This window comes from Microtus pennsylvanicus, chromosome 8, assembly GCF_037038515.1.
Source record: "Microtus pennsylvanicus isolate mMicPen1 chromosome 8, mMicPen1.hap1, whole genome shotgun sequence".
Taxonomy (NCBI): domain Eukaryota; kingdom Metazoa; phylum Chordata; class Mammalia; order Rodentia; family Cricetidae; genus Microtus; species Microtus pennsylvanicus.
In genome coordinates, this window is record NC_134586.1 from 89,996,453 (window position 1) to 90,068,541 (window position 72,089).

At 40.2% G+C, this 72,089-nt stretch overlaps 2 protein-coding genes and 1 pseudogene across 9 annotated transcripts; 2 read left to right on the forward strand and 1 right to left on the reverse strand.

Annotated features, from left to right (window-relative positions):
• Nucleotides 1-20,067: 20,067 nt before the first annotated feature.
• LOC142855622 (small ribosomal subunit protein uS15 pseudogene) lies at nucleotides 20,068-20,517 on the reverse strand (annotated as a pseudogene).
• Nucleotides 20,518-23,454: 2,937 nt separating this feature from the next.
• Nucleotides 23,455-41,163, forward strand: Nt5c1b (5'-nucleotidase, cytosolic IB). Of its 8 annotated transcripts, none has more exons than XM_075984007.1 (10): nucleotides 23,455-23,487; nucleotides 25,058-25,147; nucleotides 25,491-25,664; nucleotides 26,582-26,728; nucleotides 27,807-28,319; nucleotides 28,477-28,644; nucleotides 29,940-30,069; nucleotides 32,805-32,927; nucleotides 33,301-33,485; nucleotides 40,834-41,163. In XM_075984007.1, exons 1-10 carry the CDS (start codon nucleotides 23,455-23,457, stop codon nucleotides 41,161-41,163), a joined length of 1,893 nt encoding a protein of 630 aa, XP_075840122.1. The 8 variants fall into 8 exon arrangements, with proteins under 8 accessions (XP_075840122.1, XP_075840124.1, XP_075840123.1 ...); XM_075984009.1 differs by having other exon boundaries at nucleotides 27,807-28,271; XM_075984008.1 differs by having other exon boundaries at nucleotides 26,582-26,719.
• Nucleotides 41,164-41,975: 812 nt separating this feature from the next.
• Nucleotides 41,976-47,141, forward strand: Rdh14 (retinol dehydrogenase 14). Its single transcript, XM_075984015.1, has 2 exons — nucleotides 41,976-42,413; nucleotides 46,119-47,141. The coding sequence occupies exons 1-2, from the start codon at nucleotides 42,027-42,029 to the stop codon at nucleotides 46,734-46,736; spliced, it is 1,005 nt and encodes a 334-aa protein (XP_075840130.1). The 5' UTR covers nucleotides 41,976-42,026; the 3' UTR covers nucleotides 46,737-47,141.
• Nucleotides 47,142-72,089: the final 24,948 nt, after the last annotated feature.

Consider the following 72,089-nt stretch of genomic DNA (forward strand, 5'->3'; position numbering starts at 1 on the left):
TATTACAGTATTTATGAAATAGGAATATAATATCTGCTTCAGAATATTACTGTCAAAACTAACTGAGACAATCAAGGTTCAGTATACTCACAAAATATACTATTACTTTTATTTCCCTTTGAGCTAAGAAAGAGAACATAAAACCATAGTCATTGCTGACTACAATCTTGAGTTTCCCAGACTCTCTTCCATATTCCCCTTAGTTACCATGATAAACTATATTTCTCTAAATACAAACTAGTAGTTCAGTAATTGATTTACACTTTTAACTAGTTATTTCAGACCTCGGTTGTATCTGCACTCACAGAAAAACCTTTATCAGAAAATATACTATTAATTTTCCATTCACTCAACATAAACCATAGGCTGAATGAGGGTCACCATTACATACAGGTAGGAACCTTGCAACCTAATAAAGACTATTTGGCAAGAATTGGAAATATCATAAAATAAGGAGTTAAGGAAGAAACAGAAGGTAACAAAAAGAAATATTTGGGCTCAAACATGAATAAGATGGATGGTTTGCAGTAGGACTCTGCCAAAAATTGGTAGCATAGATGATTTGTCTTGGATGAGCATTCTAACACAATAATTCTTGTTTATGTGTAATGTTTTACAGCATTTTCCTTGGAAAACATGAAGGTTCTCAGCATAATACCTCAAATTCTTCCAAGTAACAATTAGAATAAATAGTTCTAGAATTGCATCAAAGTTGGCACAGATGGGAGAAATCAAGGCATGAAAACAGCAGGTTGTAAGGGAGCAACAGCACAGGAGCAGTAAACTTGGTGGAAACACCAAGAGGGAGGGGGGCCATCTTGGTATAGAAGGCAGAGACGTTCTTTCCATAGAAACTTAATAAATGTCTGTTGAATGAATGATTAAAACCCGGGAAACTTGGTAGTGGGAAAGTCTTCGTACCTACATTTATTATGCTACATTATCCTGTCCTTGAACTCTGTTTGCCTCATATTCTGTGAATTAATAAGATTAAGTCTTGTGGTTTTCTTTCTAGGAGAATGAGCTACTAAGCAATGTATTCGTGAATCTTCTCCACACATCTAGACATCCAGACTGAGTATCCAAGGAACCAAATGTTGTGCTGCCCAGCGATCTCAGCAGCCTGTTACTGACAATTATTCCGTGTAAAGTTTGAAAAGAAATGTATAATCGTATACAATGGAAACCCATTTTAAAGTTTGCTCAGCTAACTGCTTTTTCACTTTTAATTTTTATAAAACTATAATGAGATAGATGCTTAGGCACAGGAATAAACACCAGCCTAAAATATAAATTCTATAGGTAAGAAAGTATGACACATGGAAAGGAAAAGATACTGCAGTGACTGGCAAGATGGATCAGTGTGGGAAGTGCTGGCTGTGACAGCAAGCATGGGGTCCTGCGTTTGAGTCCTCCACACCCGTATAATAGCCAGACCATGTGACCTGAGTCTGCAACCTCTGTGTGGGAAAGTTTTCAGGAGGACCAAAGAAGCCAATTATTTTAGCAGATTAGCAAGTTTCCAAATGAATGAGAGAGACAGTCTTCAAAGAATAAGGGGGAAAGCAATGGACAAAGGTAACATGCTAAACATCATCAACCTCTGGCCTCTGCACGTGTGTGTTTGTGTGTCCATAGGTATATGTGCATGAGTGTACTCACAAACACACACTACAAAATAAGCAAACTAACTAAATAAATAAATAGTTGCTGAGAAGAGTTATAGCATCAAAGTTGTGGCTATGTCCCAACTGTAATTTGCTATTCATTGCTGAATACATTACTCATCTTTGTGAAGTTCACACACACACATACACACACAAACACACACATTATTTAAATTACAGAATTTAGAAGAAGATAAACTCCAAAGTCTCAATTTTTTGTTTTTCTTTTCATTTTTCAAGAAAGGGTTTCTCTTGATAGCTTTGGAGCCTATCCTGGAACTAGTTCTTGTAGACCAGACTGGCCTTGAACTCACAGAGATCCACCTGCCTCTGCCTTGCAAGTGTTGGGATTAAGGGTATGCACCACCACAGCCTGGTTCCCAAAGGCTCAATGTAAATATTAATGCTTGTGACAGTTTAATATGGTGCCAGGCTTACACCGCACACATCTAGAGTCTCCAGAATAAATGCATAGAACTTATGCTGATTGCATTGAGATCTGCAGAAAAATTAATTTAGCTGTATATCTGGAAACAGGACCTATCCAATTAAAATAATTTACTAAGAAAAAAATCAAAATGAGTTTGAAACTGAAGAAATAAATGAGGTAGGAAAAGTTGTTGATTGAAATTCCAAAATGAATGTTAAGCCAAGCTGTTGAGAGAGAATTTAGCAATAATCATTCAAGATAAAAGCAACACGATTTGAACAAGCTGTTCCAATTTTAACACCAAATGAAGGCTTAAAATGGAAATTGCTGAATTGTCTCCCTCAGGATGAGTAAATCAAAACCATTTTTAATTTTAAGAAAGGCAATGTTAAGAAAATTATGCATTTAAGTTATTTGACTTGAGAAACTAGTAAGTATGAGGCTTATATTGGACCAATTTCGTATAATGCATTATGGAAAAGTACAATATGCTTGATGGCTTTTCAATAGTTGCATAATCTCTTCAATGTTCTATTTTTCTGTTAGGGTTTTATACAAAGTTATGCTTCCCTCACACACATATGTAGGAATGTATGTGTGTATATATGTAAACTCATATATGCATACTGGACTAGATAATGTAGCAGGGAACTTATACTTGAGAATTGTTGTGGTTAAAATTTATATTACTCTGAGTGTGTGTGTGCACACACACATGCATGCTCGTACGCACGTGTGCATGGCATGTGTCAGCAGGTGTTCATGAAGCCCAGAAGGAGCCATTGGTTTCTCTGAAGCTGGAGTGACAGACAGCTGCCAGTTCTCCCACATATGTTCTTGGAAACGAATTCGGGTTTTCTAGAAGACCAGCAAGGACACTCAACTGTTGAACCATCCCTCTACACTGAGCTTGGCAAATTGTATTGACAGCCAGTTGAGTTAAGACATGGCTAAGATACTAATCAGCACAGTGCTGGGTATGGATGTGAGGGTTTTTCCAGACACACAGAACATAACACTCAAAAGGCAGCATGGTAAAAAGGGTTTTGTGTTCTTAAAATACTATGTAAGTGCATAGACCTCAGCTAGAGATGTGCAGTATCCACTTCTAGAGCCAGTAAAGAAAGGACAGTAAGAACAGCTTAATGGCACAATAAACTACTGTTGTCTAGGTGAAGACTGTCAGGAATCACCCAAACCAGTCAGATCCTCGATTTTGGTCTGCTCATTTCTAAACTTCAACATTTCTCAGATTAACCTTGGGCATGACGAGGGCATCTGTCAGAGCCAAGTTAGGAAGCCAGTTCTTCTATTTGTCTTCAGCTTTGCCCTTTCGTCACAGTGATTAATTAGCCATTCCTACTGGAGGTTATTATTAGCTTCATTCTACACAGAGGAAATTTGGCTTTAAAAGAGTCTGCAATTGACCCTGCCCCATTTGCTGTCACTAAATGATATATCACAATCCAGAACCGTCCAACTCTAAAGCACACTCCTTCCGCTACATTAAGCTTCCTTCCTGGGTCTGCAAAATCTCATATTTCATCCAGTAATCTCTGAATATATCCAGTGATGATTTGCTTAGTATCTACATATTCAGCTGTACAACATAAAAAATGAAAATGCAGTTTCTGCTCATGAAAAGCCTAGCCTAGAACGTCTCTTAAAAGAAAAGGAAAATAATGAATAGAAATGCAGAGAAAAAAAAGAGCAAGCATACAAGTAAAGCTGGCCCCGGGAAATACCTCCAATGGCAAGCTGTGTTGATCATTTTCCATAACTGTAACGAAAAGCTAAGATAAGCAGCCTAAAGTGGGAAGAAGGATATTTTTGGTTGAATTCACAGCTTTGGAAGTTCTGTTGCATGATTGGTCAGTTGTATCACATTGAGCATCACAATGGGAGGGTTGTTTGTTGGAGAAAATGTCAGTCTCAAAATTTCCCCTGCTTACTCCAAAGACATGAAGACCTCTCACTGTAAACCACCATCTAAAAGTCCTATTACTTAGTTATATTGCTCTGGTGACCAAACCTTTAATCCATGTGGCTTTATATAACATGTCAGGCTTATATAGGAGATATAAAATGACACACAGAGAGCGGCACTATGAAAACATGGCAAATATAGTCTTGCAAGTGAATGTTCTTCAGTCTATTGCCTGAAAACCACAGACTCGAGAAAGACACTGGGGTAGTTTTAGTGGAATTCTGAATGCCTGAGAACCAAGTGAGACAACGGTGAGAAACATAGACCAAGTGTGGCTCTCTGCACCAAAATCTCCAGTGTGTGTGTGTGTGTGTGTGTGTGTGTGTGTGCGCGCGCGCGCAAGAGAAAGATGAACACCGTAGTCCAAGTAGACAGAGATAATGTGTTCTCCTCTATCTTTGTGATCTATTCAGATCACTTGGGGAAAAGAAGAGCTTAGTTTAACTTACAGTGGAGGGGGATACAGTCCACCAGGTGACCAGCATGAATAGGAAGTAGCTCGTCACTTTTTGTCTGTAGTCAAGAGAGCTGAGTGCTGGCTTTATGCAGTCCAGGACCCAGTCCTTGGCATAGTCCCACCCACATGCCCTGTGAGTCTTTGACTTCAAGTAACCTAGATCATATTTCAAGGACATGTTCAGATGTTTATCTGCACACAGTCAAGATTCTGTCGAATTGACAGTCAATATCAACCATCACACAGTCTATTGGCAGCTTCCAGATATATACTTCCAGAGACAGTACATTCCCATCCTGAAGGTACTCAACTGTAAGACTTTGAAATGGCCCTCTGTTATGTACTGCCTGCTCATCCTCCTCATGTTATTTTTCCCGGAAAGTCATTCTTTAATTCTTGAGCATTTCATATTTAAGTACACTACATTTTCATCATGTCCACATCTTCTTCCACTCCTTCCAACTGTTACCCTATGCCTTCCAACATCCCTTTCTGAAACTTGTCTTCTATTCATCTACATTGTTGTTGTTATTGTTATTGCTGCTGTTGTTGCTGTTTGCCCATATGCAAAAGGTTGTGGTACTGAAGTCTTTATCTTTCTACTCTTGGAAACCTCATTATTTTCTTCTCTCTAAACTCCTACAGCAGTGTTTTTTCCCAACAACTTTTCAAGCAGACAGAGAACTCACTGTGCTACAGTCCTTCCTGATTTCATCTTTCTCCCTGACAGACTCTAAGCTCAAATTTGAGTCAGAGAGATAATTCTGAAACCTGACACAGGACCTGGTGAATGATAGAAACTCAGATCATATCTGTTGAATGAAAGTGGCCTAAAGGACAAAACTACATAAAGCAAACCCTGTGAGAATATATTCTTAGCCGTTTATATTTTTCTTTGAATTGGATCATGTCATGAAGCTCCATTTTTGATACATTTTCTGTGACAGATTCTAAAATAGCCCCTAATGATGCAAAGATGAATCAGACATAGCCCATGACAATAGGGACTAAAGAAACCTTTTGATAAACGTCTACAATAATTTCTAATATATATTAAGTTAAGAGTTTTGTCTTGGAATCCCAAAGAGAAAGATCCTAACCAAAGGACTAGGGTGGAGGACTTGTTAAGACATTGGTAAAGGCAGATCGGAGATGGGAAAAAGCGTTCTCCCCACTCTCTTTTGGATGTGAGGGGCTGACTTGTACCACACTGGCTTAAATTGTTGATCTTAGCGTTTCCTGCAATGTTTATTTGGACGGCTCAGCATTTCACTGCAGCAGGTGATTAAGCCTGGATTTAAGGAGGAGGGATCAGTAGGTGGCACAGTTAGACAATAACCACCACCTGTAGTCAGCGGTTACCCCTACCAGGAGTAAGATCTGAGAAAACAGCAGGGGGAACTCTTCTAATGAGCTTCCAACAGATTGGAATGCAGGTCCTCCAAGTGCAGCTCCGAGGGCAAGCAGCTGCCACTGTGAGCTGCTCACAGGGCCTCAACCCTGTTCTTCAGACAGGGCTCCCAGGGACACGGTGTTCTGCAGACTTCTGGCACACAGTGTAAAGAACTCACTCGTGTTTTCAATCTTGGAAGCCATTCAATTTAATATGCAATTGTACCACTAGGCAACAACCCCTCCTTCTCCCTCTATCCAAGTTTGCAAGAGTTGCCAGAGCAAGCACCACAGAATAGTTTGGGTAGTTATCGGAGGTTTATTTTCATTTTCCTACAATTCTAGAAACCAAGGAGTCCGGGATCAAGGAATCATCAAGCTTGGTTTCTTCTGAGGCATTTCTTTTTGACTTGTGAATATCCACCTCTTTTGTGTATATTCACATGTGCTTCCCTCTGAGATACACACACCTATATAGTCATGTTTTGCAAATAAGAAGCTTCTCTCATGAGGGCTGAGAGATGCACTAGTTTATGAGTATAACGATAAGGACTCATAGGGAAGCTTATTACTAAAGTCAATTTAGTAGAAAAAACATTCGAAGCCTTTCATCTATAGCTTCTGAGCCAGCAGGACATGGGATTTTGACCCAATTGAAAGTACCAAGCATGACTTCAATCTTATTGAGCAGACCTTAAATTCAATCATAAAGTAATGGGTCACTCCCAAAATTTTCCTGCTTGTTATTGCATCAGTGAGCATGTCTTCCCGGGCCAGCTGTTACTATAGTATTCAGGGTTCACAGATAGGTAAGACTATTAAATATGTTTCTATTCTGGTAGTATGCATTCCACCTTCCAGTTCTATGAAAGCTAGCCTGTAAAGATAAGCATTCCAGGTTTGTACCAGTTTGAGTTTTGCATGCCCATAGATTCATGAATAAAGTGTCTTAGAAACTATTTTCACGTTTAACTTTGTATTCTTCATTTTAAGTTTCAAACTCCTTGATAATTTAGATCTGCAGCACAGAATGTTAAACAAGTAAGGATTCCCTTCCTCCCTCCCTTCCTCCCTCGTTCCTTCCTTCCTTCCTTCTTTATTCCCTCTTTTTATCTTCCTTCTTCTCTTAGCTTGGATATCAAAGTACCTGAAAATCTAGGCTGACTCCCCAAAGTTGAAATCTGTAGCACTCAGGTAAAATAGTCTGTCCTTGGAGTTCTTTAAGTCTGAACTAATGGAATTCCCACATGCCTTATACAGTACTCATGAATTGGTGCTGTCTGCTCATCATGGAACTTGGCCATATTTACAATATTTAGTCTACCTGACAGTTCAGGCCCCCACTGCAGAAAACTTGAAAACAGAGCTATGAGTCAATAGTAAGATACCTATAGGCTGATTCTAAAGTGATCGTGTCAAGAACAAAGCACCTCTATTTCCAGCAACCTTAGTCCCATCTCATTCAAGCCACACCTTCACAAAATAGATCAAAGTATTACACAGAGGAAGTTACAACTTGTGTCTAGCACAGCTTGTAGATCAATACAAACTGGAAACCTAGCTGTTCAATGTTGACCATTCGCACTGTCAACCTCAAGTTCAAGGGCCATAACTTCTATACCGCAAACACTGCAAGACTCAAGACAATGTTGGTCTCACTCTCTTCACGTTATTTGTCCTCTATATGCCAGTATTCTGACTTTATTTCCTGACAATGAAGCATCTGTTTGATAGGTTGAACTGCAATTACTAATTATACTTCTGCTACTCATTTCTATTTGGGATAGGTTGAGAATTAAGCACATCGATAGAAGTTTCTGCCCAGCCCAGTCCTGCAGCCATTCAATCCCAAAGAAACACACAGAGGCTTTATTAATTATAAGCTGTTTAGCATATTAGCTCAATATTATTATTAGCTAGTTCTTACAACTTAAATTAACCCATAATTCTTGCCTATGTTTAGCCAAGTGGTTTAGTATGTTTTCTCAGTAAGGCATTCTCATCTTGCTTCCCCTGCATCTGGCTGTTGACTGACTCTCTGCCTTTCCTCTTTCCAGAACTCTCCTAGTCTTCTTGTCCCATCTATACTTCTCGCCTGGCCATTGGCCAATTAGCATTTTATTAAACCAATATAAGTGACAAACATTTACAGTGTACAAGATCATTATCCATGGCAGCATGGATGGTTTCAGAAAGGGAAATACCAAATATCAGGTATATTACTTAAAATCAGAAGAAGGATATGATACCTGCCTGTATTTCCAGCATTTGGGAAGAAGAGGCAGAAAGATTGCAAAATCAAGTGTACACTGGGTCGACCAAACTACAGAGGGAAACCTATTTCAAAAGAATAAAATATAAAAATAATTATATCTTATGATATGAGTGAGATAAATGATTTCAACAAAGTGTTTCATATATTCTTCAATTTCCAGTTTATTCATCAGAAACACAAACAACTTAAGGTATGCCTGGCAGTGCATGGTCTATCCTGGCAATCTAGCCACTTTGGAGAAAGAAAAAGAGAGAGAGAGAGAGAGAGAGAGAGAGAGAGAGAGAGAGAGAGAGAGAGAGAGAGAGGAAAGAGAAGGGAAGGAAGGACAGAGAGAAGGGGGGGAGAGAAGAGGGAGGGAGGAAAAGATAAATTCATTGGTATATTAGTCACATCTAAAAGAAATATAACAAGGGAAGAATTGCACCAAATTTTCTGGCTCTAAACTTATCCACTAGTCAATACCCCTCTATGCAATGGGAAGGAGTGAACAGAGACAGAGAAAGCAAAAACTGCAAGGACATCCTTCCAAGCACAAAACGAGAATGCAGTTTAGGGAGTGCAAGTCGCCATGTAACAGTGTAGAAGACTTATAACACAGACTGCCAAAAGATTTTCAATTTCATATCAAACAACTACATTTCCAAAAAGACATTTAAAGAAAATGCTCATCTATGGAGATATATATGGAGCAAGATGCCCATTTTAACAATAAGGCAGGTAAACAGCAAACAATAAGGGAAAGGAATAGTACATGCCCACAGACATGATTTATAACTGATTTTAGTGAAAGAAAAAACTCAGACTGTAATGGCAAATTTTTGAAAGGCAATAAAATTTTATTATAACATAATCCCAGCAAAAAATTTAAATTTTTAAATTTACAAAAATTGTAAAAGTATCTTTGTTAAATAAATTCTTAAAAGTATATATGTATGTAATGTAATGTAGTATTTGGAAAATAATTGTTCTTAGAATGTTTTTCTATTTATCTGGCTTACCAATTTAACGAGAGACAGAGAGAGACAGAGAGAGAGTTTGTGTATGTGTGTGTGTGATGACATATGTAGGCAAATGGTCCACCACTGAGCCATATTCCACGTTCACTATCCTAAATTTTCAATTACTAATGTGGTAACCCTATTCATGATGTCCTTTCAAAGCTACATTCTCTGCTCTAAATATCCAACACTCAGGTGCCTGCAGAGGACAAAATGATTGAATTAACCAGAAACCAGTAGAGCTTTCTCATTCAAATGAAAACTCCCAGAGAGGGTATTTAAAGTGACTCCATGCTTGTAAAACTCACAGCATTTGCCACACTGTAATTGCCTTTGTGGTCCTCTCTGGGCTCCCATCCCTGTTGCATAGTCTCAGATAAACGAAGAGCAGCAGGAATCCAAGTGTCCTCATTTCCAAGTAATCTTAGGAGGGCTGACTCCAATCCTCACCCCCTTATGCTGAGAAGAGCCTTGGCTGGACCCCTATGCCAAGGATTCAAGGAAAAGGGTCAGAAGATACTAGGACTGTGGCTTCCCAGAACAGCAAAACAAAGAGCAACAATGTATTTGGGAGCAGATACTGTAGAATGTGCAAAGGCCATTGTGGATGGATTGATCATTCACAGATGTGCTGAGGGTAAAAGAAAGGCATGGAGTCATTTACACATTAGTGACACAGGGCAGTGTGTGGTTCAGAGTCAGTGAGATCAGAGGTGACAGTAAACTGAAGCAGGAAAACAAATCAGATCACGGCAAGTGTGGGTGGAGTTCTGGGTATAGTCTAATGGTAGAGCTAGCACCTGAAAACCTGGAAACACATGAGAAAGAAATAGGCTGGGAGGGTAGCTTCCTTGTGGAGTTCAGGGCTGGTATTTACTAGAGTAGGTAGAAAAGCCAAGGACAAAGGCTAGTGGGAGAGCCTCTGCCTCACCATACGATACAAATTAAGTCCACCTTCTCAGACCACCGTAAGTTCTCAGAACAGAGACAGTCAGCCCCGAGAGACTTTTCTCAGGCATGAGCAAAAGCTGTGATTTGAAAGCAATGCTTTTATCTTAACCATTTTAACAATGTGTTATAGGCACCAAACAGATGTGTTACTCTGATAAAAAGATAGCATATTGGCATTTTCAGTTTGTTTATTTTATATTGCTTCTAAGGAAGAACACAGTTCCCCTCTCCATAAAAGCCCCCTCCAATCAATAACGTGTTTAGCTTCAACGATAAGAAGGGTTTTTTTTCTTTTTCTTTTTTAATTAACACAGGATTCTCCAGTTCGTTTGTCACAGTGAAGTCCCACAGAGTGACTTTCTAAATATTGCTTTTGTCTGGGACAAATCAACTTGCCATGCCAGAAATGCGTTACCACGAGGCTGCATTAGGAGACAGCACCATCATAACAAAACAGTGCACAGCAGAGCAGGTTTTTATTAATAACAGCAGAATGCAATTTCGTTGGTTTTAATTTACCATTTTCACATTTTACTATGATATTATCCAGATATAAACTGTTATGATGAGAAGCCATTCACTAGGGACCAAAGAAAGTTACAACTCTGCTTTGGAGAAAAAGACTATATATATCTGTTCTGTGAAGGACACCCTAATAAAGATTGGTCTGGAATTCCTCTCTTTATGACGATTGACTTATCAGCAATACTTCTCGCAGCACAGTTGGAAATTAAATAATTGCTAGAAACTGTAGATATTTTACTTGGCAAAAACCCCTAGGTTTATCTGATTTATTTTTGTTAGAACTGGGCCCTGTGGATATTTAGAAATGTTTCATGAAAGAACAGTAGAATATAAATGAAACAAGCAAAAATCCCTGTTCAAAGGCTGCCTTTAGCTCCATCCTCACTGTTGTGATAACACAAATAAACCAAGGACAAACCTTTGGTGATGGTGTTGGGTGAAAACACTACTCTAAATTAAAACATTATGGGTTACCGACATCTGGATTTTTTCTCCTTCTTCATAATCATTCTCATCCATTTGCTGTGTGTTATTTGTCAGCGGGCACTACGGAGTGACACAGAGTCTCAGAACACATGCCTGGTATACCAACCTCCAAAAACAGGAAGGGCCATATACCCTGGTAGGCAGGCTTTCCTGACCTCGGCTTACACCCCGAGACAAGGCCATCCATTGTTTAGGGAGAAAAGCAGATAGGCACTTGCTTTAGGAAGGACGAAGGCTTATAGACTTAAACTTTGAAATGTTGTCTGCTAAAGTAGATATTGAGATCTATGACATGCTAAGCACTGCTGGAACATCAAAGAAATGAAGATTCTTGGAAATTTATGATTCTATTTGAAAAGAGAAAAATCTTGTAGACATTAATTAGTAATACGACTAAGCTTGGAAAACAATTATAATATCTCTTTCATGTGTAGGTCATGGTTAGGTTGTCTCTAATGACTTCTCTGTGATTTTGTTTAATTTTTAATTGTTATTTTTTCTAAAGATTTGTGTATATTTTATCGGTGCATATTAGTGCTTGCATGAATAAATGTATATATGTATACCTGGTGCTATAGAGACCAGAAGAGGTAGCTACATTTGGTTTGAAGCTGCCCGACAGGTGCTGGGAACTGAACTCACATCTCTGCCAAAGCATCATGGGCACTTAACCTCTCCAGTTATGATTTTTTAAATTAACTTTTTGAGAAATTATCTTCACATTCCTGAAAATGACTGTAAATTTCCCTGGAAGTCCATTAGACAAAAGGATTTAGACATGAGAGTTACCTTAGGAAACTGAGTCTAACTGTTCAAAAAACACAGATTTACATTTAGTCTGATCTTCCACTATATTCTGCACAGTTTAAGAATTGTATCAACTGCTGGGTGGTGGGAGTGCACGCCTTTAATCCCAGCACTTGGGGGGCAGAGGCAAGCGGATCTCTGTGAGCTTGAGGTCAGCCTGGTCTACAGAGTGAGTTCCAGGACAGCCAAAACAGAGAAAGCTTGTTAGAGCAAGAGAGCGAGAGAGTGAGAGAGCGAGAGAGCGAGAGAGAGAGAGAGAGCGAGAGAGAGAGATCAATACTATATGAAACGTGTCAGTTTAAATAGTCATATTCAACAATAAGAAACAGACAATGAGAATTTAAGACGCTGGGCTAAGGAGTGTAGGATTCTGCCTCTGCTGCCACGGATCTTTATTCTCCTGTCCTAGATCATTAAATTGCACCAAGAAAAATAATACAAGCAGAAGTTGCAAAGAGCCAAGAAAGCCAGAAGGGGGCAATATTCAGTCTTCCTGGAAGGCCCTGGTGAAAGTTCACAGGGGTGGTAAAAACAGAACTACAGTTTCAGGGATGAGCAGATTCTATCAAATACAGGAAGCTTCCTGGAAACTGGAAAAAAGGATGACAAGGAGAAAAAAAATCAGTTGAAAGGAGAAACAAATGCAAAAGCATGGGTACTCAGTGTGGATTGCTCCCAAATGGTGGTGGTAAGTCTGATATCTTCAAAACCTAAGTAAGAAAAAGAGACGGCAGAAAGCTTAGGTTGTGTCAGCTAAGGACCTTCTGGGTAATAAAAGGCACATTTTTTTTTTAAAAACAGAGAACCTACAATGGCAAATTTGATAAGGTTCTGGTGTGTGTGTGTGGAGGAAAGACACTGCGAAAGACACATTAGAGGCAGGGAGAGAAGAGGGTTCTTAACTTACTCTGTAAAATCTCACAGTACAAATGTTCCTATCTTATGTGTGCTTGGGAGTTTAAGAATTTGTTGAGCAAAACAAAAAGATGGAAATTAGAAATATGGAAATGGGGAATATTTTAGTGAACCCTGGATTACAGCTGGAGATACCAGGATAAACCTATGGCTTTTATTGGCACAAACAAATACGTATATAATGAGATGCAGAAATTACAAGATGACCTCTCTTTTTCTCTTTCTCCCTCTCTCTCCCTCTCTCCCCCCCCCTCTCTCTCTCTCTGTGTGTGTGTGTGTGTGTGTGTGTGTGAGAGAGAGAGAGAGAGAGAGAGAGAGAGAGAGAGAGAGAGAGAGAGAGAGAGAATGTTCCCTCCAATTAAAGGGTTTAGAAGCAATGACCCACGGAACCAATAAACACATATGGCACCTGTTGGGGGAGGCTGTCATTCGTTCCCAGCTGCTTAGACTGAACATAATCACTTAGAAAATATATTATTTGCCATACTGTTTGACCAATAGCTGAAGCGTATTGCTAGCTAGCTCTTATATCCTAAACTAACCCATAATCTGGACATCACCATGAGGTCATGACCCACCAGCAAAGTTTCGGCAGACTCCAGCTGAGGCGTCTGTCTTTGGAGGCAGCTGCATGTCTTCTCACTGACTCTGCATACTTTCTCTCTATCTTTACACACACACACAGAGATAGATGGATAGATAGATAGATAGATAGATAGATAGATAGATAGATAGATAGATAGATAGATTGATAGATAGATTGATAGATAGATAGAATTTTCAGCCTGGCTATATTCTGTTAAGCCATTGACTGAAAGCAATTTCTTTATTAATCAATAAAAGCAACACATATATTCCCACACCAAGCACCAAACACACTTGAGGTGAAAGAACTGATTTGGGGGCTGAAAGAGAGCCTGTGCAAGATAATTCTAGGTGTAGTAATATGGGGCGGCGGCGGGGCTGCGTCCCCAAACACCCCAGCCGCCTGCCCTGCCCGGCTAGCTTATGCCCCGAAATAATTACACGGAAACTGTATTCTTTTAAACACTGCTTTGGCTCATTTCTACCTAGCATCTTCTAGGCTAACTCTCCCACCTGGACTAGCCCATTTCTTATCATCTGTGTAGCACCGGTCTTACCGGGAAGATTCTAGCCTAAGTCCATCCTGGGTCGGAGCTTCAGAGCTTCATCGCATGTGTCTGCCCAGGAGCCGGGAGCATGGCGGACGTCTGCTCCCGAGAGGAGAGCTGTGGAGTCTGACCTCACTTCCTCTTCCTCCCAGCGTTTTGTTCTGTTTACTCCTCCCACCTATCTCCTAACCAATGAGCCGAGCAGTTTCTTTATTGCTTAACCAATGAAATCAACAGATTGATATGACACTCCCACATCATCTAGGGAATTTTATTATTCTAGAATGCAACAAAATACTAAAATTAATAAGGGATAGTTTTTAAAGTACCCTGAGACAGACACAAAAAGTTTTCTATTGGATAAATATGAGATAAACTTGAGAAACATAACAGTGGCAAAAATGTACACCCATTGAATAAAAGAAATGTCTATGAGCTCATACTCATAATGTAGAAGAAGAAAACCTAATTGTTTAATGTGGTAGTTAACACAAAAGGCACAGTAAAGCTGGAATCACCAATGAAGCTATAAGCAGAGATAAGACTGGCTGAAATGAGTATCAATTTCCCAAATTGCTCAGAGAGCAGCAAACATCTACAGAAAACAGACACAAGGGAAGCAGTGGTACCTTTTATTTTACAGGGGAGGAGATGGTAGGTACCCAAAGGCACTAACTGAAAAAGTCAAGGAAGCTGTCTATGTCAGAGCCAAATCTTTAAAAACTAAACCATTTCACTAAAGCTACTTTGCCAATTTGTAACACCAAAGTACAGATTTGGGACTCTAGGCTGAGATGTGCTGCCATCAGGGGCATTCGTCACCTGCTGACACTCTGTAGGTAATGCCAGTGGGTAGTGAGGTGACCCCAGGAGTACACTACATACCCCTCAAATAGCAAACACATATTTTCTCACCATGTAGGGGGCTTTTGCCAGGAAATCCCAAAGACCCCCAACAAAAACAGGCCAAAGAAAAACAAAGAGGCAATATCCCCTGTCTTTTGTCCATAGGACACTGGAGTTCAGGGCAGAGCCCTCTGTAGGTGGCCTCGGGATCCAGAGGAAAACCCAGCCATAGCCCCTAAACTATATTTATGCTGGTGAGTGGGGAGGCAGGGGTCCTGGGAAGAGGCCAGGTATCGATGTTTGTTCTAAGTATCATACTTGATTCCTCCTTTCCCTTTTGAAGTGAGTATCACTATCATTCTTAGATTATAAAGGAAAAGATGGGAGCATACAGAAACACATAGCAAGGAGCAGCGTTAATCTAAGAGCCAGAGCTATAATTGCTGTTTCATTCCTTAGCAACGTGTCACTCCAGGTCGAGCACGCCACTGGGATGTCACCGTTCCTAAACGTGCAGGCCCCCATTGTACAGAAAATGACAGTGAAGGCACATCAAGATGAACCCTCATGTGCTGATGATTCAAGTTCTCTGCTTATTCTTTTGAAAGCTATCTAATATAGAAAACGTTTTCTTTTCCAGCATTCCTTCGTAGATCAGGGGTCTCCCTCTTGAGTCTGTAAAGGATAAAGCGGTCCTCTCTATGCTGTTCCAGTGAAAGCATGGCATTGACAGCGGCAGAATTCGAGTGTCACATAGAATGGGTTTACCTACAGACAAGCTTCTGGGACACATGCCTTTCTGTTTGTATATACTGTATTTCCAGGTGTAGCCGCTGCTGTGCAGTGTATACACATGAGGCCCACTTAGCTCTTGTACAACTGGCCAGCACGAGCAGGAAACAGCCCCCACCCTGGATGAGGCGTCCGGAAAGTTGATTAATGACGTGAGGCAGAGTTGGCTGAGGAGGAGAGTTCTTCACATGCTGTTTTGAGAAGAGCTATAGCTGGGCCAAGGAAAGAAAGGTGCGCTTTGTAAGTAGGAGGTGGCAGGCAGCATCGGCTAATTAGGTTTGGGTTAAGGCTGGTGGGTGTTGAACATTCCTGCTAATGGCTGTTACTAATGGGAAAAATGGGATCATTTGTTAATTTTACTTAAGAGTGGGTGTTGAAGGCAGGTTGGAAAAAAAAAGGGTGAATATGGACCATTTGGGATAAACTGGATGAAAAGTGGAGGGGAAAAAAGTCATGATTTTTGTAAAAAGAACAAGACACCAATTTTGCATTGGGACCAGACTATCTTGCCTTTACGAAAATGTGGCCACCAACTTCTATTTAACCAGGCAGATTTTCAAGCCCTTTATCTGTCTTCCAATACATCTTTTCTCCCTATCCAATCTATAGATATGTTTTGTATACTGCTTGTTTTGGAGATATGTTAATAAGAATGCTGGGCTGGGGATGTGGGTTATTGATAGAATGTTTGTTTTGTGTTCAACTCTGAGACAGATTCTGCTATTGGGGAAAAATGGGCTTCTTACGTATTTTTACCTCCATGACTAAATTCAGATTTACAATAAAGCTATTGGGGTATTGGCGCACACATGCGTGTGTGTGTGTGTGTGTGTGTGTGTTTGAGAGAGAGAATCTGATTCCTATTTTACAAGTGAGAAGTTTATTAATACTGTCTTTTTTAAAGCTTTATGTTTAATGGAACATCTTTACATTTGCAATCCTTTTTGGTAGAATTTTTTAAATTATTTACTAGATTACCAATGTTTTGCATGAAAAAAACTTCTTTCCTAGTCCATCGAATACTCCATCTCAGTTTTCATAGACAGAGTTATTTGTTCCTCTGATTCCATGGTAAGCCCTCAATTAATGTATGGGTAACCAATATGGACTGGACCAAGAACTGTGAACTTCAATGACAACTTATTCTTCACTGGAGATATCTGAAGAACACTCCCCTTTCTGCATGGAATCTGTAGGACACGTACAACACAGCCTTGTTCCCCCCTGACACACACACACAATGTTGATGTCACCATGACCTAAGAAGGGCTTGGTATAGACACTTGTCTTTTAGTAAAATTTTAGACAAGGAATCTCCATTTTATAGCTTTTGGCAAAAATATTCTATAAGTGTGCGGAAACACGATCCACATGATGGGCTTCTCCTCATCCTACCCTGAGATTTGGAGAGACACAGGGTCCTTGGCTAAAGCTCCTACTTGGAAACTGCAAATGCATTTGATCCAGGTCTTCAGTCTCTCTAACTAACTGCGCTGGATTTCAGGTGACCTATTGTGATGGTAGATGTAGAAGACACGGTCACTATAGACAAGGAAGGATACTATTATAAACATTAGAGGCCCGTAGGACTGAAATGGAATCGCTATTGCACCAACTGTCACATTGGGATTTCAGGCAAGTTGTGTCACTTTGTAATGCCTTCTAGTTTTTCAAAAATTGGAAATCAGTGTAAACTACACAATATGTCTTCATATGCATAAGGCTGCTTGTTCTCATGGCCTATGCTATATCAGCCATGAATATTTCAACCCAAACTCAGGATAACAACAACCCAGAGTCAAAATCACTAAACTGTGATCCCCTAAGGTCTTGGATGAATGCTGTTGCTTTGCTTCTTAAAATCCTGATATAATAACACCAGCTTTACACACACACACACACACACACACACACACACACACACGACTCCTAGATTAACCAAAAAACTATAGCAGATTTCTTTTTTTAACTCAAAACCACTAGACCTAAAAGAAATAATAATAAGTTAAATATACTGGCCATGGTGGTATGAACCCATTATCCTGTACATGGGAGAAGAGAGGAAAATGGAGAAACTGAGGTTAATCTCGCCACATAGTAAGATCCAGTTCCAAAAACAGAATGTAGCATTTTAGATATTCTTGGAAATCAACCATAAAAGGTATCTCCATTTATACAAAAAGCAACTGTATCAACTTTATTTTTATATTTAATTTTAGAAATACTCAACAACTATCTTTGCAATATGAAAATCCCTTTAGGTTTAGAGGAGCACCCAGGCCTGTTCAATTTTAGTTTGGAAAATAATGACCTTAGAGGAAACAGGAAAACTACACTAACCATCCAAAGACATGCAAACAAAGGGATCTAAAGGACTTAAGCACCTGCTCCAAAACTTCTGCACATATTATTTACTTTCTTAGGCCATCCTCTTACCAACCAGGACGTGTCTTCAAATCAAATGCCCAGAATTGCCTGTATTTGTTGAATGAATGAGGGTCATCACTGATTGTCAACCTGAGCAGTATTCCAGTAGCCCCACGTTTCAAAGACTCAACAAGGTAAAGTCAACTGAAGAAGTATGTGGTCACATCCTGTAACAGTGTACAGCAATACCACATCCAGAATACTGACATTGATAGGATCAAGATACCAAAATAGATCTTCCATGTTATTCTATCATAGCTACATCAACTTGCCCTGACTCACTTTTTAATCCTGACAACTACAAGTCTGCTCTTCACCTCTACTATATGTCGTTTTAAAAATAGTATACATATGGAATCACACAGTCTACTACTTCTGAAGATGTTTTTCACTAGAAAATAATCTATGTGATGAGCTGTATTGATAGGTTTCTTTTTTAACTGTTAACTAGTATTCCAAGAGTGGATATATAATAATTAAATTATTAAATTAGCCTACAGAAATCTCATTTTATAGGCTCTCCACATAATCTGATGCCTTCTCGAGTATGATAATGACTATTCCCTGGATAAAGTGCTTACAAAGGCAAGGAAGGAAAAGAAACATCCAATGGTGTTGGAAGAGGCAGATATGAAGGACCACAAGTTTGAGACCAGCCGGGACTACTAATTTAGGAGCTAGAGAGATAAATCAATGGTTAAGATCTCTTCTTCACTTCCAGAGAACCAGAGTTTGATTCTCAGTGCCCACAATAGACAGTTCACAACCACCTGTAACTTAAGATACAGGGAGATATGATCCCTCTGACCTCCTAGGTCATTTGTACACACACACACACACACACACACACACACACACACACACACGCACACACACACACGGTAAATAATAAAATGAAATCTTCCAAGAAATATAGCAATTCTCTTTTTCACACCCTGTGCACTGGCATTGCCTCTCTAATGCATAAGAAAATGACCTCTCCCTCCCACCAGCACCAATACTGTTCACACAGGGCCCTGCGCCTTTCTCACCATTGCTAATAAATTACTTCCCTAATAGATTCATATATCCATTAAGCAAGCATTTAGCAAAGTGCCTGCTAGTTAATTGTTCTGGAACATGAAGTAACAGACATGAGAAGGATACACAGGCCATCTCTCAAAACCTCCTTTCACTTCAGTGAGTCCAGGAGATATGATCCATATCTTGTGAAATAGAGTCAGGTCAAAACAGTTGTTGTTAATAAAAGTAAAACAGGGTAAGAGTTATAGAAGTAATGAAAGGAATGTGCTGGTTTTGACAATAGAGACCTCTGTGAGGTGCCATGGGTTCAGAAGGCCAGGTGAAGTGAGCAGTTGAGCCATGCAGATGTGTGAGGTCCATTAAGCAGACAGAACATTGAGTTCAACTGTCTTGACTTAAGATGACTCTTTGCTCATAGACCTGGAGACAGTAAGACAAAGAGAATGCTGTGGGAGATGAGCTGAGATGAGAGCTGTCATGGAAGAAACATCAACTTTGCCTACGAGTATTCAGAGACATGGAGTTCTATGGTCCAAGTCACAGCTTGAAGATATTGTTTGTGTCATCTCAGAGTGGGAAAGACTGGATGTGAGATTCCAGTGACCTCCAGAGGTACCCCATGATGGAGGAGGGTCATTTGTCTATGTATTACTTTCATTGCTTAATAAAGATTGTTCTCTGACACCAGCATGGATCTGCTTCCCATTGTGTTGAATTGTGAGTGAGTAGTGTCAGCCTGCTGTGAAGCTAACGTTGCCAGATGAACCTTCTGCAGAAATGTTTCAACTTTATTTTCAGTATTTAGTAATGAACGCTATTACTGCATCAATGGTAATACATTTCTGGTTTAGTGTACATTAAGAATGTTTTCTAGTTGTGCATGGATGCTGGTAAATTCGTCAGTTCTGAAAATTATTTAATTCAAAGTGATTTTATTGCTTTATACACAACAGAATTTATGCCACTAAGGCAGAGGCTGTGGGTGACTCCTATTTCCAGTTGGGTGGGCAGACCCGCTTAATCTTACAGTAACGAGCCTATGAACTCTGCTCTCTATCAGATCAAACTGAATTTAGCATCCTTATCCTTTCTGTTCCTCTCAGGATGCCTTCAGACAGCAACTGCTTTCTTAATCAAATGGTAGAGATCCTCAGGGAGTCCAGCGGCAAGGCCTTTGGACTTAAGGATTCTCAAGATTTTATCACCAGTCACAAAAAAACCTGTGCCACACCATGTGAGTCCCTCAGGATCATGCCTATCTGGGAGGGAGTCAGGCCTTTCTTGGCCAGTTTGTAAATCTGCATCTTCCCATCATCAGACAACAGCTTCAGCCACGTGGGGACACTCCAGCGGTAGGGCAGTGCAGACTGGGAAGGGGCCTTCCCGGGAGCAAGCATGCAACCCATGATGATGGTGAAACTTTTGAAGTCTCATCGCCTCTAAGCCTGTGTTTCTGCATAACTGAAAGCACATTAAATACAGCAGTAAGGGTTGTTGACATTTTTTATGCGTTCCTGTGTCTTTAGACTCAGTAAAATGAGTAGACCTCGGGACATAAAAATCTATTAAGGAAACAGAGCCACTCACAGCCATATTTATTTCCACGGGTAATAACGGTGAAGAAAACAAACCTTTGTGGTCTTCCCTGAATAGCAATTTCCTCGTTGACTTGATCTTTGTCTTACACTTTGAACAGCTCCAGACTAACCAAAAGTCTACTAATATCTCCAAAAATTTCAAGAGATGTGTGTCACTATGGTCCCTGAAAATAACAGCTAGAGGAAGCATGACCTGGTGGAAACTGTGCATCAGAAATCTTTCTGAAATATCCTGTTGAGAAAAGTACTGTCAACTCGATGGGTAGCCCTTCATGACCACTGCACGAACTGAATGTATTTGCTCCAAAGAAATAAAGAATGCAGATTTACAACTCTCTAAGTTTTGTGGTTTTCTAACATTCCTTTCCAATCCCTTTATGGATCTCCTTTAAAAATTATATACAACTAGAACTGGCAATGATAATTAAATCATTAAAACTAGTCAGAGGTGGTCTTCGAAGGCCACACAAAAATGTCATAATGATGTTTCAATTTGCCTTTATGAGCAAGGTTAAACTTCTGGGGAAAGGAATCGTAGCCAAATAAATGACTTACCTTCTATGCATCTGTGTGCTTTTTCATGCTTAATAACAAAGTTAAGAAGTAGAAAATAATATAGGAAAATAAATCTAAAAATAAGCATGAAAGGGCTGTTTAATTTCACCTTCAGAAATTGAATTGAGACAACATAGCTATACATTTTGATTTTAATCCATAAAATAATTTATGTATTTATTAGAATTATATTCTAAGCCAGGTAGTGGTGGTACACACCTTTAATCCCAGCATTCAGGAGGCAGAGGCAGGTGGATCTCTGAGTTTGTGGCCAGCCTAGTCTATAAGGTGAGTTTCAGGATGGCCAGGCTACACAGAGAAACCCTGTCTTAAAAAAAAAAGAATCCTATTCTTTCACACACTGTGAAATATTTGAACTATGTAATTGCAGGGTTAGCTGGAGAAATATAGAAGAAATGGGGCAAAGCTGATAGGGTGGTTTAGAAAGTCCAGCAAGAAATAAGTCTGGTTTAAGCTATCATCTCTGTACAACTTTTTTCTCCTGTAGTCAAATGCTCTACAACTGAGCTATAACCACACCTGTAGAAAGCAAGTTAGCCTTTCCCCACAGCATGGCATGTGTCAACTGGCTACTTCACCGTGCTTGTTCCACTAAGACTACCATGTGGGGGATAGGAGGAACCACAAGATTGACATTTGATAGCTCACAAATCAAGGTCAACAAGTGTTTTTATATTCTGTCTTTATAACTATATATCAGCCGTTTCTAAATTATTTAAATTTTTCTACACAGGTACAGTAACAGAATGATAACAAAAATTATGAACAAATATAATAGCTAATTTCTATTACTTATAAATATTTTGCATACTCTACAATATTTCAACAATTACAACAAGTGTGGTGTGTGTGTGTCCACTGATAAGGATGAAAGTGGGGGTCATGGTCGTCATTGTGATGTCTTGCTCAATGGCTTCCCCACCTTATGTTTTGAAACAGGGTTTCTCGGTGAACCTGAAGCTGGGCATCTATCTCATCTTGAGAGGCTAATCAGTGCCTAAGGCCACCTGGCTTTGCCTTGCTTAGTGCTACGGTTCCAGGTGCTCCCGGCACGTATAGCTTCTTACAGTAGTGCCGAGGATCCAAATTCAAGGCTTCATGTTTATCTAGCACACACTTTACTCACTTAGCTCATCTTGCCAGCCCCAACAATAACTTTTTAATGTTTCTTCAGTTAACTTCTGCATTTTGTGATTAAGGAAATTGATATTAGGAAAAGTAACCAAGCTGCTGAAGATCCCAGAAAGATATGGTGGTAGAGGCCATGGTGGTGTAAAAGAATTCAAAGCTGAGGCATGAATTCTTTTACTCACTAAAAGATCATTTGGAAAATGCTATTCAAACTTGACAATCAGTAGCTTCTATGAAGGTCAAAAATTGGTCTCTGTCTTTGATGGTTTCAATAGGTCAGGTTAACAGGACACATGTATCTTACCTACATGTGTGTGAAGATTAAAATCAGAACAGAAAGACACAGTCCCTGATGATTTGTCTTTGATATGGTGTTATGCTCACACAATAAGGAATATATATTTCAAAGGTTAAGGACTGGGATAACATAAGAAAAGATAGATGTGGATAGTATAGTTAATATCCTACTATGTCTAGCCAGAGGGAGGAGCTTTGACAGTAGTTTCCTTCAGAATCTTTGCCATAAAAGTGAGCCACACACTAAAGCAAAGCTGAGAACAAAACTTCACAAATAGAATTGAGTCTCAGCTGTCAAGAAGTTGCCAATTTTGCAGAAAAAGACAATTTTTGAACCCACAAATGCATTTTCTATTCATTTCATCAATAGCAGAAGATGTACAGAACCAAGAATGAATATGAGGAGTGTCAGAGTAAGGTTTTAGAAGACTACTAAGTACTGATATTGCTGCATAGTAGACATGTGAGCAGTTTTCACATCCATTCCTAGAGTTTCAGGAGAATGGCTGTAAGCAGATATGTTGAAACAGGAAAGAAGGCCATGACTCTATTCAAACACACACACCAAAGAAAAGCATAATTATGTATTTGTGACATCAGTTAGTTACCGTGGAATCACACATGATCTCATAAATTTGGCATTCTAAATTCAGAGCTAGACTGAAACAGCGAGGTGATAGGAAATGGGGTTGGAGAGATGAAGACCTTGATAACAACAAAAGCATCCCAACAATTGAAGAAATGAGTCAAACATCTTTGAAACAGAAAAAGAAGGTGAATGAGTGACATGCCCTCGACTCTTACTGGGAGGCAGAGGACATGTAAACATTAGTCCATCCTTTCTCTCTGGGAATGCTCTGAAAAAAACAAATAAGCCTAGATCACGGTGACACATAAAGGGGAGTGGCGAGAACAGAAGAAAGAGGTGGAGTGGGAGAGTGTAGGTCAACCTAGTAAGCCAGCATTTGCTGAGCATATGCTCACCGCTAAGATGAAGAAATAAGTTCAACCACTCTGTAGGACAGAGATATAAACAGTACAGTTCAGAGCTCGGCGAAATGTGTATAAAGACACGAGGGAACGTTCAGTTCTGGACACAGACTGGGATGAGCTGAGCTTTGAAGATTACTGAAGAGAAAAATGGTTTACACGGAAATGCCAAAAGAAAAAGCTACTTAGTTTAAGTAGAATATAAGGCAAAGGGTGGAGAAAATGAAGTAGGAGATAGTGTGGGGGGGGGTCCATCCTGTGGTTCGTGGTGTGCCTGAGTAAATATAGAGTTGACCCAGGAATGAAGTCGGCTTACATTTAATTACAGAGATGAATTTAAAAATGGCAAGGCTTTAAAAGCCTAGAAGGATGACCTGTGACCTAGCACAGAGCTGAAGAAGGGTTGGAGTTAAATATCTTTTGAAGCTAGAAGTAACAGAATATTATTGAGACTGAAATGGGGGCATGGGAATTAATTGATGGAGAGAATTCAGTCAGTTCAATAATTAGGCAGCTAAGCCACTCCTTGAAGTCACATTGTCGTTCATCTAGCCTGGCCAGGCAGGCACAGGGAGTAATGAGTGAGCACAGAAGTCTCTGTGGCAACATTGTTCTAACTCACACGTGGAGCTCCAGAAACAGACATTTAACACGAATATTAATCGTGGTGTACAAACAAATTAGCATACATTAGTACAAACAGTGTTCTAATAAGTACCTCCCAGTTAAAAATGAAACCATCAATATTTAATTATGCTTCCATGAAAGAAATGGAACTATCTGTACTTGATTTTCCCCCAGAAACTTGTTTATAGGAAATCTTTTTTTCAGATAGATGCTAAGAAACAATGACATTCAGAATATGTTCTGCCAATAAGTTCGTACAAGATTAAAGTCATTGTTTGTAAAAATCAGGTTAATATTGGTTAGGGTCAGTTAGATGAGTTTCTGTTCTATATGAAAAAATGAAAAGTTCCATAATTAGCGGTCTTAAGAAAAACAGAGGGGGAGAAACATCTATTCTGCATTACCAACTTAATATTGGAATCCCAGAGTTGCTGACCCCTGGAAGACTCTGGTTACATTTCTCATGTTGTCATTTTTAATGATAAACACTGCTCATATTCTGAGCCTATGCAATGACTGAGTCATATAGCAACATGCCTATGTAATTTTTATTTATAAAATGTATTCTTATACTTGTTAGAATGAAAAAGAAATTGTGTTTACATATTTTTTTATGTTGGCAAAAAGACAACGTTTAGACATAACTTACCCTTTTTATTTCCAAACCCAAGGTTTCTAATGTCTCTGAGAATCAAAATTAATAAACATTCTTTGTTTCCATATTAAGAATGAGCCTGGGATGAGGTACTCAAAAGAGAGTCTAGATGCAGAGAAAAGAAAGGATCCTGACAAAACTGGCGCTCGTCTGAGCACTCAGGTGAGCTACTCTCCACAGCACAGCCAAAAGAGAGAGCAGAAACCACAATGAAAAAAAAAAGCGGATGAGAAGAAAAAAAACTCCGAAAGAGACACCTGAGTCATTCAGATCCACACCATGGGGTAACTAAGGTCCACTGAAGCCGTCAGGGATACACTCAGGAGAAGCTGGCCCTTGCCCTCCCTCCAGTCCACAGTCCCCCTGTTTCACGCAGAAGGAGAAGTATAGAAACATCATCACAGTCTCCTCTACTCGGCCAACAGGAGGAGACTGGTCCCTTCAGATTAGGGAGGGAAGGGAAGTCTGGCCATCTCATTGACCCATTTTCTGCACAATCTTTCAGATGAGGCGTGCGGGCTACCCGAATCACTCGCTGAGATGTTGCCCCATGCGGTATCACCATGCCTGTAGACGCTGCCTTTGTGCAGCTGAGGGAACTAGCCCCTGTCGCACAATACGTATTTATATTCACATGTGCCTGTTGTGGGAGCAGGGCCGGCAGATCACCATGATCAGGGTGAGCAGAGATCTCATGACTAATTTGGGAGGGGAGCCCCAGGCACCCTGGGTAGGGGAAGGATACGGGACAGGAATAAGTCCACTTGCCTCCTCTCCAAGGCGTCACTATGAGACAGGCTGGCAGGTTGTAGGCACTTCCTGTAGCTCTCACAGGTCCCTGCAGCAGCTGGGGCTTGGGTGCCCTCACTTTACAGGATGGTCAAATCACAGCTGTGGAATTTTAACCTCTATTAGTAGCTTGGTCTTTAAGGGAGAATGTTGCGGGGTGGAGATGTGATCAACTCTGGTATGTGCCATAGTAGAAGAGTCACGGGTGGGAACGCTGAGCTACTGCACGGACTTCTTTTTCTTTTATTTCATTTTACATTCCACCAGCAGTTCTCCCTCCCACCCCTCCTCCAGCCCCTCTCACCTCACCACTGGCCCATTCCCCCATCTTCTCCTTCCAATGGGTAAGGGCTCCCATAGGGAGTCCACAAAGTCTGGCACATTAAATTGGGGCATGGCCAAGCCCCTCCCCCCTCCATTAAGGTTGAGCATGGCATCCCACCATAGGGAATGAGCCCTAACAAGCTAGCTCATGCACAAGGGATAGATCCTGGTCCTACTGCCACGGGTGCCTGAGATAGTTCAAGCATCACCACCCACAAGGATTTCTTAATATTGGATGCTCATGTTCTTCTAAGTGGATCTCCACTTTGTAACTTCATACTGAAGTTAGGGTTGGGCCAAAGCAAGAACAGTCCAACAAGGACCTAGAAGGACCTAGAATAAATCAAGGGTCATGGAAATGGGGGCAAGCATCTTCCCACTGGTTGCTGCTGATTTTAGGCCTGACACAGTTATTCTGTGGGCACACGCATATAAGGAGTAGGTGTTTAAGAATTAAATATCTGGGTCTCTTCTCTTACACAGGGTTCTCAGGAAATACCTGTACCTAACACAGACTCTCGAGGGTACATTGTGCGAAATCAGTGGTCCCGAACATCACGGAGCCCATCCACTGGCGCTCCCTCAGTGGATGAGCCCAGAAGCAGGAATAGTGCTGCCAAGGTACAGCTAGTGATGAAAGAGAGGAATGGATGATAAAGAATGACAGATCTATTGGAACTTAATGTTCAAAGCGCTCAGGCCCTGTAGAGTAACCTGCTAAAGTTTCCACACTACAAAGTAAGAGAGAGCAGAATTAAACACACCCTTTAGCTGTGTGTTCCCTGTCCTTCATCCACACAACAAATACAACTGGGTACACATGACTCTCAAGAAAGAAAAGGGATGAAAAAAGATGAAATCAACAAAAAAAGAAAAAAAATTGAATGGCATTGTGTGTTCTGTAGGCCCTTAACTAGGCCTGACCGCAGAAGCAAAATTATGAGATTCTTTTCAGGTACATGGAAAAGAACAAATCCATGGGACTGATACACACACACATACACACACACACACACACACACACACACACACATATCCACAACACTTACATTCTGTCAGATTTGGTCCAATAATCTCACCAAGAATATCCTCCCACACATGTGGAACAAACATAATTGGAGGCAATATGTGAATATTCGTTTGATACCAACTTGAAGAGCAGCCCCGGCAAAGGTATTCTTTCTCTAGAATTCCCCCCTGCTTGCTTAGATAGATAATCAGTTCTGCTGTTATCTCAAGGCAAACCAAACCTGAAACCATGTGACTCCCCAGACTTCCCAGCAGTCACATGATTGTGGCAGGGCAAACAGACCCAGAGAAGATCAGGATAAGTCAGGCATTCTAGAGCCAGTGGCTTACCCAGTTTGTGCATGAAGCCGGCTGGAGTTGCTGAGGGAGGCAAGGTCTATGATTTATGTTGCTTATGGATAAAAGGACTTGAACTTATTTACTCAAAACCAAATAGCAGATGCTACAAGGAGCACCTGGGATGTGCCTTTGCGAGGTAGAGGAATGAGGGCAGAACAGTCTGTCCATCTAAACAGTCATCTCCAATGCCTGCTTGGTTGCTCTATGGCTTAGTTAAAGGAGCTAGAATGAACTAAGATTCATTAAGGTCTAGGAATAGGCTAGAGCTAGGAGATGCAACGTGGAAGACTAGTATGTGCATCCTCGTGGTTCTCGGCTTCAACCTCCATTTCTTCAGCAGGCCCCCACCAGCACCACGACCTCTCGAACTTCCTCTACCTCCCCCAGCCAGCACGAGGCCTCGCCTCCACCTCAAACACCAGAGAAGCTCTCCGTATTGCAGACTCAACAAACCAGACCTACCACCCAGCTTGACTCACAACCTCCCACACCCCCGGAACCAGAGCCCAACTCCAGGCGGACTTCGAAAATGTATGGGGGCAATGAACCCTGGAATCTCAGAGAAACCAGAGATACTAAAGAAGTGCAGTTACGGGACTATGCGCACAGTTGTGACTCTCGAGATCTGATAATGCCCAAGTCTCAATATCCGCGTACTCCTCCTACTGAGTGGAAGTCCTATGTCCAGCGCCGCATGCAGTATGGTACCTCAGTGGATGTGGACCAGGAATGTCTGTCTGAGGCCCAGCAGCGGCAGCGGCAACAGATGGAAGAAGATGAGGTAGACGAGGCCTACTGGACATCTGTGAGCATGCTATATGAGAAGATCCCCAGTTGTGCACGGCCCAGGCCGGTGAGAATGCCCAGGCCTCAGGCATCCCTGGGCTCTCTGCATCCTGACCCTTGGATCACTCCCACTTACTTCCTAGGGAAGTCCCTCCCATCTTAGTCCTCTTTCCCCTACTCCTCTCTGCATGTGTTGACTCTCTTTTCCTTGACCTTCTCCGCAGCCCAAACCCAAGCATGCCATCACCATCGCTGTATCTTCCCGGGCACTCTTCAATATGGTGGATGACAGGAGAATCTACGAAGAAGAGGGTCTCGAAAAGTACATGGAGTATCAGCTCACCAATGAGAACGTCATCCTGACCCCAGGGCCCGCATTTCGGTTTGTCAAGGTACGATGTAAACTCCCAAACATAAGGACTCCCAGGGAGATCTTCGGGAGTTTCCCAGTCTTCCCGAGAATCCCCACACCATCTTTATAATTTTTGCCCCATTCTAGTTGACCAAGTCCCAAAGACTTCTGGAATTGTTGAGATTTTTTTTCCCCATCCCGAATCCATGGTTTCAGATCAGGGCTTTCTTAAATGGAGCCCTAGTTTTCTGACCTTTTTAACAAAAGCCTGTTTCCTCCATCCATGGAGAGGTAGGAAGTAAGAGAGAGTTAACAATGGCCCTGAGCAGCAGAAAGAAATGCTTTCTTAAAATGATGGAATTCACTTTACCTGGTATGACCCTCAAATACAGCAAGAAAATCAAGATGCTCCTGACCCTTGGCATTGTGAAGATGCTAAAAAAAATATGTAGTACTTACAACTAATCTCCTATGTAAGTTATAGGATAGTCACACCCTCAATCACACACTATGGGAAAGCCAATGACGCTTCTATGGTTTGGAGTAAAAGGTGTTCGCAGGACATGTAGAAGCATGGGGAGAAACCACAAGCCTATGAAAAACATACGTTTAAAATATACAAAATAAAAATAGATTAAGGAGCTCGCAAGAAGAGTGTGGTATTAAAGGGTGACTCTAATTGAAGAGGACCTGACTTTGGGTCCCAATCTCCATATCGGGCAAGTTACAACTGTCTGTAACTACAGCTCCAGGGAATCTGACACATTGTGGGCACTTACATTCTCACATGTGCGCGCGCGCACACACACACACACAATTAAAAGTAAATGTTAAAATTAAAATAAATAAATCACAGCCTATTATCTCCCTTCCATAGCAATTCAAAAACAAAACAAAGCCATTGAGATTATTAATCAGCCTCGATCTGTTTCCTGCATACGAGTGACATGCAAATTCCCAAGCCTTTCCCAATTCCTCACAATAAAATCAGAATTTATAAACTAAGACAAATAGACAAACCAGAAGGCAAACAATAAACGGGATAAATAGCTTGATCTTTTTCTCTACCCACCCATGAGATAATTCTAGTAAGCAGAACACTGTAATAACATCCCAAGGACATAACCCATCTGTGCCATGGGCATTGACTGAAACCTATGTGTGGGAGTCATAAAACATAGGAATGGTAAAATAACCATCTCTGAAAGGAACGGCGATTGCTTAGCCAGGATTCTGTCGAACTTGATTCCGGCCCTGCCGAGGTGCTGTTTCCTCCTGCTGCCTAACGCCTACCTTGCCTCCCCTTTTTCATATGCCCATGTTTGTAACCTGCAGGCGTTGCAGCATGTCAACTCCAGACTCCGTGATCTGTATCCTGACGAACAAGACTTATTTGATATAGTACTGATGACTAATAACCATGCCCAAGTGGGAGTACGGCTTATAAACAGCGTCAATCACTATGGTAAGTAAAATAAATACCATGTGGGAAGACCAGCTCACAGCTCTGCAAAAAAGAGGCCATGCTATTTTGCTAACTGTGGCTTAAACCGCTGCAGTGTCTTTGATAGCGACAACCCCTTCTGCGTGGGGAATGTTTATTTGCCTATGTCAGAACAAGAAAGGCCATGCTCATTTTTAACTTCAGCGCAGAGCTGGGCTCAAAGCTCTGGACTTAAGTTGTCAAGTGTGAATTTCAAAGTCTTAATCCCAGGTCCTCAATATATTTCTCTGCTTTATGTTTTTCACTTCTGAACTTGACTTCAAGGAACTGTCAGCCCAGAGGCTTTTTCTGTGGGATCAAACTTTTTCCTCACCACAGATCCATGTTAAGGGTTTAAAGGTTTTCACCTCCCCTTCCACTTCTTAAAATTGGATGCTCCTGGCTGCCCTCTCTCTCCCACACACAAATCATATTCTTACAGGAAAAACTGTCTTTATTACTTTACATGGAAAAATTTTATTGGCGTTAGCCTTCTGAACATTTCTATCAATGTGTCATTTTCTTGTAAAGTTTCCCCTTTTATTCTATTTTGAAATTACCTAACATCCTCTTTGGGACATCATTGTCTTGTTTGCTAGTAATGAATCTACTTGTGGGTATGTCACATAAATATCAGGTTTAACTTGTGCACATAGAAATCCTAGGTTTAATTAGGCATTAACCAAGGTGTATTACTCAAGTTATTGAGTTTTATTTTATTATTTCATATGACCCTAATTATAAAATTGGCAACTGAAATGTATTTTAATAATGCAACCATATATATATATATATATATATATATATATATATATATATATATGTAATGTTATAAATTGAAAAGAGAAAATTTGTGTCAAGGGCTCTAAGAGGTATATAATATTCATTCAGTAAATAAAGAATATTTTGATGCTTTTTGCTTGTTTGCACATAGGCCCTTACTAGGTAGCCCAGGCTAGCGCTAGATCATCTTGTCTCAGTTTCCTAGTACTGGGATTATAGGTGTGCACAATCATACCTAGTCTTATTGATTAAGTAAGTGATTATTGGTCTATCTGTCCTTCCGCATGTTAAAAATACTGAGGTTTCCAGTTTCTTCTGTAAGAATTCTGTTGATAAACCTGTCGGTACAACTTTCCTTCTTGCCTTCTCTATGGAATTACAGTCCCTACCTTGGAAGGGTTAGTAGTTTACCTCTTTAGGGCACAGGAAACAACCTGTGTCTATCTCTACTGTAGTCTTTGCTACAGTTTACATGCCTGGCTCACGGTAAACTGGGATCCCTTTTAGAATAAAACAAACAAAACAGAGTTTTCATTCAGTTTTAAGTCCTAGTGCCAGTAAATATTTCCCAGGATATTATGTTGATGTTACTTAAGGGTTTATAAGATCCACTTTGAGTCACTTATACCCAACATTGGATCATCTAAAAATCTGGTAATATTTTATTAATGCCAAGCAGATACTCCTACCCACATTGCTGCCCATTGAGTTTGGTCTTTAAATAGCTAACTAAACCCTGGGTTTTGCTTTATCTAGATAGTGTAGTTACCCAATTTATCCTAAATTTAAAGCTGAGTGTGAATACGTACATAGAATTTTATCATATGCATGACCATCTCACATCGATGAATACATTTTCTTTAAAACACAATCCTAAATTCAGACTTTATACATAAATCTTTACCAAAACTTTGTATTATTTCCTTAGAATAATACTCTCAAAAAGGAATCACACCAATCCATTCTTTCATTCATTGCATATTCGGATGCTGGCTTTACAAAAATCTTTTGAACAGTCCATCCTTTTCTTTTAATTGTTGGAAGGTATTTAAAGGTATATTAATTGGAGTTTGAGGGCATAGGCTTATCATGTCAACTTTTCAGAAGACTATGGCCAGAAGCTAGAGAATTACCTTGAACTCAAGACCTTCCTGAGCTACACAGCAACAATAGCAAGTTGAAAACCAATATGAGCAACTTAACCGTATCTTACTTAATACTTTTAAAAAATTAAAGGAACGTGGTAGTTCATTGGTAGAGTGTTTGCCTAACATATATTATGCTCCTAGTATAAGTCCCATTACTGAAAAAAAGAAAGAAAATCCAGAGAATATTAATGTCAATCTGCTAATAGCTATAATCAAATATTCTAATCAAGAAGGAGTGAAATTTTCTGATTAACTTTAGAAAATAGTTTAAGTCCAGGAGCAATGTATTATTAGTACTGCATTAAAGAAATGCAGAAGTGATATTCAAAATAAGGATATACCTTTCAAGTCCTCTTTCAATAAGCAAGAAAGAGGCTTAGTTGAAAAAAAAAGAGGATTATCATAGTTAAACCTGCGTGCTGCAGTCTGCCCTTTGTCTGTGAACCAGCAAATTGGTCAAGCCTTTTCAGCATCCTTTTCTATAAAGAGAATAATATCCACCACGTGATTTTGAGTAAACTGACATGGTCTATGTGACTGTGTTCCATAAACTATCTAGTATACCAAGCATAGAATATGAAGTGTCTGAGAGGTTTCCTCATACTGCTGCGGTGAAAGTCATTTTCAATTTTCAATAATTTATTAAATGATAATATCCAGTTAGGCTTACAGATGAACTCACATGGATTAACTAATACAAACTTTCATGCCTCCAGTAAATGTCATTTGGATCACTGTTGTATCTTTACTCTGGACCATAACATAGTCTTTCTCACCCAAAACTAGGTCTACTAATTGACCGATTCTGCTTGACGGGTGGGAAAAGCCCCATTGGCTATTTGAAGGCATATCTTACCAATTTGTATCTTTCTGCGGATTCTGAAAAAGTACAAGAAGCAATAAAAGAAGGTAAAGACCTGGGTTTATTCTTCTAGCTCCTAAGGTTTACTCAGATGGTCAGTGGCCTTGGGTTAGCTTTAGGTGGCTCACCAGCTTATTCGGTCTTTGGCTAGTTCTTTTATATATGTGGCACCCCATAGGGATTTAACATTCCTGGAAGGGATCATTTTCAGTGATTATTCCACAACTCATGTTCACCCCCCATTCCGGTATAAACAGAATCAGTGCATAGATCTCTGTTCTGAGATTGGTAGTTATGGACAGGAGTGGAATTATGTGGCTGTTGCTACAGAGCAGTTTCACCATGGGGGAGGAGTTTTTACTGTAAGAAAATAAAACCCATAGGCTTAAGAAGAGCGCTAATCTCTCCATGTGATTTCAGGCATCGCCTCTGCAACCATGTTTGCTGGAGCCAAAGACATGGCTTATTGTGACACACAGCTCCGCGTGGCCTTTGATGGGGATGCTGTCCTCTTCTCTGATGAGTCTGAACATATTGCCAAGGAGCATGGGCTGGACAAATTCTTCCAACATGAAACATTATTTGAGAATAAGCCTCTTGCTCAGGTAAGTTTACCGAGCTTGGTTTCTTCATCTGCTTCTCTTCCAACATGTGAGTATAGATATTGGTCCTTGTGATGGAATTTTACTTAACTTTAGGTGGCCCCTCCAGTCCCTTTGTGCTCTGCTCTCTTCTGTTTGTGAATTCCTTACTTTGGAACATGTACTGCTGACAACGCTGGCTTTCAAATTGAACATTCTTTTATTTACCATTTGGAAACACTTCTGTAATCCGTTACTGATGAGTTAGCCCTCTTCAAGTCCTTGTAATACAGCACAGCATACCAAGAAGCTATTCCAAAATCTTCAGCCCTCAAAACAGGTACTTTCCAATACACCACTCAGGAAACATCTTCTGGGGTTGTCAATCTGTGACCCTCCAAATTCAAGAATGACACTTGTTTAATTGAGAAGAGCTTCAAGACTAAAATCTTGGATCCAAGTAAATAATTAGCCTCAACATACCTAACAAGCCCAAAACAAGTATTTGGGAGTTTTTGTTTTTGTTTTGATTTTTTTTTTTTTGATTTTCAAGACAGGGTTTCTCCGTGTTTTTTTTTTAATCCATTTCATGACATATTAAAATTCAAGATCTGAAATGGACATTTGAGCAGAATGAAAATAGAAGCATGAAATGGTATCCAAACTAAATCTGAACTGATGGATGATCCAGTTTCACACTGAATCTGATCCATTTAATGTTCAGTAATATCCATGAGCACGGCCAGCCTGGCACCCACCCCTGTCCTTCAGAGGACTGTCAATCTTCCAGTAATGTGTCTGTAGGATCGTTGCAGATATCCTTTATCAAGTTGAGGCTGATGCTATTCACTGTGCACTTTTAAGGGTTTGTAGAACGGATGTCAGATTTTGATTGATGCACTTGTACCATTCACTGAGAAAATCAAATGGCTCAGGAAGTCATTGACATATAAATTCACTAAAGGCTTTTTAATTTGTTGAGGCAGTTCCGCATTGTGGATACACTAGAAATGGCCATATAGTGTGATCCTTTTTATATATTCCTAGATCCAGTCTGTAGAATTGAGAAGTTGTCTGCCTTCGTATGTATGAGGGAAGTACTCTATAGTTTACTCATGATATCTCATTTTAGTAGAGTAATAATGGTTTCACAAAATACATGAAAACTAAACAAAATTTTTGTAAGCCTTTCTAAACAAACTAGCTAGGTCTGAACAACATTGGAAACCACATAGACACACGTGTGTGCATGTGCGTCTCTGTGTGTTATAGTGTGATGATGGGGTTGAGGCACATGTGACATGGTGTGCATATGGAGGTCAAGGGACAACTTTGTGGAGTCAGTTCTCTCCTTCCTCCTTCATGTGAGCTCAGGAATATACCTTTTCTGGTTTCCAAAGGAAGCGACATTTTTCCTGAACTGTCTCACCTGACCTTGAAAAGCCTTTAACCTGCTGTTCATTCAGTCTTTGTTCTTCAGTTCATTCCTTTCTTTTGTTTATTACTTTGTGTTCCTCAAAGAGAATTAGCAATTTCATTTCTCATTTTTATAATCATAAACTTGTAAATGTCTTATTAAGACTTTAATGTTTGTAGAATAGTTAGAGATGTCTCTCCAGTTTCATGTCTAATATTATTTAATTGTTATCATTTAATTTTATTGGGATTTTTTTGTCAGTATAGGCAATGATTTATCATTTTTATTTACCTTTTCCATGAGGTATCTTTCCTAACAATTTTTTCGTTTATTTTTATTAAGCTCTACATTTTTCTCTGCTCCCCTCTCTGCCTCCCCGCTTCCCTTCAACCCTTCCCCAAGGTCCCCATGCTCCCAGTTTATTCAGGAGATCTTGTCTTTTTCTACTTCCTGTGTAGATTAGAACCATGTATGTCTCTCTTAGGGTCCTCATTGTTGTCTAAGTTCTCTGGGATTGTGATTTGTAAGCTTTATGTCCTAACATTTCTATTCTGATGACTGAGGTCACTGATTGCAATCTTTTTAGCTTTTTGTTTTCTTTCTTTTGGGGGGTTGTTTTCTAAAATAGGCTTTTTGAAGTTTGTCTTTTTTGTAGACTGTAGTTTTATCTCCCTGACTTTTAAAAGTGGTACCATTTGATTTCAATTCAAAAAATATTTGAACTTATGACTTTCCTGCTGTTGGGTGTATTTACAACTAAAGTAAATTAACGGGCCAAATATTTGTTGAGGCTATTTTCCCCTGTACAGGGCTCTCTCTTACTATGCACAAATCTTACACCATTGTGAGCCGCCCCCACGTAAAAGATTTTGTATTTTGCTTTGTTGCGCTGTATTTTGTGCTGAGAAGGTTATAACCTACCAAGTATGTACTGTGTACTTTGAAAATAATACATTGCTGCTGTTGGAATGAATATTCTACAAGTGTAAATTAGATTAAGCATATTAATTAAAGTCATGCCAATGTTAATGTGAAGGTGTGTGTGTGTGTACATATAGAAGCAAGAGATGGATGTCAGGTGTCTTCCTCTATAACTGTCCTTCGTGAGTTTGGAATTTACAATAACAGTAGCTAGACAGCAAGCTCTGGGCATCCACATGTCTCTGCCTCCCTAGGGCTGAGATAACAGTCCTACACTGCCACCCCTGACTGGCTTGAGCTCCAACTGGGTTCCTCATGCTGCCAGCACTCAACTACAGGCACCGCTCTTATACCAGCTCACATCTTTAGATGGTCAAATCTTCTTGCTTGTTTGCTATATTCACAAGAAGATAGTATTGAAGCATCTTAATATAAGTGGAGACTTATTGATTGATTGAGACAGGATCTAATTCTGAAGCCAAGGCTTTCTGTGAGCTCACTGAACTCACTGCCCTCCTGTGTCAGCTTCCCAGGTGCTGGGATTACAGGTGTGTTTTATGACCTCTGTCAGTTTTTAATCAGTTTTTGTATACTGTACTTTAAGTCCCACATATTTAAGATTATTGTATATATTCTTTGTCATATTCCGCAACTTCTCTTTCTCATGCAATGCCCGAGTTTGATATTCATATGTTTCTGTTTCTAGATAATGTACGTATTATATATTTTCAGTACTTTTACCTTCAACAAGTCCATGTCTTTTTATTTATTTTATATTTAACATATGATATATATGTTTTTTACATCAGTTGGAGTTGCTTATTATACAATTGAAAATTTCTATTCTTTTCATTATTGTTTTAATTTCCTTAAAACTAGAGTGTGTTGTTTACAATTAGGTTACTTAATTGCTAAACATTTAAAGAGGTTTTTCAACATATCTATTACTACGTACAAGTCTTACTTACTCTAGTGACCAGAAAACATAGTTTGTATTGTACTTTGTTTGTTGTGATGTTTTCTGCTGTGTCCTGTGTTCTTTTTTTTTTTTTTTTTTTTTGTTTTGTTTTTTGTTTTTTTTCGAGACAGGGTTTCTCTGTGGCTTTGGAGCCTGTCCTGGAACTAGCTCTGTAGACCAGGCTGGCCTCGAACTCACAGAGATCCGCCTGTCTCTGCCTCCCGAGTGCTGGGATTAAAGGCGTGCGCCACCACCGCCCGGCTGTGTCCTGTGTTCTTGAAATCATTTAAGTATATGAGATCAGTAATACCTGTTTTAGTAAAATCTAATGTCTTCCAACTTTCCTCAACATGTCTTATCTTTTAATTTTTGTCTCTAGTTTAGTCACCATATTTCAGAATCATCTGTATTTATACTACTAATAACTAATTAAAGATTTTCCCCTGTGTTTATTGTAAGTCTTGTAATACATAACTTCATGTAACTTTGATATTTGGTCAAACAATCCTATTTCCCTTGTCTGTAATATATGATCCTTGCCACAGATCACTCCCCAACTTGTTGTGTGCTGTGTTGACTGTTGCAAAGATGAGCAGTGAGCAGGCCGTGTACCGCCCAGTTCCTGGCCGCCTGGCTGATCCCTGAAATTATTACATGAAAACTGTATTCATTTAAACACTGCCTGGCCCATTAGCTCTAGCCGCTTATTGGCTAACTCTCACATCTTGATTAACCCATTTCCATTAAATCTGTGTAGCACCACGAGGCTGTGGCTTACCAGGAAAGATCCTAACCTACCTCGGACTCGGGCCGGAGAATCATGGCGTCTGCCTGACTCTGCTTTCTTCTTCCCAGAATTCTGTTCTGTCTACTCCACCCACCTAAGGGCTGGCCTATCAAAAGGCCAAGGCATTTTCTTTATTTAACCAATGAAAGTAACACATAGACAGAAGACCCTCTTACATCAGTTGACATATATTGATTTTATGTTCTTTACTATTAATTCACAATAACTTGATGCTCTTTTTGCCTTTGGCAATGACAAAAGGTAAGAATGAGACAGAAATGGTCTTTTATATATTTGTTCCTTTTAAAAATTGCAGGTCCTCTTTTAGCATTTCAGTAGGACATATATGCTAGCAAAAATTACTGTTCGCTTTCCTGAAAATTCTATTTCTTCCTAAGTTTATTATTACATCATAGACAAGCATGTTAGCCTGCACCCTGAATCCCATAAATCAGGACACAGAGACAAGTGGAACTCTGTGGGTTCTAAGGGCAGCCTAGTATACATAGTGCGTCCCGGGAGACCTGTCTCAACAAAATAAAATAAAAGTATATTTTATTTTCACTGGTTATAGAACTGTGTGTTTCCTTTATTTTTCTTTAGCAACCTTCAGATGCCCATCCATGTTTTGTTTTGTTTTTTCACACACTTCCATTGCATAGGTTCTGACCTCATATGTTTTGAGTCTTTTATCTACTATGATTCTCAGTATATACTATGTCTATTTTCACTAACTAATCAAGATTTTCTGCACGTCTTGTTGGAGTAGTTTTATGTGTTCTCCCCTCCCCCTTCTGTGTGTATGTGACCATGCAGGCACATGCTTACACGTGTGTATGCATGGACTGCGTGTGTGTGTATGTCTGTGTGGCATATGCCTCCATCTCTCTCTTTCTCTGTCTCTGTGCAACTACTTTCATGTCTTCTTTGTCTGTGCATGCATGTGTGCCTCTCTTCCTCTCTTTCCTAGCCCCATTTGTATTTGTGTGTCCCACAGCATTTAAATGTGTTGTTCTTTTTTACCTCTATATTTTGTCTATTTTTACTTATCTTCCAACTTCATGAGTATGCTGCTCTTCATCTGAAGACATCCTTGATTTCTGGACAGTAATGCTTAATTCTAGCATTATAATCAGCTCCTATTTGCCGAAGTTACTATTGTACTCATGATTGTTTTCTTCTGTTAAAGTAGATGTTGGACTTTTAAAGGGATCAATAAGAGTATTTTTCAATTTTTCTATTATATGCTGAATACTTTTGTCATCATTAAGTCTAAATTCTTTAAATTCCTTTTGAAAGCAAATTTTTGTTTTATTGTATTCTCATATATGTGTGTCAATTATATATATATTTGCACACACATATAATCAAATGCACAATTAAAGGCCTTGGTAAATACTGTCTCAATCTGCTTATTGTCATTCCTCCTTTTCTACTATCTATTCTGATAGACTGAGTCAATGTAATCAAGAGTTGAACTGCTTCTAGTTATTATTGTTGCTCTGGCTTTCTTTATACTGTCACAGACTTCAAATTCTTCTCATTGGTTCTAAAACTGTAAATTGATCTTTCCTTGGGTCATTCTCAACCCAAACTGTCAGGCCTTCTCTGTAAGTTTATGCAGAAAAATCACCAAACTCACTCTGTCAGCGGTTCTTTCCTTCTCTACTTGCTTTGTGCTCCTGGAATTTTAAGATGGTGCTACTTTTCCTGAATCTCAGTGAAAGGATATGCCTAGTAGTCTGGGATCTAACAGCTTTTCCTGTCAGCCCTAAGAGCAGATCACTTTTCATTTTTCCAGGGAAAGAATGCCTGGACTGCCTGCCTAAAGCCTTTCTAACAACTTAAGCATTCTTCCCTCAAGGTCTAGAGATCTCAATAAAGATTCATTCTTTCCCAAATGCAGGGCTTTCTCCCTAACTCTTGTTCCAACTAGGATGTACTTTTCTGTCTCCTTCCTTGCCTGCGGTGTTTCTCATGGAATCTAGTGAAGAGCACAGAGAAAACTTCAAGAGTGCACGTCTTGGTTAGTAGAGCACAGTGTTGTCCTTTATTGTTGTTTTAAATGTTCTGAAATTTTCACACTTGCTTGTATAGTCTCTGGACTCCCCACATTGCTCTGGAAATGTACAGGTTCTTGTCCACCATCTTCCTCTGGAAGATGCCCAAGTTGGCTACCCTTTGATTTAGTGGTATGATATATGGAAGAAAAGTTCTGATGTTCCAAATATCTAGGTATTTATTATTAGGAAATGATACATAGTTCAGATAGTTTTTGAAATCTTAGAAAGATTCCAAATATTTTAAATACTACATATAACCAGCAAGATGCCTCATCTGGAGGTAAATGGTGTCTGTTCCAAGTCAGATGACCTGTAATCAATGTCCTGGACCCACATGGTGGAAAGAACCAAATCTGACATGTTCTTTGTCCTCCATATGTGAACCATACATATGTACACATATGCACACACGCACACTATATATATTTGTAAAGTATTCATAAAATGGGACAGTGAGGTAGCTTAGAAGATAAGCGTACTGGTCACCAAGTCTAATGATGCAAGTTCCATCATATGCATACAATCATGGAATGTGTGTCCAGGCAAACCCTCACTCGGGTAAAGAAGGGAGAGCAAGCAGTATGGTTGATGATATACTAAATTTTCAAAGATTATTTCCATAAACATGTGTCCAGTATGTCAATGACTGCATGCACTAAAGGAGCATAAAATATATTTACTCATGGATTTAAACGTAAAACAATGTTAAAGACCGGAGTAACATAGAAAAAGAAACAAATATTATGCCTTAATGTAAAAACTACAAACTTATATAGCTTTAAGACAGGGCTGGACTCAGGAAAAACAAATACCAAGCTAAGCAAAGTGACAGTAATTTCAAAGGTAAAAGATGCAGCTAACAAAAAAATGGGGAAAATGTGGTTTTGGTAATCACTGAAATATATTTCACCCAGTTATCACACTGGTTATGATTATTGTCCTGGCTTACTTATTTATAGAACATTCTTTCACACTTAAAATACGTTCGTTTGGATGATACATGATGTGGTTATCCAAGACTTATTCCAGGCATGCAAAGGAATGGCTGTGTATCAGGAAATACCTTCACATAAATGCAGAGAGTTTGGCACCATTCTGTCAGCCCAGAATCACTGTATGACAGTTGGCATCGTGTATTTTACTAGGTCATATAAGATCTTATTTTGTTAGTCATCACTTCTTTTTGCTCACCCTTTCACAGCTCAGACATATGTTCTCTTTTCCAGGGACCCCTTAAAGGCTTTCTGGAAGATTTAGGCAAACTGCAGAAGAAATTCTATGCCAAAGACGAACGATTACTTTGTCCCATCAGGACCTACTTGGTTACAGCCCGTAGTGCGGCGAGTTCAGGCGCCCGTGTGCTGAAGACCCTTCGCCGCTGGGGTCTAGAGATAGATGAAGCTCTTTTCCTGGCTGGAGCCCCCAAAGGTCCCATCTTGGTGAAGATTCGGCCCCACATCTTCTTTGATGATCAGATGTTCCACATCGAATCAGCACAGAAATTCGGCACCATCACAGCCCATGTACCTTATGGCATTGCTCAAAAACGCAACTAGGGATGGGGAGGAGAAATAAACAGTCACAGTCTGGTATTGAAAAATGAAAGGTTGCGTTTTGGATGTCTAGAGTAATTAGGTATTTCCTCAGACCGGATCACAAGACTAAACCCCTTGTGGTGATTTTCTTTTCCTTTCTTCCTTCCTTCCTTCCTTCCTTCCTTCCTTCCTTCCTTCCTTCCTTCCTTCCTCCCTCCCTCCCTCCCTCCCTCCCTTCCTTCCTTCCTTCCTTCCTTTTTCTCTTTATTTTGTTGTTGTTGTTGCTGCTGCTATTGTAAAACATTTTGAACTGTCAAGCTCCAGTCAAGCTACTTCTCTGAAGGGTACTGAATCCCATTGTACATCTCTATCTGTGTAAGTCATAATGGCAGCTCTTTAGATAAATTTAGAATTTGCATACATAAGTTCATAAGTTGGTTCACAAGAAGCTTAGTTAACTTTTAAAAACATTGTTTGTTTGTTTTTAACGTTACCCAGCCGAATGAATTTCTACCCATCATCACCTAGAACAGTCATCTGCCAGTTAGAAAGAACATTACTGGAAACTAAGGCTGTGTCCTTTGTTAGTTCCGTGCGGCCAGCCGTTTAACAAAATCAAAGTGAGAAACGTCCCGTCGTCTGCAGGCGCATGCTAATTTTAACACTGTCAGCTTCTAAATGAATCCACTAGTGGTTTCCACAGGGTAGTTTCTAAGATGAACTCTACTTCGAGGTGCCCTCAGGGGGGAAACTACAAATCCCAGCAAGCCCCGCGCGCGCACTAGTCCAGGACGGAAGGCGGCGCCCCAGAGTCCTTTGCGTGCAGTGGCCCTTTGGATACCGGAACTCGTGCTCTAGGCTCCGTGCACCCTGCCCGGAAGGCTATGGCTGTGGCGACTGTGGCCGCAGCGCTCCTGGCCGCACTGGGTGGGACGCTGTGGCTGGCCGTGCGGCGGTTCTCGGGGGCCAGGGGCCAGCGGATGCAGGGAGGCGGGGACCAGAGCCTCATGCACGGGAAGACAGTGCTGATCACCGGGGCAAACAGCGGCCTGGGCAGAGCCACGGCGGCCGAGCTGCTGCGCCTTGGGGCGCGGGTCATCATGGGCTGTCGGGACCTCGGGAGAGCTGAGGAGGCGGCGGGTCAGCTCCGCCAGGAGCTCGGCCAGGCTGGGGGTCAAGATCCCGACGCCACCAAAGGCCAGCTGGTCGTCAAGGAGCTGGACCTTGCCTCTCTACGTTCAGTGCGAGCCTTCTGCCAAGAACTGCTGCAGGTGTGGGTCTACTGAAGCCCAGCCACCCACGGGGGAGGGGCCCCTGAGGCCTGCCTGGTGTGACCTTGAGAGTGGGCAGGGCTGAGAAAGACACCTGCTTGTGGGGGACCCTGCTGGGAGGAGGGGCAGGTTCCAGAAGGAATTCCTGGGATGTCCCCAGAGGAAGTGAATAAATAAGCTAGTGTCTGGACATTCCGTTTTGTTAGGCAAGGACAGTCCAGGAATCATCACCCCGTGTTTGAATTGTTTTTCCTGTGTCAGAAGTAAAATGTGTGCCAGATCTTCCATGGTGTCCCAAGGCCTGAGAGCACTGCAGGAGAAAAGCTCGCCAAGAGCTTTGGTTAGGCCCCTTGTAAAAGTTTCCTTGCTGTTTTTCTTTCTTATTCCCATTTCCTGATTTTGTTTGTTTTGTTTTTGGTTTGCTCTGCTAAAGTAGGGAGTGTCTCTTGCTGATTGACAACTTTTGCATCATCCCTAACTAGATTCTATCCCATTTCCAAAGAAAATGGAATTTGGAATCCTCTTAATGGCCCTAAGCAGAACAGGAATAAAAATCATATGCCTAGCTTTATTGAACATTTGATGTATGACAGGAGATGTGCCAAGCACACCATTAGTTATTGTCAGATCTTGACTTTAATTGTATTAAAGCAAGCATTAACATCTCCACCTCGTAATAGGGAACAGAAACATAGGAAGGTTAAGTAACATGTCTTTCTTCAGTCTTTGCTTTTCTGGTGCTTGGTGGCTGAGGGGTGGATGGTACAGGTTCCACTGAAGTAGAAAGGTTGTGGCCAAGGTGACTTACCAGAGGTAGATCTAAAGTCAACCAGGCACAGGGAGACTGCTTGTCTCAGTTGGAATCTCTTGACTCTAAAGCTGAGGGTCTGGCTTTTTTTCCCCCATGATGTACTTAGATCAAAGAAATATCTGGAAGTTCATTTGTTAGCAGTTAGACCTAAGCAGCCTAAGCCTGCATGTCCTAACAACTCTCTAACGGTCCAATAATAGGCATCCCTCAAAAAGAAGTTTCTTGTTTAACTCTATGTAGTCGTGATTGCTAATGGAACAGTGTGCTTGTTTGCCACTGTAGGAACTTTCCCAGTCCCCAAGTCAGCTTGGACATTGCCACCCTCCTTCTTGTTCTGCGTAGATTGTTTTAGTTTTGCCCTTGCTTCTAAGACCATAGCTGGCCTGGGTCTGAAAAAGCATGGGATAAATCCGGACTAGCTGAACATAGAGGACAATGAGGAATACTGAGAACTCAGGAACAATCACAGTGGGTTTTTGATCCTACTGCACGTACTGGCTTTGGGGGAGCCTAGGCAGTTTGGATGCTCACCTTTGGAGACCTGGATAGAGGTGGGCGGTCCTTGGGCTTCCCACAGGTCAGGGAACCCTGATTGCTCTTTGAGCAGATGAGGGAGGGTGACTTGATGGGGGGAGGGGGAGGGAAATGGGAGGCGGATGAGGGGGGGAGGCAGAAATCCTTAATAAATTAATTAATTAATTAAAAAAAGACCATAGCTGTTAATAACTGTTAAACACAAAGCTGTACAAAGAAATCCTGTCATCAGAAGAAAGCCCATACTAAACCACTTTCCTAGAGGTGGTAGCTTTTGAGATAATGAGTAGAGAGTATCACTGTTCCCCTCAAACCATTCATAGCAAGCTCCTGTTGTGTTCTAGGGAAGCATGTTGCATGTTTAGAGCTGGTGCAGGTCAAAGAAATTGGTTGTTAACATGTCATTTGCGTGTATCAAATCAAGTAGCAATATTAGTCTCTGGGAGATATGGAAGCATAGAAAGCAGGTCATTCTGATCACTGACATGTATAGGGTTGAGCATGTTCATTCCTGATACTTTGCTGCTTGGAACAGAAAAAGAGGTTGTGTTACCCTAAGTATTTACATTCTTGCTTGGCCCTGAAGTTCAGTGATTATAATTAGAAGGAAAAAGAAATGGAGGTTTTTGACATTCACTGTTTGGTATTCTTGGAATTTATGCCATTTATCTTCTAGAATTTAAAAAATAATAAATGATAAAGTCTTAACACAAACCCAGCAAAGAATGATAGGTCAGAAGTGATTAATTCTGGAGCCCTTTCCAGAAGATTAGCGAAGATGAACACTCCTTCCTTCCCCGTATCTGTGAACTCATATTCCCCTTTTTAAGTTGACTGGTACAAAACATAAAAGTTTTTTCCTCGGGCCAGAATGAGAAACAGTTAACTGACAGGTAGCCTTTGATAACAGTTGTGAAATGTAACACATTTTTTTCACTTACACTTGGCAGAGAGAGAGAGGGAGAATTGAAATTTGACCTGAAATTAATTTAATCATAGGTCATCACTGTGACTTTACACCTGGAACACATTGTGCATTTCTTTCCCTGTCATCAGAAGAGACAGAGGAGCCAGGAAAGAGCCAAAAAAAACCTACCTAAATGATGTAAGGAATGAAAAGACTCCCTGTGAGAACAGTGCAGTTTCGGACTTTAATTTGGGAAGATGTGGAGGTGTATGGTGCTTAGAAGAGATTTCATATGGGGAAGAAAGGGCCGAGTTCTGGAACCACAGTGATGGTTAATGGTGTCTGTTGATGCTATCTCTTCTACCTCTTATACTCCTGGCATCCATCATGGTCCTGTGTTGTTACTAATATTTTGATGTTATCCACTCAATGATTTGATTAACCTTTCTTAATTTTTTAGCAATATTCGCTCTAGTCCAAAGTTTACTTCTCTGACCGTTCTTTATCCCAATTTTGGGAAACTGCCTTGAAGTTATTCTGTCCCTGTGGTGACATTTTATACTTAACAGGATTGCAGAGTAAAGCATCTTAATTTACCATTGGTGGTGATACAAGGTGGGAGTCACAAAACCAGCCCTTTGCTGGAAGTGGTCTGCCGTGCTCACCTTGACTCAAGCTCTGTTGTTGTTGTTTTTTTTAATTTATTGATTTTTGTTGAGCTCTACATTTTTCTCTGCTCCCCTCCCCTTCAACCCTCTCCCAGGGTCCCCATGCTCCCAATTTACTCAGGAGATGAAGCTCTGTTTTAAACAGACCAGTTAGAAGTTAGAAGGCCAGGCTAGGTTACTAATTATGAGAATGGGCTTTGGAATCTAAGGATTTCATCTTCAGGCTGATTCTGACTTGCCTCTTAGAAGCCTGGTGACAATGACCAAGTCACTTGGGTCTGACTTGAACTTAAGAACATTAAAAGTAGATAAGGTTATCTGAGAAAGGGACCAAGCAGGCACCTCCTAATCATGTAAGATTGCCTTAAAAGTCTTTTTTCATATTTTGCATGATTTTTTAGGTTTATTACAGGGACACATTATAACTTTGACATAACAACACCAAACTGATATTTTTCTAGTTCAACTGAAATTAGGAGAAGACATACAATCCTAGGAGTCACTCACCTCCAAATTTGCTGTATTTCTGTTTAAAAAAAAAAAAGACCTTGATAATTATATCATCAACATCTGAGTGAAACGTAAGAGTATACACATTCATAATCATTAAGTTGTAGAAAGTCTAAGGTTGACAGTGCTTCAAACAGTTACTGGATACATAGGCTAGAACTTGAGATTAGTTTTAGTCTCAAACTCTTCTCATTGTTAGGAAAACAGACCTGAGTGAAAAGAGCTCTATGGAAAATGTGTGTTCCTAATTCTGCATTCTCTTTCTGGTTTTAAAGGAGGAACCCAGGCTAGACGTCCTGATCAATAATGCAGGGATCTTCCAGTGCCCATACATGAAGACTGAAGATGGCTTTGAGATGCAGTTTGGAGTGAACCATCTGGGCCACTTCCTACTCACCAATCTTCTGCTTGGCCTCCTCAAAAGTTCCGCTCCCAGCAGGATTGTCGTCGTTTCTTCCAAACTTTATAAATATGGAGACATCAACTTTGAAGACTTGAACAGTGAACAGAGCTATAATAAAAGCTTCTCTTATAGTCGAAGCAAACTGGCTAACATTCTTTTCACCAGAGAACTAGCCCGTCGCTTAGAAGGCACAAACGTGACTGTCAATGTGTTGCATCCTGGTATTGTGCGGACAAACCTCGGGAGGCACATACACATCCCACTGTTGGCCAGACCACTTTTTAATTTGGTATCGTGGGCGTTTTTCAAATCTCCACTAGAAGGTGCCCAGACCTCCATCTACTTAGCCTCCTCACCCGAGGTGGAAGGGGTATCCGGAAAGTACTTTGGAGATTGTAAGGAGGAAGAACTATTGCCCAAAGCTATGGATGAGTCAGTCGCAAGAAAACTGTGGGATATCAGTGAAGTGATGGTCGGCATTTTAAAGTAGGAGTAAAGATAAAAGGGCTATTTATAAGACTATCCATCACAGCCTTGGTCGGGAGCAGCATGTTGTGAGTGTGTGCTCCTTGAACACAGTTTGGGTTTTACGGTAATACTGCTGAGAGATACACATGAGTATTTGAAGGGCACTGTTAGGTGGGCTAATAAAAAGTTAAATAACTAAAGTGAGAGAAACCATTCTGTTTTATTATTAAAAATTATAATTGGGCAATCACAAATTACAGATGCTGAAGATATCCACAATTTAAAAGATACCTTGAGAGGGTTTTCAAAAACTTTTTGATTTCCATAATGAGATGTTAAGAATTTTTCCTACAATGCCTGTTTTGTGGAAATAGTATGCCTAGTGTGTGCACATAAATTATTACTTGGAATAAATGTATGAAGCCGATTCCTCGGTGTGCATTTCTTTAGAAGTATCTGGGTGCAGTCCATAGCTTGTCCTCCCTGGCCTTTTGTAGTCTTGCTGTACCCATGTTCTTCCTGTCATATCTTGTATGCTGCTCGGAAACTTTTTGTTTATAGAACTCCAATCTATGACCTTGTGTCCTAACACACTTTCAAACCTGTGATGGTTTTCCAGTTAACCTTGCAGTAAGTTTTCTTAGTCTCTTTCTGCTGTTTTGTTTTTGCTTTTCCTTTTCCTTCTGTAGAAGTCTTTTACTCAAACGTCAGTGTTGAGTATATAAATGTAGCAGTGATGTAGGGCTGGAATTCCCCAAAGGGACATAGATTATTGGAGTTGATAGATCATCCGTAAACTGTAAGCTCTATAATACACCCTGGAGACACTCCACAAACTGTCACATGCCTGTTCTCTGTCTTGTTGAATGGAAAGAACTCTAGCCACCACAGCCCAACAGAGTGGACTAGACACGTTGAAAGAGAGTGCATGAAATAATGAAAAACAAACTTACAATCTTAGTTAAACAGGCAAATGTCTGGTCACAACCCTCTTAGACTGCCCTGAATATAGAAGAGTCATCCAGGCCCTTGCCTTCGGATCATCTCTTCATATGTTCCCCGACACATGTCCAGCAGGTGGACCTTTAGGCAGAAGCAATTCTGTCTTCTTGTTTTGTTTCTCCTGACTTAGCTTTGTTAAAGTGCACTAATTGTTCACTCCAGGGCTGGTAGACAATTTAAAAGAATTATCCAAAGAAAGTAAATTTTCTCCCTCAAAATTTAAAGTGTAACTGACACTGAGTGAAAAAGAGCAACAAAGAATGAATTATAAATACATTTACATATGTTTTATAAAATACATATTTCATACACATGAATTTTATTTATTAAATATATACATATATAATAAATATAAATAAAAATGTTTTATAAAAATAGTTCAGCCAAAATGGGCATATTATAGGCTTCTGTGTTTTAACATCAGAAGCATCAACTTAATAACGTCACTTTTTGTTTGTCCTGTCACCTCAATGTTAATGAAAACAGCAAGGGAGAGGCGGCACCCTTTAGTTTAATAACCATTAGGGCAGAGCTAATGCTTGTTATTTTTAAGAACTTGCCGTACCTGGTTAAAAATACTGTTTCTTCTCCAGACTGGAACAATCTTGGCAGATCATGCTAAAGGTCTGCTTTCCTTTAGAGCATCGCCTTCTGAGTACAGCAAATGGTCCTCTCATCACAGGTGTGTCTCCGAGGGCATAGTGGGCAGAGCTACGCCATATCCTTTGAAATGTATTTTAGAAGGTCATCCTACAAAGAGACCTGCTTCACTTGGAAATATGGGCAGGAAGTACACGAGAATGCAGCTTGGAAAAATAGAAGCTAATAAATCTGTCCTACACCTCGGCTTCATTAAAAAGGAGCTCCCTTTTTCGTTTAATACCATCTTTCTCTGGCTGTACTGTGATACCCGATGCTTTTCAGAGGATGTGGACCTTTTGAGCCTTTCAGCGTTCTTGTTTGTGGCACCACAGTAAAATAGGATATATTAATTTATAGTGATGGGAAAAGAAACTTATCTGCAAACACCAGCTATTACGATAAAATGAGCTGCCATTTGGAAGATGTCTTCTCCACTACTGTGCCTGATGGAATCGAAGGCCCATAGCAGCGGCATGGGAAGATCATTCCAGCTCTTTCTTTCTCCCATAACTCACTCATGATCTTTCGACCACGCAACATAGTAAGAGAAACAGTTCCATTATTTTGATACTTTTACTCTCAGCAAATACTGGTAGAGCAAGCCTGGGCTAAGCAATGGAATAAGTAAAGTGAAATCCATTTTCCCCTCCTTATTCTTGCCTTTGTAATGTGTTAGTTGGTTGGTTGGTTGGTTTTAAAACTGACTTCATTCAAGCAGGTTGGTCCTATTGGCAGCACAATCATTAGTCTGCTTTTTGAACATTACCCACATTGCTTAATCTAGCGGAGTTCCCAATTAACAATTAGCTGGGAAAGGGGTTTCATTTCTTAGCATACCAGATACACTGGGTTTAGTTAGTCACTCCCCAACTTAACTCTTCTAGTGATCGTGGAAAATTACATAACCATTCTGAAACATTGTCTTCCTTGCTCTGGCATCAGCTACAATGTCCATTGTAAAGTTTCTGGTCATGTATATATGTCTGTGCCACATCAGACATATGATGGTCAGTGAACAAGTTTGTGGATTCTGCTCTCTCCTTCCACCTTGTCCTTGGTTCTGGAGATCAAACTCAGGTCATCAGGCATCTATAGCAAGCACTGAACTATTTTGCTGCCTGACAACTACCTACTTCAAAGGACTGGTCAATGAAATGAATGTGTCAGAGTCAAGCGTTTAGACAGATGGTAACATAGGCATGCATCCACTTCTGTTTCAAAAACATGCTAATAATGACAGTCGTAGTAATATCGATCAGGAACAGTAATGATTAGCTGACTATGTTTGATGGAAAGGACTCTAAACCATGAACCAGTAGCCTCTTTCTGCAGAAAGCTAACTGCATATTTCAGGTTTGGTGAGTCATTGTCAACCCATGTTATATATCCTCATATACTGTCTTTGTTTTTACTCCAATATTATAAAACTGTAAAACCTATGCTCAGCTAGTCCAGAATATTCTATTGCACTTCAACAACCTCAGTGCCGTCTTCCAAGCCTGCTACATTCACATAGAGTTCATCTTTCTGCAGTGCTTGTAAAAACAGCAACTCCTTCTGTACAGGACTGCTTCTGTTTTTCTATATGATTTTTAATCTTGTATGATTATTTACTCGAAGACCCAGGAGGTCTAGAGAGTATATTTTGAAATCTATCTCCAACTATAGATTCTGGGGTGAGGAATAGCAGTTATCTGCTTCCAGCTCCGTCCCCACACAAACCTGCTGGGCCTGGCTAGAGATCTAAGAAAAATCTATATTTGAATATTTAATTGATTCCAAATGTCCCAAGAATCACTAAAGAGAACATGTTACTAATCACCCTTCAGGAGCTGGGCCCCCACAGACAGCTTCAGATGTTCACAAGGCTTCTCTGGACAATGGGGAGTTAAATTAGTTACAGGTCAACATGGAGGAAGGTAGTTAATTCCTAGAGGAAAGTCGGAAGGCATGCCCGGCTTTCTGCAGACAGCAAGGAAGAGGGTTTTGCCAAGCCAGATGTTTAATCAAAGTTACTCTACTTTGATGCACTCCTCAGGAGCCACCATGTGACTGACTTACTGTAAGAGCAGAATCCCCATCCTTTCTGAGAAACACACAAATTGAGTATCGTCTCCTGTAAAGGTGGTGATGGGCTCCCTTTTAGCATGGTGTTGTGTCCATCCTTTGGACACTGCGAGAATACCTTGTCAAAGTTCATGCCGGAAAGCTGTGAAACTACACTGCAAAACGTAAAAGGAAAGAGAGAGAGGGAGGGAGGGAAAGGGCCCTTGTAACATTTTTGGTAAGTTTATAATTATGTGGCAAACCACATTTCGAGCTGTCCTGGGGTACGTGTGGCCTATATACCACAGATTGGCTATAACTCTGGACCCTTTGCTCCCCTTCGTCCTGTCATCGTTAAGACAAGGAGATTATGTGCCATCACTTGTCCAATTAACAAATATTTGAATATCTTTCACAGGTTAGACCTTGGCCTGGTATCTGCATCCTGGGGACGCAGGCAGCAACAGAGAAAAGCCAGCCAAAGCTATGTGTCCTTGTGTGCTCGTTAGCTGTGTTCATCACAGGACAATTTAATAGTCATAACACAAACTGCTGAAATGTAAGGTCGAAGAAAAGTGGATTTCTATAAAATACCGTCTGAGTGCTTTGCAACAAGAAAACGAGGGCAGATCATTGGAAATTTACGGTTGAACAAAGTGACAAACAGCTATCTTTATGAAAAATAAATACTCTGAATGCACAAAAAGTTTGGGGACTCACTGCCTTGAAAGTGACTTTAAGCTGGGTCCTTTTTTCTGCTCCTTTTTTTTTTTTGCTTGTTTTCATTTTTATTTGTTTAATTTATAGGCCGACAAAACAATTGACTTTACTACGACATTTTTGTCCACATGCAGCATTATACCGCGTTCCTGTTTTCGTCCTTCTACTGCACTGTTTGGTCCTCTTTTTTAAAAAAAAAAAATGACACCAAAGTTGGAACTCAGAGACTGTGCTCCCAACGTGAGCAGAGTATTAGAAGATACAATTCCAAGTGGATTTAAGCTCAAAGCGCAGCAAGGAGGTTGATTAAGCCCTTAGCCTCAAATGAGATGAAGGTTAATGAATGAATGCGTTCTGTTTCCAGCTCAGGTAATAGCTTCATGGTGTAGACGGCTCACCACTGTTATTTCCTTCCTTAAGCCTTTTCAGGGAACCAGCCAGTTTCAAAGAGGAGGGCTTCTCCTGTGGAAGACACAGTAATCACTGGCATTTCAGAAGAATTTCAGTTGGATGGGATTTGCAATACACATTTTCTATGGGGCAATTCATAATTATCCAATGACTTCTAAATTTTGGAATGACTTCTTTTTTTAATGTACCAACGTGCTGAATTGATTATCTGATGTAATCAGTGTGGTTCCAACATGTTTTTGCAGCTGCTCCTTCAGATTTAATTTCATTATCAGCTTTGCCTTTCTCTCCCTCATTTAAAAAGTGCCAGCTAATTATGGTAAATAGCAAAGTTCCTGAATGCTTAAGGTTTATTGTTTTAATGCTGTCATGTTGAATTCAGAAGTTACTGTGGTATGTATGTGTTACGGTCCCATTGCTGATATTTGAGGTTTTTTGAAGATATATTCATTCATTCATTTATAAATCTAAACTTAGACAAAGTAGTTACACCTTTTCATTGTTGTTGTCACATTGCACACATCTACGTCATCATCCACTCATTAGCAGAATGAAAAGGGAAACCTTTGTAACTGCTCCCATTCTTTGTGCCACCATGAAACTAGTAAGATGAATAAGTTAAATATTTTGTGGTAAACACATTAAATGGATTCAGAATTGTTTTTTTAATCTCTGTAAATCTGCATACATGTTGGGTTTTTAGCTATACCTGGAAGCTGTATGTATGGTTTGAGGAAATGCCAAGCCCTATCATTCTTAGCTTCTTCAAAAAGAAAAAAAAAGAAAGAAAGAAAAGCAAAACTAGTTTCTGCCACCAACCCATGAAAGCACAGGAAATGGCTTCATGTAGTAAGTGTCCAGGTCTAAGCAATCTGTTGACAGAAAGGGTTTCTACCCAAGGGTTTCTCGTTAATGTAATCAAACACTTCAGAGCCGTAGCCCAGCAAGATCAGATCCACCCACCTCTGAGTTTATCTTTAGCTCATCTGGAAGAGTTTATTTTAAACACTGAACATTGTTTGCTGCTGTTGAAATGAAAGTGAGAGAGTTACAAGCTTTAGTCCATGGCCATCTGGCAGATTTACTGATGGATCGGGTTCTTTAATCCATGTAACCCCGTGTGTGGGAGCTATTGTCTTTGTGTTGCTCCTGCAGCTGGCTTGGCTGAACTTCCAAACGCTCACACAAAGCTATCAAGAGCCATCCTATAGATAAATGAAGTTGGGGTTGTTGTAAAAGCCATCACAGTCTTTTGGAGAAGGTGTGGATGTATATTATCTTTATTCTTTTCTGAATACACATTTTTGCTTCATGTCTCTCTTAGTGAACTGGGAAAAAAGATGACTGTATTTGGGTAATTTTAGAAAAATAATAAATGAAGACTATAAAAAGACAGACTATGCTTAAATTTTAAAAAATTACATAGCAGATTAGAAAGGAAGGGGATAATGGTCAAGCACTCTTTGCAGTGACGATTTGTCTATTGTTCAGTCTCCTTCTTTATGTGATGCAGACTTGCACAGTGGTGCATATATTACATACTGGATCTCTGTATCAGCTTAGGAAACAGTAGTAGTAAGCTTAGTACATAGTAGTACCCAGATTTCCAAGCGGACCTTACACCAAACATGATTTATATCCAACTCTAGAGCACACGGACAAATGTAAATATACACAGGAATTAAGACATTACATATAGACAGGCAAGATGGACTCTTCCCACCAGCACTGATGGCTTGGGTTCATAGCCACATGGTGGGAAGAACCAGTTCCCCCAAGTTGTCCTCTGACTTCCACATGTATGCATGGCTTATGTATATCCACACAAATAAAAATGTAAGACGTCGTATGCAAACAATAGGCTTTATGGAAGATGGGCTGGCTTGCATGGTGTATATAAACTTTATAGGAAAATGGTCAGAGAAAATCGAACCTGAAAATTGAGATATAATCAATTGGTATTTAGTTTTATTTCTACCCACAATCACTTTTCTGGTTTGTTTTCATTTTATCTTATTATTTATTATTAGAAGTCTGTAGTCTACTGAAAAAAGAAAGGTTATGGGTTTGGATGGCTTAGAAAATAAAGAGGATCTGATAGGAGTTGGGGAGAGGGAAACTAAAATCATAGTATATTGTATAGAAAATAAATTTTCTATTAATAAATGAAACTGATTTTTTAAAATTTTACAAATTGTTGCATTTACAAACAAAAGGTAGAGAATGCAGCTCAGTTGGTAGAGTGAACTTGCCTGGCATGCATGGAGCCCTGGGTTCTACCTCCAGCACTACAGGAACTGGGCATGGCAGCTTGCTGGGAGTGGGATCAGAAATTCTACTTCCCTTTTGTCTATATACTGCTTAGTCCAGCTTGGTATAGGTGAGATCTTCTCAAGGGTGTTTTTATAAAGCCAAACCCAGAAAGAACTACATTGCCTATATTATGCATAAAAACATGCTATCCCAAACTCATGACATTAAACGAGGATTTTGACAGAAACACGGAGAAAGAAGCCTTCCTCATGCCACAATGGGATATTTTCTTCTGGCAAGAAAGATCATTGGAATAGTTAACTTCTTTTGGCTCGGCTTCATTTGTTATGTAGTTTGTTTGTTATGAGGACGAGGAACAATTGGGTACATTGATGATTATGGGTACACTCACAAGTACAGGTGTTGAGTGAAGGGAACAGAGTTGGTGGTATCCTGATTCCAAGTCCCGATCTTGGTGCAGGGCTGTGATAACCCAAGTTGTAACTTGTAGCTCCAACAAAAGCCTCCAGGCTCCTTGCCTTCCTGATTATGGCAGAAGTAGTAACTTCACCAAGCTGATTAGTTCTGGTAATATTCTCAGTGACTCTGTAACTTACCCCAGTCTTCTAGTCTTTTCCACTAGTTTATTGGTCCGTATGTCACTATGTTTCTGTCCCTTACATCTTAAAATATCCAACATGGATTCTGCTTCCAACAGATAAAATAGGTCACCAGGATGACTGACCTTTTCAATGATTAAATGATGCAGATACAGATAGATGGCCTAAGTAGAGAACCTGAGTGTTTCAGTCTGAATAAATGGAGACACAGAGCTGGTGAAAGCGGAATCTACCATAGCAATTCTTTGGTAAAATTAAAACTGTGTAATGTATAAATGTCAGCCTAGTAGCTTTGGGTATTTAAATTTGGTGATGTTTGTTGATGAAGAAAAACAAACGAGAGAGAGAGACAGACAGACAGACAGACAGAGACAGAGAGACAGAGAGAGAGAAGAAAATCTATTCTTTTTATTCCAACGAGGAAGTTTGTTTGGAAAACCAAATGGTAACAAGAATCTTTGCTATGAATCAGCGCAAAGAAAGTGAGTTCTAGTTCTTGCTTGAATGTTTGGTGATAACCAGTAATGGTTGTATTAGGTGAATTGTTCCTCTAGCAGTGGCTCTTCAAGAAGCCCTTAGAATCATGCATGCTGCCTTGATGGCTGTTAACTTTTATGTGACTTTTTTCCCTTTTAATTTATCTCAGCTAACATTTTGTCACTCTATATAGCTCACAGAGATGTAAAGGTGGACACATAAAAAAAAAGAAAGAAACAGGCAGGGGTAGAGACAAATATTCACAGTGCAATAGGCTGACCATTGGAAGAATATCCATCCATACATATATCTAGAGAGTTATATCCATACCTAAGTTGAGATGTCTGTTGAACCAGTTAATTTATCACAGCTCCTTTCCAGTTAAAAAATCTGTGGTAGCCCATGGGCTTCCTCAGCAGCCATGTAGAGGAGACTGCAGAATGACTTGTGATGGATAGCCCTGCATACGTGTTTGGGCTATTGGGACTGGATGAGAAAAAGGGTTCACAATGGAATCCTCAGGAATAGCTAGTTCTTCTTCTGTGCTGCACATAAAATCAGAGAAGCCAAGGTAAGAGGTGAATCAAGGGTTCCCAAGAGCTAGAGTGGAACATTGTGACTGCACAGAAGTCAAGCATTTGAGCAAGTCATTTCTATTCTCTTATTCTGACAAGAGTGGCCATAAATCAGTACAAAACATTGGGCTGTTATTTTTAATACTGGGTTATTAATCAGTTTATTGGTAACCTGAAAGGTCAGATGTTTACCACCTCACTGATGTTCAAGTAAGATGGGGATGATGCCGTGGCCCTGAGAGCAGAGCAGGGCATCTTGCACTCTCCAAAATATGCTAGTGTTCAGTGTTTGTAGAGAGAGCCCTTTTGGTTGGGTTCTCTGGGACACCCCTATTTGACAGTGGAAATAGGAACTAGGAAACAGGTTCCTACAGAAAGGTTTCTTCACTTTCTGTAACTATAACCATTGGTAGTTGGGAATTAGTATGAGGGAGGCTGGAATGTCTACAGAGAAGTCACACAAGCTGAAAAAAATGCTTTGACTCCTGCCACCAACTCCCCTGATTAGCCCAATTATTGGCTCCCACCATCCAGTAGTTTCTGGAGATCTAATGAACTGTATTGAGCGGTTTGCTTTCAGTTGCTTAAACAGGGCATGCTAAGGCCAACACAATTATTTCTGCAAAAACCACTGTGCATTTACTTTATCCCTCAATGAATTTTCATGTGAAATTAGAAATGTAAAAACTTGAGGGCATTTTTATTCTTTTCACAATAATAACATGTTCTTTTGTGAATCTCTAGAATAAGATCATGACTTAATAAATGACCCAAAAAGAACACGTGATCAAAGTCACTCTAGTATAGCTACCATTTCTAGGAGAGATTTATAAGCATCACCTCTAATACAACAACAAGGTGTGCAACGAATTCTTAATCCTCTATTAAGGATAAGAAATTGGAATTCAGAAAACAAAAAAATGATTTTTGGCCATAATGAGCAAATGGTTTAACCAAAATCCTTCAGTAGTTAGAGTTTTTGGCTGCTTTAATATTTTAGCAGATGCTTTTTGTAGGAACCAACTAAGTTTCATAAAACAAATTAACATTTCCTCTGAACTCAAAACAATAATACATATTTAATTCTCATGTTCATAACTATTCTTTTTTCAAAATTTCTCCTAAATATATTCATTTCCCAGAATAGGTATTATTTTAAATAAGTTTGTTTCTGCCACACAAGTAAAGAATGTGTTAATTTTTTTCACTAAGTATACTCTATTTAGTTTCCCTGTCAACACAAGCTAATTGAAAAGGTTTCTGTGTAATATCCTAAGTGTAAATTATTTATCAGTGTGGTTAAATAACCCAGTGCCCAGCACAGTGTTCGTTTCTTGCCAGAGGGAAATATATCATCTTTCATGGCTTTGGAGAAATTGAACAAACAGTGGTGATGTCTGAACTCAATCATAATGCAATGATCAAAAGGACCGTGTTATGGGACTTCATAGTAAATGCATTTATTTCTCTTGCGATGAAACACTTTTAACTCTCCCACAGCTGCCTGGAAGTCAAAGACATTAGACATACCCTATTAGTGAAACACCACTAATTCAGGCCGGCATTTATGTAGAATAGTTTTCCTATTCTGAAACTGGTAACATACCTGGCATAGCAGTATCCTTTCATGTAAATTTGTCTAATTAAAGTGAAAGGTGACAGAGAAAAGCTTTTGGGCCTCTTAAAAACTAGTTGAAGGATCATTGGCATTTGGACTTGTTAGGCTAAATGACAAAAACTAATCATTGTTTAAAGACAACTCTGGATGAAATTTCTTGTAATTTTTTAACTTCAAAGAACTGTAAGATAAGGAGATGTTATCAGATCAAAATCCAATCGATGTGAATAAATAAATTCACACAAACAAAAAGATGACTTTCGTCAAGAAGGCACCTATTTCTCTCTGCTAATCTAGAAAACAATGTGCACAAACTTTTGTTATTTCATTTTCTGACACTTGAAAACAATAGAAATGAACGATCACACAAAATTAGACATCTGAATCTGGATTGTGAATGGCTGTCTACTCAAAGTAAATATAGACATGAGCTACCTACGTTCTTGCCCAGACTTTTCTTTGTGATAGGAGTTCTACTAACATGGAGCAGAGGAGGAAAGGCAGAAGGAAAGAAGCAAGTTCACTCCCTCAAGGCTATAAATTAAACTTTAGCCTCCAGTGAGTCCAAACTAAGGTTAGCAAGAAAGTCTAAGAAACTCAAACCAGTGATTTGGTTCATAATTATTAGGAGTGTCCTTAGTGATTGACAAGAGAAAACAAATTTTCACTGCAAGGCACCTTCTGGAAGGGGTTGAGTGGCCTCTGTAAAAGTTTTTTTATGTACAATAGCTACCACTAAGAATTCAGGCATGGGTACACTGACCCTCTACTCATAGTTCAGACAAAAGAATTATCAGATGAAAATGATAAAATATTGACAGCTACTATGTTCAACAAAATTTCAACAGAAACAGACAATTATAAAAGTGATAGACTTGAGTAATAATTAAATAAAATCTTTATAAAAGAAAATATAACTGAAAAGACTCAGAAGTAGAGTTGGCTGAACAGAGTAGAAAGGAGAAATGAAGGGGAGTGGTGGTCGGGGAAGAAATTACCAAACCTTAATGGGAGAGACAGAAGATGGAAACCTTGGAAGATATACAAGAAAATATAACAGGTGGAATAAAAAAAGAAATTACGGGATGTTCAGAAATGAAACAACAGGGAGTGAGAACAGAGACAATTTTAGAAGTGACAGTAAGAACATTCTCGACATGATTAAAACAGAAATTCACAGTTTCAGGAAGGCTAATTTGAAATGTGAACAGAGGAAAGTTCCATGTTAAAATATTAGCACGCACACGGACATGGAATCTACATATATTTGCTGCAGCTTTAATCATGACAGCCCCAAACTTGGAACAGTGGAGATGAACGAACGAATGGAGAGCAAATACTGGTACCTCCAAGCCACGAAATAGATTTCACTGCTGACAAGACACCTGCTGCCAGGCAGTAGGTATTTATGATTTATGCTTAAGCCATAAAGCAATCAGCCATAAAAGGCCACACACTGTGTGAACCAGAAACTACTGCATTCTGCAATATACAAACCATAGAAGTAACAGAATGATCAATGGTTAGCAGAGATTGGAAAGAATGAACACACACACAGAGCACAGGGGAATCTTGGTGTGTCTTAGTTGTACATACTTATTATTCACCTTCCAAAATCCCTGGAAGCTCACCAGGAGTGATCTGTATTAACAGCAACAAAGAAAACATTCCTATCAAGACACACAGAAAAAAAAAAAAAACTTCCAGGAAAAAAGAGACAGAGAAAATCAAAGAAGCTACTAGAAAGAATAAATGAATCACCCTTAAAAGATAGACAGTGGCCTTCTTGGCAGCAATAGTTTGAGCCAGAGACCAGAATGAACTGAACAGAAATAACTGCCAGCTTGCTGCCTACCCCATCAAGCTATATGTCCACAGTGTATATGAAATTAAATGTTAGCTAAAGTGCCAAAACAGGACTTACCACACATACCCCTGTTGAAGGAGCTGTGGGCCTCTTCCCACAGCCCGGCTCCCAGCCACCTGGCTAGCTTATGCCCTGAAATAACAACACACAAACTGTATTTATTTAAACACTGCCTGGCCCATTTCTATTAATGTGTGTAGCACCCCAAGGTGTGCTTTTCGGGAAGATTCTAGCCTACGTCCATCCTGGGTCGGAGCTTCATCGCATCTGCCCCAGAAAGGAGAGCTGTTGAGTCTGAGCTCACTTCCTCTTCCTCCCAGCATTCTGTTCTGTTTACTCCACCCATCTAAAGGCTGGCCTGTCAAATGGACAGAGGCAGTTTCTTTATTAGCCAACAACCTTCCTCCATCATAACCCCATCTGAGGTATCCTCAGTGATTCACTTCTGATCAGAGGAATGTCTCAGATGGAACACCCGAGTTATCCAAAATAGACAACAGTACAGAGACCACTGAAACTAGAACTCAGAGGTACATTAGAAAATATGAATGGAGAGTAGTACATTATGTGTGCGTGTGTGGAGGGTGGGTGAAATAGCAGACTTAATTGTTTAAACATTAACTATTTTCTGGACGGTGGAAACACCGAGTTCAAGCATTCCAAGATTTTCCACTATCCTGAAATCAGATAAAAGTAATTATCAATAATAAAACTTTGCTAAGGACACTGATGTGATACATGTGTTCACTGCAACACTAATAAGAAAAAACCCTCTTCTCTAGCATCACATAGCAAAAAATGAAATGGTAAAATAACCCGAGGAAAGAATGAGAAGAGAAAAAGTAGAGTATGAAGTGCACACAATAGCGTTGTGCATTCAAACCAAAGTGCTTAGTTAAGATAAATGCAAGCGGTAGGAACTACTCTGCAAAAACACAACAGAGGGCTTGGACAGTCTTCTTTGAAATCTAATGTGTTACTAGTAAAGATTAAATACAAAAATGAAACAGTTTGAAAGAGGGAGGAGGAGGAGATGTTCCAAGAAATTATTAGTCAAATGAAAACTAGTGCAGATTTATTAAGGCATACCCAAACCAAGTCCAAACTGTCAGAGACCATATCATGGTAATCAAGATGTTTAATTCACCAGTTTATTAACTGTTTGATGAAGTTAGTTATATAAAATTCTTCAATAATACAGCCCCAAAACATTAAAATGCTGAGAAACACCAATAACTGTATTTACCAAAGGGATTTCTGTATTTGTTGTCAGAATAAAAATTTTAAGTATAGTTCTTAAAAACTATGACAAATTAACTGTATGGATCAGGTATAGAACATTGCTCTCATGGACTGAAGGACAGATCATCTGTCATGCTCCTGGAAAGTTTCAGAAAGTGACTTTGTATTGTATAGAGCAAGGCTCAACTTATGTCATAGGTCTGAGAGTATATGGAAAGTCTCCCAAACCACAAAACAGACAAGGAAGACATCAGGAGCTAAACCACAACTAGTTGTTATTATTATTGTGAAAAATCTTTTCCTGGGGAGATGTGGCATATATGTCTACTCTCCCCAGATAAAGAACCCACAACAGATCAAAGTACCAATGCCACCAAAGTCCAATTTGGTAAACCATGAGTGTTACTGAGGTTACTTTTGGAAATATGGGTGAAAGGTTACTTAGCAGAGGCCTCAATGACTCAAAAATTGCAGCTGCTTCGACAAAACCCAGCCCAGCATGGGTGACAGCTCACCAAAGCTGGGAACCTCCAATAGATTGGAGTTTGTCTCTTCCAAGTGACTCATTTGTTCTAAAGCTCTTCCAGGCAGCATGCTGGGTTCTGCCTCTTCCAGGCAGTTGGTCTGGTCTCAGTTGTTGGAGCTTATCTTGTCTGAGAGCCTTCTTTCCAGCTTGGTTTGTCCGAGAATGACTCTAAATGACCTTTACTGCTTAGGGCAGGGAGGGGCCTAGTGAATCGGCTTAGTTTCAGGGACTTCCTGAAGTTATTTTGACTTGTTTGTCTTCTTCTCTTAGGGAGATTCCCCGGGAAAATGAAAAATCACTCTCAGAGAGGAAACTGCTATATAATATTAGTAAACTTGTATATTTGAAAATTAGGAAGTATATTTCTAAGTGAATAGCGAGTCAAGGAGTGGTTGAGGGGTGGGATGAGGGGGAAGTTAGAGGAAACAGGAGGAGGGGAGGGAGTGGGAACTGGGAATGGTATGTAAAATAAGAAAAGGTAGTGATGTTGCTTTTTTATTTAATTAATAAAAAGAGAAATAAAAATGGAAGATGAAAGATATTTTGAAACAATGAGAATGAGAGGATAACTTAGAATAAATAAATTAAAAATAGAATAAAGAGAAATCAGTGTTGTGCTAGGAGTTAAATAAAATATGGCAAAAATTTATGGGCAGGAAATTCAAACAATTTAAAACAAATGGAATGATTCATCTACCATTTACAATGCTTCCACTACCAAACATGTGGGGTTTATTTTCTCACACCAAGAAGTTCTCTAAAGCTCTGTAGTGTCCAGTGATTCAATTCTGATTCAACATTTCAGTTGGACCTTTCCAATTAAGACTGCCCCAAATTGCAGGTCTGAATCACAAGTGGTGGGTTACCAGGTTACTCTTACTGTTTCACAATTGATCACAGTTGGATGCTCATATGCTTGCTCCCTCTTCAGCTTACTGTCACATCTTACAGCACTCAGAAATCTTTATCAACTGCTACTAGTTTCATTAGAAAAGATGCTGCAAAAGGCAGAAATGAGGAACCAGATGGTGAGGTACAAGAGTCTTGTGTATTTGTGGCTGCTCCTGCCTACCTGGGATACATTGTCATCCAAACACGTGGATGTATTACCAACCCAGAAACTCTAAATCCAGTTATTTGGAGGATTTAAGAAAACTGTATTATGTAGTAGGAAAAACTTATACAATTATTGGCTGTAGGTCATTAACCTTAATCGCCATTTCTTCCTCCTTCTCCAGAGTCTGGGAGGTGGTACTCAACATTCCAGTCTTTAAACCATAGATTGGTTCCTCTGTCAATCAGACTTCATCCTCATTAGCATAAACTCAATTATGCTGAAAAAGACTTTGAAAATATTGAAAGTTATTTTCACTTTTGTCAGAAACTTGCAAAGGAAATGAAGCACAGAGCCATGAGTGAAAAATGAAGAGCAGATATCTATTTCATATTAACAACAAAATCACCAAAAGAGAGAGTATTTGTGAAATAGAAACGAAAAAAAAAATCACCGTGCAGTGACTTCATAATCTCATGGGCACTATCCTTATTGAGATTGCTTTGATGAATTCTGGAGGGCCCTGCAGTTCCTACCTATATGCTACCTGGCCCCACCTTTGTTTTTCTCACCATTTTATTTTAAGCTATCAGATTTCTCTCTGCTTCCCAAGACAATGAGACAAACCACTCCATAACACTGTGTTTTACTTATGAGTCTGCTATTTGACCCTGGGCTCTTCATATCTATTCATCTCTTTTCCCCCTTGAATCAGCTCAGGGCTACTATATATAGCTATCTGGGCAATCATTCTCATTAAGCCTACCCAATTAAATGTTTTCGTTATGAGAGTTGCTATGGTCATGGTGTCTCTTCACAGCAATAGAGCACTGCCTAAGACTTCTACACAGGTAGTTTAGCTGTCTGATAGTTGCTGTTCCCTTAGGGATGACTGCTGGCTGCCCCCCCTTCTAGGTTCCTCTGAGTCTATAATCACCTGTTATGTGTGTCTTTTTGAACAACAGAACACAAGTCAAAAAGCCTAACAGGCCAATTGAAAAGAGACAACAGAGGAAGAAAAAGGCAACTGAGGCAGAATAAGTGTTGGGAGTTTTAGACCAGTTTAAGAGCTGTAATGAGTACAAGATCATCAGCCCAGACGCATAATAAATACAAGACCAGCCTTGGTTACCTAAGAAAGCTTTGTGGAGAAGAGACATGGGGGAGGGACAAAAGGAGGGAAGAAGGGAAGAAGCTTTTCTTTTTCCTAGCTTAGGATCATGGGTGTCTGTGTTTTCAGGAGCCTGGATTAGAGACTTCCCACACCTGAGCATTGAAACTTCCTTGAGACCTTTCCCCACTTGGCTTTCAAGTCTGTTTTCCCTGTCCACTTCATGCCATCCTTGGGCCTAGGCTGACATATATTCAAGTTTATTTATATGTTCTCAAAGAATGCCTCATTTCCATGCTTCCCCTAAAATGAGAGATTAATAACTCCCAGACTTTGAGTTTCTCTCTCTCCCTCTCTCTCTCCAACACATCCACAGCACTCAACAAAACCTGACAGATTTTCAAGTCTTCATAATAACTTTCCACAGACTTCTTGAACACCTGAGATATTGCATTCGTCACTACATCTGCTTCCTACTTTCCCATCCCAGCTCACCCAAAGTGAAACTGCACAAAGGTGCTGCTGATGCTGCAGATCACGAGCTGGCTCCACCTCCGCTACTTCCAGTGATGGAGTGCTTATTGGCTTCCCGAGGGGGTTTTACAGGGAGCTGGGTGACACCTTCTCATGGGCAATTCTGTGGTGAGAATCTCTTCTGGGAGTAACAGCAAGCTCTACTTTTTTACCGGACATGTGGTGGCCACGGGATAAATGCTGACATGGAGGGAGAGGACTGAAAAAAGCCTATCACAGAACCTGCCACCTTGGATTTCTTGTTTTGCTTTATTTTAGTGAGTTTCCAGCAATGAGAACCAGTTCTAATAGTGGGACATAAAGTTGATAAAAATCGACCCTAAAGAGCTTCATAGAAGGCCTCTAAAACTAGTTAAACTTTATTGTGTTATATTTACTTATGGTATATAACTTTAGCATATTATTTATAAAGTATTTGTTTACAATATAAATCTATAGTATACCATTTATGATTATATTCTCATTTTCATTTATTTCTGGGGAAGTATGCATATGGTGGTCAGAGCACAACTTACAGGAGGCAGTACTCTTCTTCCAATATGTGCGGGGTTTCTGGGAACTGAACTCAGATTGTCAGGTTTGGCAGCAATCATCCTCACCCAGTGAACCATTTTACCTTCCCGATACTTATTCTCAAGGTGATTGAACTGTCCCTTAGAACATGGGACATGGGGGCACGGTTACTAAGGGGCAACATGAGGCCCAGTGTAATAAAAACATTTGCGTAACTCAACTATACCGATGTGCATATTTTGTCTACTATTTTGTGGTTTAATGTTATTATCACTAAGGGAAATTAATAAAGGGCATCTGGAATGTCTCTATATTATTTATTTAGAGTGAAGCCTAATCCTGGAGTCATGATATTTCTGTTTCAAAGATGTGTGACCTTATACTATATTTTATTTATGTTTATTTATTTTGTAGCCCTAGCTTGCTGGAACATTATTTAAAAAAATGAGTCCTGGCTGGCCTTGTACATTATCAAATGGTAGCCAGAAGTTGAGTTTACTATGAGGTTGTGTTGACTAGCAACTCATAAAATTTTATTAACATGACTGACCAAATAGGAGCTGAACAAGGACAACACCATTAGACATGCCAAAATGGACAGGGAAAATCTTAGAAGACCTCGAACATACATGAAGAACTACAGGAAACTGGGGGCCCTGACATCTGGGGAAATAGTCTTCCTTAGGAAAGGGCACACCAAATGTTATTCATGCCAAAAGGTCAGCCCTGAAAGCATACATACAAGTAACATTATATAAATGAAGAGGTTATATTTAGAAATATATATACATATATACATAGAAATATATATGTATATATACATATATACATACAGTAACATTTAATAGAAAAAAAAGGGGCCATGGACTTGAAAGAGAGTAAGGAGGGATCCATGAGAAGTTTCAGAAAGAGAAAAGGAGAAATGGTATAATTAATCATATTATAACATCAAAAATAAAAGGTTAGCCCAATAAAACATTCAGATACCTAAAACAGATTTCTAAGCTTGACTTGGTTTTTTGAAGAGTGACCTTGGATCCTCAGTATTTTCCACAATTTCTGCCTCTAGACTTCCTCTTTTCATTGCCCTGGGCAGATGAACATTCTAACTAGAGATGAAAGTTCCTGGCTAGTGATTGTGTGGCTAGAGAGTAGCTTGTCTTCTCTGACTCGTTCCTATACTTGCATCCCTAAGCCTCCTTCCAAATAAGTTCATTTGATAATATGTTAAGTTTGATCAGACATACTCCTGCCTGCCAATCATAGCATCCTCTGCTAACAGTGAGAAGTAGCAGGGGACGGAGGCTTAGCGATAAGGGGCAGCCAAATGAAACATGTGCAGGGGTTCAGTCCCAAGTGTGTACTCAGGCAGTCATCATTCTCCGATCACACAAGCTTTTCCGTCTTTCCCTGACCGTGTGGAGATGAATCTTCTCAAATGTGCACCAATACATCCCAGTAGAGGAGCCAGAAACTTCCAGGCTGTTTTCATTTTAAAGGCCTTTAAAGAGACAGCCGAGAGATCATCTTCTGGCAGATCTTCAGGAACAAGAAGTGAAACTAGAAAGGTGGGTGGCCGCTCCTGAGCCCATCTCTCTGTACACGAAGAGAAGGTGGCTTCGGTTGAGGAAAATGAGGTCATGGTCCATTCTGAGAAGCGAGACAGCTTTTTCAACCGATCGCATCATCTTAAGAGACTTCCAGAATTGAATAATATCTCCAGAATTAAATAAATCGCATGTGTGGTTATAAGAAAGCCGAGCACTTATTTATCCACATCATTAGTCATTGAAATTCTTGTAAGGAGGAGCAGCCCAGCCCCACAGGTCATCCACTTCATGTTTCCCTAACACTTCCACTGTTTTTTAAACACCACTTCTTGATTTATGACTGCACTGTGGCCTCAGGCTGGGCCTAATAACGCAGCACGTACCACCCCATCAGAGTGACACACACATTCCCTCGCACCAATTTAAGTCATCCCATATGTGAGCTTGTGCTTTTTACTCTGCTATCTGGAAGTTCATGAAAACAGGTGACCTATGTGGCAAGCCAAAGTCCTTGACTTTGGTTCACAATCCTTCTCAGATTAACTTCAGCCACTCTGTGGTCTTGAAGGTTTTCCCCCTCAGTCACTTGGGATTTCTCCATATGGGGCACTTATTTCCATGGGAAATATTTTCTCTTCCCTTTGCATGAAATGGGCTGAGAAAGAAAAAAACAACCACTTCTGTATTAGGAATCTCTAGAGGAACAGAACCTGTTGTGTGAATTGATATTAAAGGGACATTGGTTAGGTTAGTTTAACTATGGCCTGGGTAGTCCAGCCATGGATATCTTTATACTGAGGAGACTAAGAGTCCAGTGTCTGCTTCACCTATGAGGCTGAATGTTTCAACAGTCACAGTCTGGCCTGGAGGATTCCTGGAGAGTCACTGCTCTTTAGATCACATTAGAAGGTGGCAGAAGCTGGGTTCTGATGTCGGCAAAGAAGGGTTGAGGCAGAGGTAGCAGTAGCAGAGTAAAACTCTCCAGAAACATGGGAATAAGAAAAATGAACTCACCATAAGGCAAGCAGGCAAAAAGAAAAGCCCAGGCTGATATAAGGAAGCAAGTGAGCTCAGGTTGGGGTCTTCCCGAGTCAGATGATATCAACAAGAAAAGCCCATGGGCTTGCATCTTAGTTGATTAAAGACTCAGTCGAGTTGACAGTGTTAACCACTACAGCTTCCTTTATGAAATTCCTCCCATGTGACAAGTCTCAGGTCACAGACAGTCACTCTCAAACAGGAAATATTCTGGATTTGGCTTCATTTATCTTCCTTGCTGTGTCTTCTCACACTGGTTCATATGCCCTAGACTACAGCTAACTGAATATGCTCGGGGCCTCCCTCTCTGTCCATAAGATGCCACTGCCTCCACAGGCCATCCTTGAGGAAACGCTGGAGGTCACGACTATGCCACCTGTGTCTGGCCAGTTAATGTGTGTTTTAGTGCCTGGCATCAAGGATACACATGATAGAGGAGATCAACAATGAGGACCAGCAAACAGTAAGTATAGAAACCAAGGGGGAAAACTCAGAGGGGATCAGCTTGATCATGATTTCCAGCCTGCAAAACTGTAGGAATATAAGGTTCTCTTTTTAAAGCCATCAGTCTAGAGTACTTCATGTGATAACCAGGGCAAGGCAATACAACAAATAATTCGTTTATGGTATTAAGAATCTGATACAGTTAAAGATCACAGAACCCATGGAGGGAAGAAATTGTGAATAGTTCAGCCTTGGGGATCCAGAACCAGACAGAGTTCATCAAGTGAGGTTCAGCAAAATAGACATGAACTTGCAGGACAAGGGTGGAAGGAGCACGTGCTGAATAAAGAAATTCCTCTTTTAAGATCCTCAATGGCTTTCTTATTGGTGCCTTACTCTAGCCCCAAGACCTGGCTTGCTTTGTTTCTCTTAGCCAGTCCCTATGAACAGAAGAATTATAGGCTATCTTTTCTTAAGGTTTTTTTTTTCTCTGCTTGCCTCAGTTGGTTATTTTCTTCAGAAAACGCCTTTCTATGTGTGCATGCTGGCAGGAGACAGGCACAACCTATGTGTTTTTCCAATATGGCCTTCTAAGTGGCCACCCATCTACAACAACCTTATCTGCCCCCATAGGGCCTGGAGCACATGCCCATCGATGCACCCTCAGCTCCATCGATAGCCTATCATGTCCATAAAATGTCCCTCCCGGTTGGTCTGGCTAGCTTGGGTGGTAAGGCAACCATATGGCTATGAGAATTGAGTATGATGGGCTTAGGAAGGGGCATCTGTTATTAGGGGCAAGAGGAAATATATAGGTCAAAGCAGCAGCCACCACCACTTCCTTATTTTCCCGATCCAGAGGAAATGACTTACATCCACCAGGAACTCATGAATGCATTCATTGATCCATAGTTTACAGAACAACTGCCTTAACTTACCTTGTGCATGTACCATGGGCAAGTTTATAATTTGTAGATAAAGCAACAGAGGACATCACACTTCACAGACTTATTACTGGAGCAGCAGCCCGCTGAATTATTCAGAGCCCAGGTTCTGCAGCAAAAGATTACTTCAGACGTGATGGGATAGGCTAGCTCTTTGGACTCTGTATTAAGAAATTTTTCCCATGGCTGTGATAAAAATAACTAAATCAATTTAAGAAGGGAAGTTTTCCTCTGGTTCACAGTTCCAGTAGCCAGTCCAACACATCAGTAGATGGAGGCAGCTGGTCACATTGTGTCCACAGTCAGGAAACAGAGAGGGGCTGACTGGCTTTCTCTCTCATGTGTGCTTGATCAAGGACCCAACATCATGGAGTAATGCCATGTATGATGAAAGTAGATCCTGTCACCCCAGCTAAACCAGTCTGGAAAAACCCTCACAGGAATGTCCAGAAGCTCGTCTCCTGGGTGATCTTAGGACCTGTCTGGCTGACAGGACTGACCAACCATTTCATAATTTATTAGTGAGGGAAATAATTGCCTTCATTCATAGGGCTTGGATTCTAATAGAAGAAGGCATGGATGAAGAATTAAGTTAATCAATCAAATACAGCTGAGGTGATCAGGGAAAGGAAAATCTGGTACCCAGGTACCATAGCGTAGTATTGGATGGAGAGACACATACAAGGAGACTCTTATTTATAAAAGTGCAATAAAGACATGAAGGATGTAAACATGTGGCACTGTCAGAGGAGGATCTGTCTGCCTGTTTTCATGCCTCAACACCAGCACTCAGTGAGGACTTACTGTGGCATTGGATGTAAGAGTTGTAAAGCCCAGATTCTAATCTCACCTTGGTTTCCCCTAAGAATGAGCCATGGGTTCAGTTACTTAATCTCTCTAAGCTTACCTCCAACAGTGTACAAAGTAAGCACTTATGGGGTAATGTGTAAAGTCACTCAGCCAAGCTTGGCACAGCATAAAACTCTGAACATTAACCATGTCATTATTTATCTAGACACAGAAGATCTGAGTACAAGCCCAGCTCTGTGCCTTCTCAGACTGATGAGGCTGGGCATCTCTGAGACATCTCCAAAAGGGAGTCAATCACCACTGACAGTTCTACAGCATTGTGAGGAAGCTGTATGACGTCACAGATGTGCAAGCGTCCATGAATTGTAAATTGCTGTGCAGATATATGAGATTCTCATTATTACAAAGCAAATAATCTTGTGGAGGCCCTATCCAGTTCCTCGATAAACTGACAGAGGAAAAATGTATTGCGCAGATTTGGCAGAGTTGGGGCAGCAGCCAACTGAGACGTTCAGAAACCTGAGCCTGAAGGCACAAAGGATTTCGTACGGAAAGCCTCATATAGGACCTCTTGCTCTTTGTACCGGTTAAGTGGGCTGCAGCAGGCGGTACCTGAGACCTATCAATATCACCTGGAATATCTCTCCTTTCAGTAACTCTGCACTCTCAGTTAAGATTCAGCATTATGGATCAGAAAACAAAGGTCATGAGAGAAGGTAAACAGAAAGGAGGACTTCTAGGAGTCAAAGACCAGCTAAACATATGGGCTAACCCCATCTATTTCCTAGTGTTGCACAAGGATGGACAGAAACACAGGCACATTAATCACAAAATAACTAATTCTTTGTTTTGGTATAGCCTTTGAATTATTTTATAGTTTTTATGTATCCATATGTACACATGTAGGAATATATATGTATTCATATGTGAGTGAGGGTGTGCATCTCTCTCTCTGTGTGTGTGTGTGTGTGTGTGTGTGTGAGAGAGAGAGAGAGAGAGAGAGAGAGAAAGAGAGAGAGAGAGAGAGAGAGAGAGAGAGAGAGAGAGAGAGAGAGAGAGAGAGAGAGAGAGAGAGAGAGAGAGAGATATGAAAGGACAGTTCAAGTGTCAGTACTGGCCTCCTAACTTATAAGAGTCTGTTTTCCTTTGTTGTTGCCTGTTGCATACACCAGGTTATCTGGTCTTCTAGCTTATGAAAATCCACTTGTCTGATCTTCCTGCAGAAACAATGGCGTTATGGGTGCATGCTACAGCACCCAGCCTTTGTATGTCTTCAAACTCGAGTCCTCATGATTGTACAAGAAAGGATTTGTCCTCTAAGCCATCTTTTCAAAACTGATTTTGTTTTTATCTCGGATGGGATTCCACTACATACAGCCTAGTCTTGAACTCTTTATGATCCTGCCTCAGTTTCCAGGGTGCTGGGTCTATAGTTATGTTTCACTACACTACATTTAAACATACCTAATGGTTTTTCGATCTGTTTAAATTAGTTCAGATAAGGTTAAACTTTCCATATCCCACGTGGTCCAAACACTTTGCCCAGCACAGGTGCAAACTTATTGTCTCATTCAATCTTTATGATATCTCTAGGAACCTGGCACTGCTGTCGGAACTTTACAGATGAAGAACAAGCCTAGAGTAGCCATTTGGCCTTGCAGAGGGCATGCACTCCAGGCTGATTCCATTCTGCACAGGAAGGAAATAAAGCCCAGATAGTTTGAAGAACTCGTTCTGGGATATTATGGCTGATAGAATGGGAGACAGATATGAAAGGGGAGGGAGTCTGAATCCAGGATGCTCAAGCCTTTCATCTTGATGTTTTCCAGACAGCAAGAGCTGTGCGCTATGGAAGACAGGCTTCCTCTTCCTTCAGCTGTTACCACTGCTGTGGTGCCTGAGTTAATTGGCCAAGTGCTATCGGTGAGGCTGTGCACTTTACCTGTGGCCACTCAGACTCAAGCTAGCTAGAAGTCTCTAGGGGACACACAGTGGGACGTACCCAAAGAAAGCTGGAAGGCTGGGCTTATGGCAAACATGCAACCATGAAAAAGTAATAGACAACTCTAAAGGCCAACTTCCTGTCCTTTGGATTTTGCACTGTTTGTCATCTCTGTGGAGGATTTTTAGCTTCTCATTTTCATACTATTTTTTTTTACTTTTCATTTTACTTTTTGTTTGTGCTAGAGGCTTTGCGTGACATCTCTAATCTAAAGTAGCTGCTTCCACATCCATCTCTCTATCTCATCTTCCTATATGATGTCTAGAGTGCATCTATTTTGGAATTAATAGAACTTTACTTATTTTGAATTTACACCCCAGCGATCAGGCTTCTCAGGTAGAATGTAAGTGTTTGGGTTTAAATGTGATTTATCCTCCACAGACTCAGGTGCTGAAGGCTAGATCTCTACTTGGTAAGGATGTGTTGGGAGAGAAGTGGAAACTCTAAGTAGTGGGACCAAGCTAGAGGAAATAAATGACTATAAGCATGCCTTTGAAGGTTCCACCTGCTCCTTAGTCCCTTCATTGCCCACATCCCTTTCCTTTTCCTCTTCACCAAGAGGTGAACAGTATCTGCTCTTTGTATACACCTTCAGTCACGACAGTCTGCCTTGCCACGGGCCCACAACCATCAGAGACAGACCATGGACTAAAACCTCTGAAAATAGGAGCCCAAATCAATTCTTCTCCTGGAAGATGTTCATATCATGTATATTCAGGCATCAACATAAAGGTTAAGTAGCACATTTTCTTCATGACAATGGAAAGCCACTGTGCCTGACCCATCCTGATATGCCTAGCGTTGTGTGTGGAAAGCATTTAATAACATATGAGCATTATTTGCCTCTCATGTAGCATGATGGAGATTCATTGGCATTTGATTGTAGAAGATTAAATTCACAAGGGGCAGAAACACAATGGAGAAATGTATCAGAGATGGAAAATATGTCTCGAGAACAAAACACCTAAAATCCAATGAGCTAAGGATCCCAATATCATTAAAATATAAGATATGCATTCATTTCCATGTGAGAAGCAAAAACCAAACAGTCTCACAATCAGCCATTGTCACAGCGAGTGGTAAACACACACCCACACACTGCTGGTTAGAATGTAAAGTGGTTCATCTACTTTGGCAAGCATTTTGGCAACACGTAGCAAAATTTAAAATGAGCATTCTCCACGGATCCGCCACTCTACTTCCAGATGTATATTCTAGAGGAATTCTTAAAGATGTCTACAAGCGAACATGTGCAGGAATATTCATTGCAGCATTGTTTTTAACAGCTAAGGAGTTGGGAAACATCCAAATGTCCATCTATAAATAAATACACTGATATATATATATATGTGTGTATATATATATATACATATATA

Coding starts and splice junctions, on each gene's coding strand:
- Nt5c1b (XM_075984007.1), top strand. CDS start 23,455: ATGAGTCAAACATCTTTGAAACAGAAAAAGAAG. Junction 28,320..28,476: donor GTTGTGCACGGCCCAGGCCG/GTGAGAATGCCC, acceptor CCTTCTCCGCAG/CCCAAACCCAAGCATGCCAT. Junction 30,070..32,804: donor AAACAGCGTCAATCACTATG/GTAAGTAAAATA, acceptor ACCCAAAACTAG/GTCTACTAATTGACCGATTC.
- Rdh14 (XM_075984015.1), top strand. CDS start 42,027: ATGGCTGTGGCGACTGTGGCCGCAGCGCTCCTGGCCGCACTGGGTGGG. Junction 42,414..46,118: donor TCTGCCAAGAACTGCTGCAG/GTGTGGGTCTAC, acceptor CTGGTTTTAAAG/GAGGAACCCAGGCTAGACGT.